The following is a 60,948-nucleotide window of genomic DNA, read 5'->3' as shown; positions in this document are numbered from 1 at the left end:
ACAGAAATGCTATAGTGCAATGGATTCTGGGTATGTATATGCAGATCAGTTTAGCAACTCTTTTTGCCTCTTTATCCACTTAGGGCTCATGTCCGCTGTTTGTACAGCTTTTAAAGAAAGCCCGGGACAGAGGTAAGGAAGCCAGGTCACCGCTCAAGGACAGCTGTCTAGCACAACAGACATGAGCCCTAAAAAGAGCCATTTATAAAGTAGATTTAGAAGTTAAAAAGGGGTGGTCCTTGTTAAGTTGATTTGCATATACCTACCCAGAATCCCTTGCACTATAGAACTTCTGTGGGGAAAAATACATCTTTAGGCTTGCCTGATGGATAAAAGTTTCCGATTCACATTGTTTCCTTATTTCTTAACTTTAAGTGGAGGGGATTTTCATCCCCTTTCTTGTCCCCACCATGACATATTTTGGTTATGAGGGCAGAAATGTATGGGGGAGCAGCATCATGGCGGGCATTGTATGTTAGCGTATAGGTTTTAATAATATGGAGTCAGCGGAGGCTTTACAAACTGAGAAAGAAGAAGAGCAGCGGCGGCGCTTAGGATAGATTGCAGAGGGAGTTGAGGCAGTCGATAATGTGATGAGCCAGGCTTTACATGGCTTCTTGGGTGAGGAATGGATGGATGTAAGAGATGTTTTAGGTGTGAGCAGCAGGATCTTGCGAGATTGAATTTAAGGGATGAAGGAGAGAGTTGGGTTGAAGATGACCCCAAGATATAGGGTTGGTTAGTATGAGAGATAGTTATGTTTTTAGGTAAACTATCCAGATAACATACTTGGAGCAAAAGCACCAACTGGTATTATATCATTTCAATGGAGAGTCAGTTCCAGGCTGTGTTTTCCCTGATATTGGAGCAAATCCCTGAGACTGAGGGTTAATTCCCAGTTATGGATATATGGCATAACCAGAGCTGTCTGTGATTACAAACATCTCATTGCACACTGTTTAGAGAATACACCCCAGCTAGTTATAAAGGAGCGATCTGCTGCACGACATGTTCATTCATGCCGGGATCTATTCGACCAGACGAGCTTTTTAAATAGGTGGAGCGGCCCCAGCCCCACTACGCTGATTAGTCAGGTAGACGTCCCCATCTGCCCATATCAAAGATGGTCGCCGCTGCGTCTTTTCTGTGTAGAACCTCTGCGCACCTTTGGTCACGTGATAGCGCCGCTGGTGCGAGCTGCTCTGTACTGTGGGCCCCCGAAACGGAAGTGAGCCAAAGGAACCGTATCCTCTGACACCCACCCGTGGAGCGGTGGTGGGGTTCTGTTAGCCGCTTTTGCCGAGGGCCTTCGTTTTGTTGCCTGGGCGCTGTTGTAGCAGCAGGAGGGGGATGCCCGGAGTCCCGGGGTCGCCCTCATGTCGCAGGTGTCGGGCTTACCCGCTGCCTCGGCGGCCGGTGGGAAGGAAAAGAAGGCTTCCCTGGGGAAGAAGCTGTTCTGGCGGCGGGGAGGGTTCGTGAGCCGTTTCCTGAGGACGTTGAGTACCTTGTCCCACCTCAGCAACGAGCAGGATAATGAGGCGCCGCGGGAGAAGTCCAGCTCCCCAGTCCAGACTCTCCCTGCTGCCAAGGAACCGGAGGGCACCTCCTGCGTGCAGTTGCCGCCTGCCAGCCCCCGGGTCCCTGGCCTGTCCGGCCTGAAGAATCATGGCAACACCTGCTTCATGAATGCCGTGCTGCAGTGTCTCAGCAACACCGACCTTTTCGCTGAGTACTTGGGATTGGAACAGTATAAAGAGAGCGAGGCCTCGGAAAGCAGCCCCAGCACTAATCAGAACAGCAGCCCTTTACCCAGCCCCGGGGCCCAGGACCGAGGAGAGGTCACCGAGCAGCTGGCCAAATTGCTGCGATCTCTGTGGACCTTGGAGTACACCCCTCACCACAGCAGGGAGTTCAAGGTGAGGGAGCTGCCTAGGCACTCGGGCAAGATAAGCAGGGCGGAGATGGAGGGCTTGGCAGGGTAGGTGTCCAGGGTGTAGAGTCCTGCGATAATCTGGAATGAGGTAGAGCAGTCATGGGTGGCCTGGGAGCTCTCCGATGGCTGCACAGCTTGTGAGAACCAGTAGAGCAGTAATGGGCGGTTTGGGAGCTGTCCAGGATCAGTAGGGCAGTTTTGGCTGTCAGGATCAGTAGAGCGGTCATAGCTGGAGAACCGACCCAACTTTAGAGTGCTGTTGGTGGCTTGGGAGCCTGCCCTGACCCCAGAGTGCTGTTGGTGGCCTGGGAGCCCGCCCTGACCCCAGAGTGCTGTTGGTGGCCTGGCAGCCCGCCCTGACCCCAGAGTGCTGTTGGTGACCTGGCAGCCCGCCCTGACCCCAGAGTGCTGTTGGTGGCCTGGGAGTCCGCCCTGACCCCAGAGTGCTGTTGGTGGCCTGGGAGCCGCCCTGACCTCAGAGTGCTGTTGGTGGCCTGGGAGCCCGCCCAGACCCCAGAGTGCTGTTGGTGGCCTGGGAGCCCGCCCTGACCACACAGTGTCTGTCAGGGGTGAGCTTAGGGTTAGTGGCATCTGAGGTATGGAGAGGAGGATATGTGCTGCACGGGGTCACGCAGGATCACGTGAACCACGCAAGATACACAGAACACAAGTGACAGGCACAGTGAGCTCCAACTTTAATTGAATTGATTTTGTTCTCCAATTATCGAATGTATTTATCGGTTTATTTAGAAATGTCATATTTACCAATGATTAACTTAATTTACCAATAATTATGTATCTTATTAAGTGTTTTAATGTTTTTACTAATTTATCAATTTAATTTTTAAATGGATTATCATTAATATATAATTTCCCCATATTTAGTGTATTAATCAATACTTAATTAAAAACGTTTTTCTCTTCATTACATATATTTTGTGAGATACCTATTACGGTGTTATCGTATCGTATAATGGATGTATTAAGGGGAACAGTAATGGCGGAGTAGCACTGAAATTGCACTAAACTGAATCCAGTTGGCTTGTATTATTTAGAATAGATGTACTTCGTGGATTTAGTTGGCTCGTGGACAAGCCTGGTCCGCAAATGCAAGTTCCAGTGGATGAGATTTCGTGGCTGCGGTGGGACACTGGGCCCCCAGTTGTCTTCTGAGGCCACAATCCTTAAAGGGGCGTGTAGTCCCTTCCTTTTCTCCTTGGCAAAAAAGAACATGGGTGGGCTGGAATGTATCCATTCCCCCAAAGAGGGTGATTGCTAAAGTCATCCAGGAGATGTAGGAGCCAAAAGGTCAACCCACATCCCCCACCAAAAAGCAGAGTCTTCAGGGACCTGGCTCCACTATGGCATCTGCTATGTGTACCGTCCATGATTAAACTTAACCAATCTGTGCCACACCCCGCCATTACGGCCCCAGCCCATGTTTGAAATATGCTTTATCCATCACCTACCAGGGCCAGTGAGGAGAAATTCAAAATGTACTAGTAAGGGGCTGAGTTAAGAGCGTATCCCTCACCCAAGTGCCCAGGAGGACCTAGCCTGGGGACTCAAAAAGACTCCTCAGGCTTCTTCACATCCTCGGCCTTTAAGGCTAGAGATCAGGTTTCCCCATCTGGCAGCTACTCCGCTGATCTCAGATTTGCTATTATATTTTCCTAAGATTGGTGTTAAAATTGCACCTGTCCAGGTTAGTAGTAAGGACAATTTTTGTGGTGCATTCTTTCTTAAAATGTTTTTTTTTTTATCTTCCACCGAGATAATGGAATTTCTTCATAGGCGTACAGAGGCCCTTTATCACTCCCATCACTCCTGTGTTCCAATGGTCCTTTATCACTCCCAGCACTCCTGTGTTCCAATGACCCTTTATCACTCCCATCACTCCTGTGTTCCAATGGCCCTTTATCACTCCCATCACTCCTGTGTTCCAGTGGCCCTTTATCACTCCCATCACTCCTGTGTTCCAGTGGCACGTTATGTTCCCTAATCAAAGTTTACATTTAAACGGCTAATGTTACAGCTAGAAATGTCCTTGTTTTCATAGAAAACAGCTGAGCGACCCCAAACTTTTGAAGTGTATATGAACTGCCATACAATATCCTTTTATTTTTTTCAAATGCTCAGGAGTGCCCCTTTTCTTTTAAAACACACAAAAGATTCAGTATTTCACAATTCATATTCCGGTGCACCGGGTGAGAAGTCCTTGAACGCCTATCTTTTTTCAGGGTGCGGCTCTTGGTCCCCCCCAGGCAGCGTGGAACATGAAATTAATACCGTGCACACCTTGCGAGTGATATCACACAGTGACTGTCATATACTGTCTTTACAGTTCTTTTATTATGATTCTGGTCTGATTTGACCGTACGTTAACCATTTATCCCAATGCGGACCATCCCATCTTTCTAAACATTTTAAGAGTGGTGTATTTTTTTTGTTTATGGGTCACCAATTTTGGACCTTTTTTTTTTAATTCCCTTTGGCAAAATTATGTTTAATGGGAGCAGCCACATTGCTCTCTTATAGACGTCTTTAAAGCTCCATGTAGGGGATATTGAGATGTACGGTGCATTACACGTTAGTCTATTTTCTATGGAAAGTCCCCCTTATGAAGAAAATAACGCGTCAAATACGTATGCAAGCTTTTTTTTTGTATTAATGATCCCATTTTGACTCGCAGGTTAATATACTAATTAGATTTTTAATCCTGTAACCACGTCTAATTGTATTCTTTATTTTTTACACTTTTTTTCCTCCGACCTCATCTTTTCTTTGGCACCTTTTGAAAAGCCACTTTAATCCTGAAGAGCACTTGGCGGGGTGGAGGTCGTAGTCTCGCCGCTGTCTGATTGGGATTGAAACATCTTCTGTGATTTTTTTTAAGTAAGGCTACGACCTCTAGAAGAAGAAGAAGTCCAGCGGAGTCATAATAAGACAGCACTTGGAAGTTTTTAAGCAAAGTGAACAGAATATTTTTTTTTTTCATTTTTTAGTATCATTTTTAGGCTTTGTATAAGACTGATATTGTGTGATCTGGCTTTTGTGATACATAATTAACACGTCTGGGGATTTTCCTTTTTTTTAATGGCGTTTCAATTCCTGGCCTGTCATAAAGATACCGAAAATCTAAAAAAATTGCCGTTTTCCACATGGCTTAGGTTCAAACTTTAAATTCTTGTTTAATTATTGACCTAATGTTGATTTAAGTGGCTGTCATTCAACTCTGTTTAAAAGTACGGGTCTGTGAAGAAGGCACACGGGAACGTTAAAAGGGTGGAGGTTTATTACGAAGGGTGGAATAATGTCGGGTAGGACAGTTTGTTCTACGCAGCCTTACCAACGAAGAATGGATATTAAATTACAAAGTACGCGTATTAATATGAATTCTTTGCCTGACAGAGAAAAAAACCCTTTAGGAGAAGCTGCAGTGCCAGTGCCACAGCCCAACCCTCCATCCTTACCAACAGAACTACAGTATTTTCATTTACATTGTATTTTACCTGTTATTGGGAGTGATTTTTTTTTTTTTGCTTTGTTTTCACCAATAACCTACATACTCTTATAGATTCAAATGATGGGTATAAAAACACGGTAGTAACTCCAAAAGTTCCCAAAGCACCTCCACGAAGTCAAATCACATCGACTTATTTTTTCAATACTAAAAGATGTGAATCCTGCGGATTCTTGGTTGTAAAAGCGTAAAACTTGGTATCTCATATAAGCCAAGTGGGTTTGTTGCCGGTTTCTCTGGTTGTGAATGGCGACGAGAAAAAAAAAAAAAGATTGCACGTTCTTTCATTATATGATGAAACCCAACAATTATACCATCAGCGTTGGACATTAAATTGACGGTTGCCATGGAAACGGGGAGCGTTTTGGATTCTCCCTGCTCTGTTATAAATATAAAGCCCTGAACTTTTCCTTTCAGCCCAGCGCTCTTGGGAAATCTCTCTTTAAAACATCTATAATTCAGCAAATAAGCGCACAGCCTATGTGGCCGTCTCTGCGCGCTTTAGCGTGTTACAGACCGTGTGCGCTTTTATTAGTGACTTGAGGCTCAAAGTGAAAAACTTTATTTTATGATCAAACAGCCCTGGCAGGGGAACATGGCAAGCAACAAGCTAATTAATAGCCCCCGGCTCTCCCACCGCCGCTCCTCGCTGGCATGCAGCCTTCCTTATTATAAAGAAGGTCCAGTGTTCTTTATGAAGCGATACAAATGTTCTCACGGACTTCACGTTAAAACGTGAAAAGGGGAACACCCGCAATTTGTACATGTTTTTTTTCTTTTAAACCACTGGTTTTATAATGTTTTAAAACAATTAGCCACTTATGTGTTCTGGCTCTGTTGTCTTGGCCTAACCAACTACTGACACCCCTGACTCCTTATCAGACTGCATTGTGGTAAACAATAGAGCGGCTCAGTCTTAATCCCCTTCCCCTTGGAAGACTTATACCTTTATATGTTAGTGCTTCCTCTAGAGTAAAGCGAAAGCTGCTGATCCGTCTGTGACTGTTTCTATATCAGCAGCTTATCAGTGCCTGCCTTTGTGTCACATGACTATTAAGGTGTTCCTGGCAAAAAAAAAAAAACAATATGAACGGGGCAAAATTTAAAGGATTAGTTTTGGTGAAGGTTTTGAAATTCAACATCACTAGGAATGGTGTCTCTAACGCTGCAGACTGAACAGACTTATTTGTTTTCTCCATAGACAATTGTAGCGAGAAATGCACTTCAATATCGAGGCACCTCTCAGCATGATGCTCAAGAATTCCTCCTTTGGCTACTAGACCGGGTGCACGAGGACCTGAACCTTGTTGTGAAGCACAAGCCTCGGGTATGCCGAAAAACTACAATCCATACGAATCTGACAATCCAACACTACCCTGTGCTTTCTGGCATTAAGCCAGCTCATCATTTTGAAGTATGATAATTTTATTGACCTGAAGAAGGCAGGAGGCACGTTTGTGACAGAGGTCCTGTTAAAGGAAAAATCTAGTCCCTCCCACTATATATATATATATATGTATATATATATATATGTATGATACCCCTTTTAATGCTCTACAAGTAAAGTAAAACTTATGTAAGAAAAAAAGAAATGTTTCCCTTAACTTGCACCTTTTGTGAGGTGGCTGGATGATTGGATTTGAATTATTAAACGTGTATCAAAAAGTTTTGTTGGTCCAGAAATGGCAACCATGTGAAAAGTCTGCTTGTTGGATGATTTACATAGTTTGGAGCGTGATGTTCCTGCTCTGTGTGTTGCTGTCCTGTATCACGCAACATCTGCCCCTCTGATTACAGCCACCCATTGAAGAAGACCTGGCGGGAGAGGGCCCCCCCTTCCCAACCAGCGGGACCTTTGTTCAGGAACTTTTTCAAGCTCAGTACAGGTAAAATGTCCCACCTTGATAAAGCTGATTTTTGTCCCAGAGATTGTGCCTACCATTTTAACCACAATAACACTGCCCGTGAAGTCAGTCTGACCCCTTTTCCCACGATGTCTGTCCTGCTGCTGATAACTCTGTCTTTGGTGTCACTGTTCCCTTCTCCCTCGTAGGTCCTCCCTGACGTGTCCTCACTGTCAGAAACAGAGTAACACCTTTGACCCTTTCTTGTGCATCTCTTTGCCCATCCCTTTGCCTCATACACGGTAAGCACAAGCTTCGACAATTAACCAGCTTATGCTGCTCCAACGTTCCAGTTATGGTTTATTACTTTTATGTTTCTGATATGTTGATATTAAAAAGAGTAAAATCATGTTGAAATACATGGAACATTTTATCTCCAGAAGGATGTCTTCTTCTAGGAAATAGATTCACATTCAGGTTATATAGAGGTTATCATGATCATTTTTCTCTGGCTGGCTTCCTTGCCAATGTTTCTTGCAGAAGTCTTGTGTGTGATCGAGTCTAACTTTCGTCTGGAAAAGTTGTAACGTGTATTTCAATCCATGGTCTTAATGTGTCCCCCCCATGCTTTCCAGACCTTTGTATGTGACTGTGGTGTACCAAGGAAAATGCTCACACTGTATGCGCATTGGTGTCGCTGTACCTCTGTCTGGGACTGTGGTGAGGCTGAGGGAAGCTATATCAATGGAGACAAAGATTCCCACCGACCAGGTAAGCGTGAGGCCACCTGAGACGTGTAGGGCCTCTAGAAAGTAGGTCCCAACCAAGTCTTTAAGACACACCAACAGGATTTACTAGTTATTATATTCCTATACCGAGTTTCAAGATAACCTGGATTATCGGTGTGCCTGAAGACAGGGTTGGGAACAACTTCTCTAGAACACGCCGTGAACTCCTGCCCCAGAGGGCCACAGTTACAAAACATTTCTACTCCCCAGCAGTGAAAGTCATTTTCCTCTGGCATTCCTTTAAATCACCTCCTGTTCCTGTTTGCTGCCTTATTTTATAAAGACTGAAATTTAAAACGAGCAGCCAGTCAGGAAAGGCTAGTAACGCGCATGATCTCAGCAGAAGAAGCAAGATCCCGTCATACAGCGTTGATGCAGCATAAATCAATAAGTGATATGGAAATGCGATCCTGCCTATTGTAGTGTGGGAATGAGTGGATAACCAGTAGCAAACCTTGGCTGTTTGTCTCCGTTTCTCCTCTTAAGGTCTGGCCTCTACTCTTCTTCCTCTTTCTCTGTCTTTCCAGATAGTTATCACTGAAATGTATTTTGATGGGTTCCACCGCTCCTTCTCTGACACAGATGATCTGGATACCGTCCACGAAAGTGACTGCATATTCGCATTTGAGACTCCAGAAATCTTCCCATCTGAAGGAATTTTAAGCCAGAGAGGTAATGCTTTGTTGCAGTTCCCTCTATGAGGTCCAGAAATACTTGGCTGAATGGCTGCCTTTGAAAATATCTGCACATAGAAACTCTGCCTCATTCATGATTTTGTTTTATAATTTTTTTACTCATATCCATTTTTTTCAAAACATGGAATTGTGAAAGGAAAAAGGGATAGAGTCTAAGCTTGTAAGAGATGGAACCCCTTCTGTACCTGTATGTCAGCATTTGCTAATACTGTTGTCAGCTATGTGTTATCATTTTTGATGTTATTAAATTTAATATTGCGCTTATAATAGTGCTACTGAATCTGCTGGGGCTCTCTAAATAAATTGTCATGACTTCATGAAATTGTAAAATGAACAAGATGAATTAGTGTGTAAAAACAGATGTCACTTTTTTCACATATTTTAGCAACAGTTAGCAAGAAATGCAGTAGGTCTCATCCTTAGAACGGCATTTGACAGACAGAGAGGTTTAATATTACGTTCCAGGTATTGTAAGGATCATTGACTTTTTCCTTGGGAGTGTAATAGGCTCTCCCTGTTCACTTTCCACTCTTTCCTCCCAGGAATATGTGTCAACAACAACCAGAACTATATTAGGAATGGGACAGACCCGCATAGATCTCCAATCTACTCATCGAGTCCTGTGCGGCTTCCCGTGAACAGATCACCCGCTGGTGATAAGATCATACTGCTCGTGTGTAACCGAGCTTACAGTGGACAGCATGGCAAAAGGTAGTCATCTTGTTAAGTCTACGCATTTCTAAGGATTCTAGTTTTGTCACTTTGTAGATTCAACACACATTGGATTTCCCTTAATTAGGTTTGGACAGCCGTTCGTTCTGTATCTAGACCGGAAGATCACATGGGACGTACTACAGAAGGAAATCTTGGAAAAAATGCAGTATTTCTTGCGTCCTTCGGTGTGCGTTCAGGTGGGTGCTGGCTGATCATAACGCAGAAAATTTGTAGGTTCTTAGCCCGAAGCCGATATACTTTTCAAAACCTACATTTTGCAATACTATTTACTGCAACAGCATAATTACTGGGTTATATACTGACGTAATGTGGGATCATTCTGCTCAGCTTGTAAGTAGGGAGGTCTCTGCTCCCTGGCATGGTAGGAACTTATGCTTGGAAGGTTTTCTTTCTAGTTCATAGAGTCTTTTATGATTGCTTGCAGGTCTGCCCGTTCAGCTTACGTGTAGTTACCGCTGTTGGGATAACGTACCTCTTGCCTCAGGAAGAAAAGCCTCTCTGTCACCCCACAGTGGAAAGGTAGGCTCCAGATCCAGAGGAGAAGATGGCCTGCAATAAAACAAACAACCCCCCCCCCAACCTTGCCATTCTTGTACACTTATGTACACCATATTATTGTTTTTGGAAATATTTTTTTTTATATTTATACTATTTCTGATACTTTTTCGTGTTTGATTTGAAAAAAGGATATGTGAGAGCAGGCCCTTTGGTCCATTTGATCAGTCTTAACTGACCTTGCATTACAGAGCCTCATAATTAATGTGACTGTAGTGTAATATTACTTAATAAATAAAGGATAGGAGGCTAGAACGTTGCTTAAAGATTTAACTAGAAACATTCTAGTGCACTGGCATTTGAACAGGGATCAGACGTAACAAATGTAAAACTGGCCACATGGAGAAAAGTGCCAATTAGTTTGACCTTGCTTCTGACCACGCTGTATGTTTCTCTCAGGGCAATGAAGTCCTGTGGTCCTGGTGGGGCAGCTCATGTGAAGATGGTGGTGGAGTGGGACAGAGAGACCAAGGAATAGTGAGTATTTCTATTTTTAACATATAAACATATAATTTGATTGTAGATAAGAACCATTTGACAAGGCTCAAACCTTAATTGTTCTTTGGTCTCTTTTTATATTCAGGGTAACCATATATATATATGTTGTTAATGGGAAAAGTCCCTATTTATGTAGACAGAGGACTGTATATTGTCCCCAACTCATTTTGTGGGATGTTGCCACCCTAGCTTCTTAGGTAGACTTGAGTGCTTTTGGGTTCAGGGGATCTGCTGGGTTCACTGATGAATCCATTAGACACGGTGGCGGCTCACTGACCAGGTCCATTCCATAAAAATTTAAAACTAGGACAGAAACAAGACTTTGAAGAGAGATATATATTCGGTCCATTAGGCCTGCCCGAAATCTGAATAAAAAGATTATTTACTCCCTGCCTTTTTACACAGGGTGTGTGATGCTCAGCGTCTCGCTATGCTTTACTCTCAAACTATTAACTATCTCCCCAAATCAGCCCAAAACACTTCAGTCTCACCCTTCGGAACTGTGCATTTCCACCCAAATGCCATTATGTGCCTTCACTCAGCTTAAGTGAGAACTGAGATGGAAGCTTGACAGCTTGAAACACCGACCTGTTTACCACTTCCCACGTCTTATTACTCATTTACAAAATTACGGATAGTAATGACAGGCTTGTGGGCAATCGCATTTCATCTACGCCTTTAATCCTGTACCCTATGAGCCAATTTTGATTCCCATTTGCTCAACGATGACAGCCTTGAGGCTTTTATCAGCTCGTATAAGAATTTCCGTGTGACCGCGATGGTTATTCCTCAAGTGGAACCTAAGAGCAGAAAATGCAGTCTGGCTCCAATAGTGCTAATTGCAGGCAGAAGAAATCTTTTTATAATTGAAAGACTTTTGTACACTGTCTATTTTTATGTAGTGCACATCTATATAAAATGTTCATTGGGAAGACAATGTTCTTGATCATGGCGGTCTAACTAGGCGCTAATGGCCCAGATGCAGCTCCTTGGGTGTTTATGGGATTTTTAAGAGAGACAGTATTCTAGGTGCAAGCCGCAAGGTCCATAGAGACAATATCGTCATTTTGTAGGGTAATTTAAATTGCTATATTCTGAAACTCAGTTGCATGTCCTTTTCTGTAGATACTTTACAGCAGATTGTGTTTTGCCGTGGTTACCGGGACATTTCTTTGACTGTGATCTCTTTCCAGCCTTTTTGGTAACACAGAGGATGAATATGTTCCGGATTCCGAGAGTGTACGTCTCCAGCGGGAGGTGCATCAACAACCACAGTGCTGTAGCCTCTCTCAGTGCTTTCAGCTTTATACCAAAGAGGAGCAGGTATGTACCACCGACATAAAATCACATGCCAACGCGCATTGCTGTTCATAAGCGCACATACATTTCTACATCATATCATATAAAAGGAGTAAAAAAAAAAAGTGTCAATACAGGATTACATAAATATTTATCATCAAAGAATCCAAGTCTTTTTTGGTGATTACTACCTTTTGGAGGGTTTATGTTAAGTTAGTGCAGCTGAATTGTGATTTATTTGATCATGTATAAATATAGGTTTATAAAGAATGGAGAAGAGAAAAGGAAATGGGGTATTTACTACAATTTTTTTCTGCACATCTTTTTGTGCACATCTCTAAACGCATTGTGGAAAATCAGAAATTACATCACGTTTTCCTTTTTACATTTTAAAATAAATGTATTTATGGTGTACCAAAGGGGACAATGTAGTCATTTGTGTTGCCATCGGTTACGTGTTATGTTATGGACTGACATTTGCGCTCCTTAATGCATCTGACTGCGTGTACTGTTTGTTTGCAGCTGGCTCCTGGCAATGCCTGGCGCTGCCCTCACTGCAAACAGCTTCAACAAGGCAGCATTAAACTGAGCCTGTGGACCCTGCCTGACGTGCTTATTCTACACCTGAAGAGATTTCGACAAGTAAGCATATGGACCCTAGATTGTAGCATGAGCCCCTAACAGTACCAGTATTATTTAAACTCGCTTTTTATTTAGCACAGGAGAACAAAAATGTATACAAAATAAATGTGTGTGTGTGTGTGTGTGTGCGTGTATATATATATATATATATATATATATATAATCTGAAAGTACAGACAGATACATAGGTTACCTGGTCAGTCATTAGTCTATCTTTTATGTTTCTTAAAGAATATTGTTATACAAATCTTGGCAGCAGTATTACCCTTCCTCTTATCTACCCAATATTCCTATTTTGCAGTCTTATAGCAGTTTAAATATTTCTGTAATTTCCCTTCTAAAAGATATTGTGTTAGCGGCCCCTGTCAATGCGATATAATCTTCTATCTAACCCTGTAATGTATTATTGCTGTTTGTGGCACGGTCTAACAGTGCACTTGGTCGTGTTTACCTTAAGGTGGTGATATATCCAGGGCACGTAGAACCCAGACGCTCCGGGAAATGATTGGGGAACGTGTTCTGCGAGCCTCTAATGTGATACAGGGGTTAATAGGCGTTCTAGTAAATGGGTGATTTCTTGTTACTGTAAACATGAGAGACTCATTTGTGCCTCGGGGACAATTAGGGTTCTGAGACAGCCCGATATATCATTGCATTCTTACAAACGTAAAGAAGAAAATGCTCTGGAACAGTTGGGCCGCTGTCGGTCTCCGTTTCTTGAGCGGTGTGCTAGCGTTGGACTGACCGGCCTTTTTTTTGTGAGCTGCTTTAGCCATGTAGGGCAGAAGAGCTTTCTTGTAGGTAATTTTTGCTTCTCTGTAGGACGGAGACCGGAGGGTGAAATTACAGAACATGGTCCGCTTCCCGCTCATGGGGCTCGACATGACGCCTCATGTGGTGAAACGCAGTCAGAGCTCCTGGAGCCTTCCATCGCATTGGTCGCCTTGGAGACGCCCGTATGGCCTCGGCCGTGACCCTGAAGATTTCGTATATGACCTTTACGCCGTATGCAATCACCACGGGACCATGCAGGGAGGTCACTATACAGGTATTAACGTATATATTATGTAAACGTGTATCCAGCTCTATGTGATATGGAGATGTGCAGACTTAGCATTTCTAAGTGCAATTCTGTATTATTGACAAATAACCACTTAAACAGCTAAGGGGTGTGGGATAATATATTTTGTGTTGCTATTAATCGTGTAACGATCACTCCTTTGTCTCAGCCTACTGCAAGAACTCTGTTGATGGCATGTGGTACTGCTTTGATGACAGCGATGTGCAGCCATTGCCGGAGGACGACGTCTGCAAACCGACTGCTTATATTCTCTTCTACCAGCGCAGGGCGGCTGTCCCGTCTTGGTCGGCAAACAGTTCTGTGGCAGGTAAATATGTACTGAAGTTCCTTCTCGGGCTGCATGCCCTCTCCTAAGGTGGAAGATGCTGATCCTTTGCACAGATTCCAATAAAAGATTAGGCTACGTTATCTGCATCCTAACTCTTGGAATTTTTAGTAACTACTATAAATGTGCCTGTTTTCCTTCTCTCGTCCTCTTTGTTATCTTCTCCCTCTCCCTTTTTCATTCCATTCTTTCTCTGTCCCCCCTTTCTTTCTTTCTTTCTTGATCTGGAAGGTCCTTGACATCTCCAAAGGACATGATCCAGTAGGTCTTTCCATCGTCTCCACGCACAAAACGATCCGGCATAGCCTTGGTTTGAATTGTTGGTCGTACTGGATGGGGGCATACAATGACATATCATATTGCACTTTGCTTTAAGCCCTACCCTGCATGACTGACAATTCCCCTGCTCTCAAGGCTATTACATATGAGAGAGAATTCTTAATGTCTGTTGCTTTTGAAGTAAAAAAAATGTGGTTTGTGTATGGGAAGTCAGAATTCCAGCGTAGTTTTAGTAATGTATCAAGCTTCATTACCATAGTATAAATCCACAAGTAACAGTGGGTGTAGATAATTCCATTTATGACAGGGGAAAGAAGATAACGATATAATTGAATACAGCACTGGAAATCATTTAGCACTTTTCCGATTGTAATGTTCTGTTAAGTTATCCAGATGTATATATCCCAGACTGACATAAAACCAGTTTTCTTCCAGTTTCCACGAAGATTCCATTGGAACCCAAGTAGGAAGTTTATCCTGCTTCATGTGGATTGCTTTAGTAGATTGAATCTCTAGGATAAATGCTCATATGCAATCTTGCAGTAAAGCTATTATCACAAGCGTTTTAAAGCGAGACGGCTCCTGCCGAAGAAACGATCAGGGAGTTCCGTATGAAAAGGGGAAAAAAGCATTAACAGATTACGTATGGGTGTGAGAGAGGATTTGGGATCACCTGTCTGCCTTTTTTTCAGGTTCCACAAGCTCATCTTTGTGTGATCACTGGATTTCCCGTCTCCCTGGAAGTCGCCAGCCCAGTATTGCATCTGCTGCCTCATCCCGACGCACTTCGCTGGCATCATTAGCTGAGTCTGTGGAGCTTACAGGGGAGAGGAGTGAGGATGATGGTAAGAGGGGATAGTCTTGCATAGAGTTTAGATATCTCAAGGAACTGCCAGCAGTACTTGGCCAAATTTTCCCTAAGATGACTCTTGTTCGCAATGCCTTTGTTTTTTTCCCCAGGTGGCTTTTCCTCTCGCCCCTTTGTTCGTAGTGTCCAGCGTCAAAGCACGTCTGGCCGATCTTCAGTTACAAGCCCTCTCGTGGCCAGTGAAAATGGCTTCCGTCAGTCCTGGTCCTTAGCAGCAAAACTCCACCTGCGGTCAGTCACCTCCTGTCGTCATCCCTCTGACTCGCCAATCCATGGCTCATCCCTCAGCAAGATCGGGGAAGCGGATGACCGAGTGACCACTTCTTGTTTTGGGAGCCTTCGCAATCTGTCGGGAAGCTTCCAAGAGCACATGGAAGGTGTAAAGCGTGAACATCGAACATCATGTCGGGCCCCGCTAGCAGTAGCGGAGGGTGGAACTCAGGGAGAACCACTGGCCAAAAAATCAGTTCCCAGCGAATCATTTGGGAAGAGTGCTGCAGAACTTGTGAGCAGGAACCCACTGCTGGATCCGCTAGATAACAACAACCATATTGCCTTTGTGGACCAGAGTGATTCCGTAAACTCCTCGCCAGTGAGGGAGAATAACCCTCAGAGTGAAGAAATACTTGGTAAGAAGCCTGTAGCCAGTAAAACAAAAACCGAGCAGGAGAAAGCACCACGGGCATCAGAAAAGGAATCTTCTGCTTCTGGCGCTCCTGGGAAGCATAGTTCAAAAAGCAAAAAGACTGAAATTAAAACTCCTGTACGTCGGGCATCCACACAGCTTAGAAAAGAGACTGCGAAAACGCCGGATACCCCCTCTCCAGCCTCTCAGCAGAGGCAAAAATCAAGTTCTGCAGTCAGCAACACCTCGTCCCCGGCACCCAAAAAACCTACCCAGTGTTCTAGATCTTCATCGGTGTCCACCACTTCGAGCAAACACAGGGCCCCTGAAAAAAGCCTAAGCCGGGAAGGCTCTAAGGTCAGCATAGGTTCAGACAAAGCCACTGGGTCAAAAGCCAGTTGCACAGCCCGTGTGCCACCATCCAGGTCAAGCGAAAGTTCAACAGATGGTCGGACAGTGCGAAGCTCCTCCATGGCCAGTCTAAGAGCTCCTCCGAGTGCAGTGAAAACTAGCCTGAAACGGGACAGTAAGTCTGAGGACAAAGGGCTTAGCTTCTTTAAATCTGCCCTGAGGCAGAAGGAGAACCGGCGCTCTGCAGATTTGGGGAAGACCAGCCTGTTGTCTAAGAAACCTTCCGGAACAAAAATCTCAGGCCAGGGGAAGCCAGAGACTACAGCTCCTCCTTCACAGGCCACGGAGGTGGCTCCAAGCCCTAAAAAACATTCCGCCTTACCCGCACAAAAAACTAAGTCTTCCTTAGACGAACGCCAAGCCCAGCCATCTCCCTCTGGGAAAAAGACCTCTGAGAAATACCTTAAGCGGTTCCCTTCCACATCCAAGCCATCTCCTAAAGCTCAGTGACCAAGAGTGCAGGGGCAGCTACCTCATGCTGCCTGCATGGCCGTTAATGCAAGACAGCTGTCCCTGCTTACAGCGGTTGTCTAGATGTACACTACTTCTGATGAGGTCTTCTGTGGTTTTTTTTTAAATATGTTCTTAGGGTCGAGGGATATCCTCGCTCTGTCTCATTAACGCTTGGAGCACCAACGTTGACTCTCTTGTCATGTAAACGATCCCGAGAACTGCTCTGCTGGTTTGCTGGGCAGGTCACACCAGCAGATAAACTTTCTCTTACGGCCAGCCCCGCTGAAACTCTCTTGCTTGCGCTAACTTTTAAGGGAGAAGACCGAACTATTTTTCCCCCCTCTGGAATGCTGCTTTTATCCTCACTATCTTCCTTACCAAAGCCCCAGTTATGTGTCTAGACAAATGAGAGTTGTGTTGCTGCTTTCTTAGTGCTAACTGGAAGGGAAGAAAACTGATACTACTTTTAACATGTAAGTGGAAAGGATCACTGTCGTTGCTTTACATAAGGTTGGAATAATGTCTCGGTACATCTCCATCATTCCTTCATTAGTGACATCTGCCATGTTGCATCCTGTCCATCGTGAGATGTTCTGCTGAGAGCCTTGAAGATGCTTCCTAGTGTCATTCCCATTCACGCATCATTAGTAGGCTTATAAAGCAGCATGCTACAACCTCAAGGAGGGGGATGCCGTTCATTGAGGAACCCATCATAACAAACCTATTTTCTGGGTTTTCTTGATCTTCTCTTCGTACATTTTGAGAATATCATGCGAGACTGAAGGTTGATCCCTATCTTTTGCAGAACAGTGTGGCATATGTATCGTTATAGTAACCTGAGCGTTGTAGTTCTTAGATATGGAAATATTACACATTGGCTCTCTGGCCTGCGGTGCTCCAGTATTTAATCAATACCACTGTATTCCTATAACTGATGTTTTGACCTCAAAAAAATCTCATATTAAGTTTCGTTAAATATATATATATCAACAGAACTCCGACGTCATCTAAACAGTACATATATTCAGTTTTTAACCCGGGACAAGCCTTGTTTATCGCTCGCAAGTAACCAACATTCCATTTTATTGCATATCTTGTGTCGCTGCAGCGTCGCTATGGGGGTCAACTGCAATTCTCCCCTCTTCCTTCTCGGTAAAATTCCCACGTTCTCGGTTGCAGCGTTTAAAGAGACAATCGGTTGTTAATAAAACACCAACATGTAAACTTGGCTGGACTGTTGTAGAAATGCCACGTGAATCTATAGTTTTTAAAAGATGGAAGCCTGTTTATTTGCATTTAAAAAGATTTATCTGCCAAAACACTCGGTCAATACCATTGCATGGTTAAAAAGCATCGCAGGTATATCCTCGATCACTCGCCTGCTGTAGCACATGGCAGCGGAGAAGCTGATGCACGGCTGGATTTTATAAATTATTTTTCTTTGTTTTTTTTCTTCTTTTATTGGCTACTCTCAGGCACTTTTGCATGGCACTGTATAAATGGAACGTGCTCGCCCTTGTAACCTATGCAAGCATTTCGGGTGCTCTCACCTCTAGCAGATCGTGCATAGTAAGACTTGCGTGTTAACCCTTTGTTTTTACCCGATGGCTGGGCTGGGGGTGTGTGTGTGTGTGGGGGGGTTATGTAATGTTTGCTTATTGGTTGGTATGATCGTCCTGATAATTTGCACACCCAGCAAGTGAAAGAAAATGACATATTTTTCAGTTTAAATGCAAAAACTACACAGGTTGTGGTGATCTGTAAAAAGGCACTGGGGTTTGGTAAAATCGGAACTTATAATACACAAGTTTTTTTTTTTTGTTTTTTTTTTTTACTTTATTTTGATTGTTAATTCAGTTCTTAAAAGTCTGGAAAAGAAAATGGATTGGTTTGGGAAATAGAGTTATAAAAAGGTTGATGTCCCTGCAACTTTTATGAAGGAGAATGTAAAGGTTTCAGGACTCCTTCTCCTTGGTAGGGAGAACACTTTGACCTTCTTCTTTTTTTTTTTTTTTGCATAGTGAGAAAAAAAATCTCTGATTATCTGTAGTGACTTTTTAATTTCCTGTTTCCGCGATAATTTTTTAACATTTTTTTTAATTCACAGATTCTCTAAAGTAGAATTGTTGAATGTGTGAGAGCAGAGCACTGCCCTGGGATTTCTCTTTCTAATTATGTCCCAGAGTGCTGAATATTTAACAGCGTTTGTGAACATTCCATGTGATGCCCCGAAATGATGCTTCTTATGGCCCATTGCCTTCACGGTGCGATTCACTTTCTACTAGCCCGTGTAACCATCAGCATGCAAAGTCACAGTGATAACCCGTCGCAAGCGACTACCTAACTAGTAGGAAATGATTACTTATTTTTTCTTATGGATAATGCTATATTTTGGATGAGTAAAGCGATGCCCTCTGCAAGGTCATCCACCTTCCAAGAGATTGCAGTTCTGGTCTGCCAATGAAAATTTTAACAAGTATTATAAGTTGTTAAAGCAGAATCCTAATGACTTCCCTAATATGCTCCATATGAATGTCACTTCCTGATGTAAAGGAGAGCATAACAAAGACTTTACTTTAGGTTTAACCAATTTAACCCTTTTCTGCATCAGGGCCATGGGTATACCCCACCGCAGCGGTATATCCTGGCCCCTCCTAACTGATTGCAGCGCGGCTTTAGTTGTCAGCCCTTAATAGCTTGCAATTATTTCAGAGTAGACCGATATATATATATATATACAAAACTGATCTTATCACCATATCAACCAATCCAGGAGTCTGATCAGTGGTGCTGATAAGATCCTTTTTTTTATTATTTTTATTTTTTTTTAATTTTTTTATACATAACCACCTTTTGTTCCCCTTAATGGTCAGCGGGTGCAGAAGAGGCAGCTGGAGAGTCCTAAAGCTTACTGAGCAGTCTCGCTTTTGCAATGGCTGGTCCATCTCTCTGTGACTAAAGCGGTTTAGTCATTTTTTTATTTTATTTTTAAGACTGTTAATTTTCCTCTAAAGTATTTTACTATGGTTGTTGCATTTGCACAGGCTTTGTGACCAGTCTAGCTGTCTTTTCTGAGTGTTCATCTCATATCGTTCATCTCAGCTACTTGAACGGCACTATGGGGCATTCTTCTCTTATGAGCCGTATCGTACACAAAATCGCGAGCAAAAGAGGTAAAAAATGTTTTTTTTTATTTTTTTTTTTAAATACTACAGAAATTCCTAATACCTCATCAATGCTCTCAGAGCACACTGTTTAAAAATCTGCCTATCATTACTGTTGTGAATATTTCTAAAAATGTTGTGCTTCTTTTTTTTTTTTGCATTGTGCAACACTAAAACAAGCAACGTTTTGGGTTATTTTTTACACTATTAGAATAAATTTGCTGCTATCTATATAAAGGCTTCAGTTTGTGTTAAAGCACTAAAGGCGATCTGCTCTCTAAGCTCCAGGGCTGCCGGACAATTGTCCAAAGGCCTAGAAGCATTTATCAACCAGAGGTAAATTAATTTGACGGTCTCTGCCTTACTTAACCCCGTTATACGTTACTCTATAACACTATTGTATTTTAAGTCTGTATTACCCAAATTACACCGCCCAAGGCTCAGTATATGAACGTACATGAATGAATTTTTTTTGTTTTTTGCTGGATGAACTTAATGTCAACTGTTTTAGCAAATTGAATTTTAGTTCACTTTGGACATTTTTTTTTTAAAACTAAAACCTTAATTTTTCAAAGGCTTTTCTTTTTTCGTATATATAATGGGTAGGAATTTTACTTCTAATGACTCCCCGGTTGCATGGTTAGGTTTAACTAACTCTGCCCTATTCCCTTCTTCTTAAGACCAGCAATATAAGTCTTGTTGTTCAGTTTTTGTTTAATAAGAAGAATCGCGTGTTGATGGGAACGAAGCTCTGATGTAATATAATTGGTCACTGTAATTTGGGTAGACGGGGGGTATAGAAATCTCCATAGGCCTCTGGCCTGAAATAGGTCGTTGGTAGTCCAGCTTCCCAGAATCCACTCACATTAATGTCTTCTGAACGCGGGCAGACGCTTCATGGATCTGTGCTTGTGTGCGTAGGTTCTGAAAGCCCAAGGACCCGAGGTTCAGATCTGAGCGATGTCAGACCACAACTTCTCGCATGCTCAACAATATTTTTGTGGTCGGGCATTTGCTTTGAATAATTGCCCTCCACTCCATCTCTGACTGCATGTGAGCGTGTGACTTCGCTACAGTTTCTTGTGATACTGACTGCATTCCAAGTTATAAAATGCTATTGATGCTATTTGCATGTCTAAAACGCTTGTGCCGGGGTAACCTTGCTACCATTTTTGGGTTTATTGCAGCTTAATATATGGGAGGCCACCACGGGTAATGGTCCAACCACTGCTATGGCAATCCTTTTAAAAAGAGCCTTTTCACATTAAACCTCTACTTAAGAAAGCAAATTTCACACCCCACACAAACATTCTTTTTTTTACTGGTTGTAGGAATGTGATACAATGTAATTGTCTTCTTCATGCTCTTCAGGAAAACGCTAAGTATGCCTTTACTTGGACAACTCGGTAAGAAGTGCTCTCCTTTTCCTTAGTCTCTGACACTGGATTATCCTCTCTTCCGTTTCCCGATATCCTTTGCTTTCTCTGACCCTAGGCTAGCTTCTTACTTGCCCTCCGAGTGCAGCTCGCGTGCCGTGTCTTTGAGCGTCTACGGCTGTTTGGTGGTACCCGTAACTTTACAAGCGATGCTGCTCGCCGGTGTTCGGGAACGCGTGGCGTGTAGCTCTTGACAACCTCGTATTAAGATCCGGACGGTTACGGTTAACCTTGGTGAACACTGATTTTAAAGCATTTGGCCTTGGTGCGTGATGGTGTAACAATGCCTTTTTATTATTTATTTCTACGTTTTATTATTCAACGTGTATGCACTTTTAATATGCAGAATTTATATTTTTTACGTTAAAGAATGCTTCTTTGTGGGAGACACGTTTGATAACCTGTAGTTGATGATATTATAAATGCAAAATGAAATAAAAGCATCAAAACTGACTAATCGGCTTGGTTTAATGTGTGTGACTTTATTACTCACGCTCTTGGGTTTGGAAACGGCACCAATGCTTGCCTCACCTTAGGTGTTAGAAGCTGAACGTACAAGAAGCCATAACGATGAAAGGGCATTATCTAAACCTAAAGCGTCAAAGGATTATATGTAACATAATAAAGTCTTTGCTTTACAGAGATGGTGGTAGATAACTGGAACAGCCTTCCAGCATAAGAAAAGGTTAACGCGGTAAGGGAACGTAGACATGCATGGGGTAGCCATATGGCTTCTGAATCTCAGACTAGACCAAGGACTGATTAAAATTTTGGGTCATTACAGCAGGAAAAACATGGGGGGGCCGAACGATTTTTATCTGCACTTCTGTTTCTCACCTGATTCATGGACCTTGTTATGGTTCCCTCCAGGGGGCGCTGTTGCTCTAGTTGGTTACTTGCATTTGGGAAGACTAAATGTTTTAAAATAACGGAATCATTATTTTGAAACTGAAATTATATGGCAGGAAAAAAAATGCCGGTTGCATTGCTGAGAAAATATTGTCTATCGACTGATCCTTCACAATGCCCGTCTTATGTACGCGTAATAGTAATAATGCCAATGTATGCTCCTGTGACTCCAAAGTCCAATGACACCGACACCGATTTCAGCTGAAGACCTAACAAGTGTGTCTTAAGTAGCATGTCTTCTTATATTCTTTGAAATGGTTACATTGTACCCAAATAAAGACTAAAATAAAATCTTTATAAGGAATCCAAATAGGAAATAAAATGGCTACTCACATAGGGGCTTGGGAAAAAAAAAGCAATTCTCCTGACCTGAAAGATATTTCGAAACCTGGCTAGCATCTTCATCTTCACGGGGGATGTAAATTCGCTTTACAAGTTATGAGAACAAAAATTAGCCGGAGCAGCCACCCATCAGAGGTGATGGAGGCTAAAACAGTTAAGGAATTGAAACACGCATGGGATAGGTATATGGCTCCTGGATTTAAGATGTGACCAAGGACTAATTAAAGTTTGACTTTTTACATTGGGGAAAATGGTCAGACTGCCATCAGATTCTATGTTTATTGGTGTAATTTTGGTGGGTCCAGAAGCCTATTCTAAGTGGCCCAGTTTGTCAAGCTAGATACTTTGCCAAAATAATCATAATTCTTTTACACCCCCTGTGAACAAGACTTGTGTTTTATATATATATATAATTTGGGAATATTATCATGGCCCCCAGTACCCTCCAGCATATTCTGTCTTGCGGATGATTGCTTGCTTTTTTATGAAGTCATGCGCTAGTGGAAATTTCCAGCTGTGTGAGTGTGTGAATGTGTGTGTAGATCACATTCACGCACAGTTGGTTCAGCTACTGTTTCCCGTAGACCCTCGGAGTGGCTTTCTCCCGATGCGCATAAGCTGCAGACACGGCTTTCTAGAGCATCCTCCTGTAAACATAACCCGTTAAAGGAAATTAGAAAAAAAAAAAATAACAAATCCCTTAGCTGCTCTGAGCCTCCCCTTGCGGACTACAGCCGATCAGACGGATAATCTCCCGAGAAAGGAATTACTGTCCCATGAACACCAACCTGATTAACAACTGCAAGCATGAATTGCTTGTGACAAAGATTTAACCACTCCAGTGAATTGCAAGCCTCATAAAGCCGAAATAATGCAGAGGTAGCAAACAAACACAAAAGTGTGTGCAGAGCTGTGAGAATGCGCGAGACAACAATAGAGTTAAAGTTACGACATGGATTATTGATCATTAACTGAATGAATTCGCGAGTCGCCTATTTGACAGAGCAGGTCCCAGGCTAGCGGAGTGTGCGCGAGGACAGGCGGTTTACGAATTAAAAAAAGTGTCTCCTAAAATGCAAAAAGATACAAAAAAAAACTTCTGCATAATGTTCTACTAGAGGGACAAGCTGATATCTTACAGGGGTAGATTTACATGCCATGGACCTTCTGCTGACCCAACAGGCTCTACCGTGATAGTGGTGGATTATTTTGGGTGAAGTGGTTGGAACCCCAATCCATTTACCTCTTGTGGACACCACCTGCCATTGTAGGAGCTCAGAATGTTTGGTGGGTGTGAGGGTATCAGCCTTAAAATGGAAATGTGTGGAGGAACAGCAGAAAATAGAGTTTGGAATTCACACGATGTTGGTTAAAATACTTTATTCTTCTAAATGTCTTACCTAAATTATATAAATGGCTATCAAATAGCTGCAAAGCTACATAAAAAGTGTCTGTAAAAACTCCAAGCAAACCTCCTAAACGCTTATCATTCGGCCATTAGAAGTATGGGGAACATGCTTTACGCAGATGCCTTCTGGCTTGTGGAAAACAAACTGAATACAATGAATTTTATATTTGATGTTCTGAAATGTAACTGCGTCATAGACGCCTCTTGAAGAGCTATAACACAGAATTATTTGGAGTATCCGTCAATAATGTTCTCAGGGAAGGATGACTTGACAGTCGGCGTGTGTAAAGTTTCAGCGCTGAGGGTGTTCGTTGCACACTTTACCTTAATGTATGCAAAACTGGATCAAGGGGGAAAAAAAACACAATGTGTAGAATGAAAATGACTTTAAGGCTCAGGAGAATTCTGTTACATGTATTTAGAGCTAATGCGTAAGTACATGAATGTTAACAGATGCGGATTTATCACACTGAGAGGGAAGAGACATCTAATCCTTGCAAGATTTCTCATTATACTCCAAGCTTCTTTATCGGCTCTTAATATGCCCATCAACAGAGACAATTATTGTAGACTTTGTGTAAACGGCATCTAACGTTATCATTGATCACTTAATCATTAATGGTACATTTTAGAGTGATGATTTGCCTACCCCTATTCCCTGCTGCTTTTGGGGTCTCCTTTATGCTTGAAGACTGGTTCCCAAGTGTTGTTTTCAAGAGCTTCAGATGGGAGAACGTTAAAGATTTCTTCAGAAATTCACAATAGGTGGCTGATTTGCACAGGTAGACCGACAGCTTTGAAGAGATACCGAACATCTGTACAGTTAGTAGCTTTGGAGACTGGTGTTTGGGTCATTGTGCACAAAGGAAGCTCTCCTGGTCTTCTGGAAGCGGACCTTGTGCAAGACTAGAAACATAGCGGAGATATACACTACCTTTCAAAAGTATGGGGTCACTTAGAAATGTCCATGTTTTAAAACAACATGAAATGGATCAGAACTCCAGCACAGATGGGGTTAATGTTGTAAATGACTATTGTAGCTGGAAACGGCTGATTTTTAATGGAATATCTTCATAGGCGTACAGAGGCCCTTTATCACTCCCATCACTCCTGTGTTCCAATGGCCCTTTATCACTCCCATCACTCCTGTGTTCCAATGGCCCTTTATCACTCCCATCACTCCTGTGTTCCAATGGTCATTTATCACCCCCATCACTCCTGTGTTCCAATGGCCCTTTATCACTCCCATCACTCCTGTGTTCCAATGGCCCTTTATCACTCCCATCACTCCTGGGAAAAGGAAATGTTGGCACAGAGGAAAACATGGCACCAAGTATTTGTGTGACTCCAATGCAAAACAGGTAGCATCTCCAAATTTATGGAACACTAAAAATGTGATTAAATTAGCGGAAAGCTATTGTACATTGGGCGGCATATTTTTTACAAAATGGTTAACTGATTTTTTACAACATGGGGTTAATTTATATAATTGATTTGTATAGTCACATGACTGATATGTGGGTATATATATAAATATATTACACACACACACATATATAATACTGCATGTGTGGTGCTTTGTGAACACATTTATGGCTTGCTAAAGGTCCGTGAAGACTGAAACGTCTCCCGCTTTATGCCGGAATAAATGATCGCTTTCATTAAAGGGGTGTGCGGTGTCTATTTTTTTGTGGTGGATAGTTTATCTTTTGAGCACAGGGGAATGCGGAGATGACTTTCAGTTCCTAAATCTACTTTAACTTCTTAAAGGAGAACTCCCAATGTTTTTTTTAATTACGAGTATGAAATTAAAAATAAGCGTCCAAAAATATTGTGCTGTTCTGTAATTTGTTAATAAATGCTTTCCAGGCAGCTGTACGTTACTAATGTGTATGAATTCTCGCTCTGTTATCTCAGCCCAATCTACTAGACAAACATCCTGACTCCATATCATACTGCCTGGGAGAAACAATAGAGTGACTTGGTTTTAATCACCCAGTGAGACACTCTGACTAATGAAAGTCTATGGTGGAACGGAATTCAAGAGCAGGGAAAATCACCCAAAATGTAATAACTAACAACAAGGGTGGCCTCCGGGCCTCTCTGGGTTTGGTCTAGAGAACTCCTAGAGAAGCGCCGGTTCTCCGGGTCATCACTTGAATCCTCCGGGTCGCGGGGTCCTGACATGCCCCTCTCCCATTTCCCCTTTAAATAGGGGTGTCAGCAGGAATGACCCCCAACATTAGCGGGAACGGCCATTTTGTGGAGAGGAAATATGCCTCACATTAGCGTTCTGAACGGCCCACGTGGACTAATATATCAATGGAGGTTTTTTTCTTCTCTGATGGCACGAGGGAGCTTGAGACGCTCCCGAGCGGGCATGTACCGCAGGGCAGAATACTTAGCAGCTCTCTGTCCTCGATGAGTTCACCTCAAACTTGTTTTGTACGCCTTTTTGTCAATGCTCACGTTGGAAAAGAGCCAGGTTGTCAATGGGGCTGGGCCCTGCCTAGAATTACCTCCAATATATTATCCTAAAAATGGTCTAAAATAAACCCAAGAAAAAAAAATTAAAAGTGCAGATCGCAAAAGCGTAATGGCGTTGATCTAAATCGGTGGTGATATTTCCACGATGCAATTCACAGTTTTTGAAATCTGTTTTGTGCTCTTTCAATCAATGTCTACATTATCCGCAAATTCCCAAGGCTGCGAAGTCCCACTAATTTAAATTGTATTATGATTTTAGACTCGTCATGTTATACGCTGTTAATTTAAGTTGACGTGTGAATCAATTTGATCTACTGTGAAGCGCAGATCATGCGGGTGATTCTTGCTATTTTTGATAATTGTAGGACGAATGTTTTTTTTTTTTTCCCCCTCAAGATTCTAGCAGTTCCTGCTTGTTCTAAAGCATCTAGAAACTCGAGAAATAGATCGATATCCATTGATTTTGTAGAGGACCCAGGGAGCTTGTTTAATAATGTTGTTTAGAGGTTGTGAAAAACATCAGAGCTGAGGAGTACGGAATGCAAGCAGCGAACTCTAAAAGGGCTAATTTCACAGCAAATTGTGATCTCTCAAAGTGCCCAATAACCAATCGTATGTCAACAGTAGGGTGGTCCCAATGTTCTTTCAAATCAAATCTCAAGGACCAAAAGTGGTTCTGGTTTTATCTATATACTCGCTGGCATTGCTTTGCGTAATCCAAAAGATTAATTTCTTAAAGTCTCATCAAGTCCCCTTTTTATTATTTTCATTTTTCGGGAGTGTCTTCACAAGTCATGGAAAATCTCAGGGAAAGACCTTACTCGGGAGAATCCATCACCTTTCAATTGTATCTCATTGAGTCTCGACTCACGTTCCTCTTGCTCTTCTGCGCCAGGGTATGATACCCATGCCCATTTTCTGTTATAGAGCATTATGAAGGTCTCCAACAGGTCTGTGCTGGAGGACATGGACCACATCTGTCTACCCTCGTGAAGAGCCCTGGGAACAGAACTCTGGACAGGATAGAGTTTCCCAGTGCAAGGTCCAAGAAGCTGACAGAACCGCTTTGATATCCATTATGCTTAATCTTTCCTTTCGCGTGTTTTCTGTTTCTTCATCCAGAAATAATTTGACATTTCTGTGGTGGCTATAAATAACTGTACCTGTGGCTGTCCGTCCATTCACTGGCTCCTGTATATTTTAGATCACCTCGCTGACCAGTCATATAAAAAATTTAGCGAGAATAAATCAAAGAACGACTATGACATTTTGCGGTGGGTCAGCGGCCACCCAAAGGAATTTAGTGTCTGACGCTGATCCGTAGTCACTGGTATTCAGAGCCGTATTTTTGACCCGGTGTTCTGTAGACACGCTTCACTGGTCCCAAATAAAAAGCCGTAAATATACTGGGAGTGATGCATAAAAGGTACCGCAAATGCTTGGTAAGCACGATGACAATTTGGATTTTTTTGGCCCCGGGGTTTAGTTCTTCGCTATAAAAACCAAAAACGGTGAAAAAATGTTCTGGTGCCCATAGAGGCCAAAGCAGCCACCAGACCCCCCCTAGTCTTCAGGTGTCGCACTCCCTGAAGGGATACGCACCCTCTTCCGTCCCTCCTCGGCCAGGAGGCCTGCAGGAGGGCCGGGTTCTTCAGGACTAAATTTGTGTGCAACCAAATAGAACACCCGGGGCTTCAAGCTTTTCCCTTCACCATGGGTCCTCACTTGATCTTAGCCAAAAGGCCAAGAAATGTGATGACGAATATCATATTTGTGGCATAATTATATGAACAAGTAGAATTAAAAGCCTTAGTAGATCATACTGTGGTTGATGTGATACCTCCACTTTGGATGTGGTGGGATTTTTTTCTGCATTATTAATATTTCCATACAGAGTGCAGTGAAATCATAATTAAGAAGTTTGTCCCTCACAGTCATCTTTAGTCTCTGACCAGAATCATTTTGATACGTTGATGTTCCGATTTGTGAGATTACCCAATGAAAATGATTTTTTTTTTCTTTACCAGTCCTCTGATCAGCTCCTAGACCATAATCATAGGCTTTAAGGTTCCTGTGAATCAATGTGTATTCATCAAAACCTCCGGTGGAACGCGTTGGGACTGTAATAAGAGAGACTCTTGTTGTTAATGGACCCTTACTGTCAATTCTTCACTGTTTTTGGACTTTCTGTACATAAAAGAACTAGGTCCAATCTGCACATTTTACAGAAGACTTGATATTGAAAAATGTGCTCTGGAGTATAGTTTAATTTAGTAGCAGGGCGCTCTCAGAACAGCAAAGTCATCAAACACTACTTTGGAAGCATCTGTTCTTCGAAGTTTTTGTAGAGGATTTGGTGTTGGAGAAAATCTGAATAAATAAATTGTTATATCGATATGTGGCATAAGCAGGGACATTAAATAAATATAAAATTAAATATTGAATAAATATTTTTTACTTTAAAGCTTTTTTTACTCAATTTGGCTAAAAGTAATATTTTACATATTTTACTTGGTATAGAATTAAACCATCTGCCCTGTAACTGATCAGACACTAAATAAAACTAAATCATGTCACATTTTTTTCACAATTATTGTTTAATATCAGGGACACTGAGATTTGTGGCAAAGTGTAACAGAATTAGCATATTTATTTACTCCATTCCCCTTCAACTAACTCCACAATCAGAGGCTCCCAACAGCTTCAAACAAAGGGGAGGAATAAACATACCAGGAAACACTACGGGAAGACTCCAGGATGGACTCCGGGTAAAGGGTATACTTCCTTGGGTTCTCCCTGGGTCATTTTCTCTGGGAGGAGAGAGCTAGTAACCTACCCTAAGAAGTACTTAATGAGGAAGAGCATACCAATCTGGAGAGCAGGAAGTTAAGATGGCTGCTCCCATGGTCTACGCATAAGCATACCTGAGAACTCTTGATACTCCCGCCCACTTCCCCTCCAAAAATGGCGGCTATCCTGCGGTGTCAGTGGGACCACCAGCAACATCAGTGGGACCGTCCATTTTATTCCGTTAAAGACACCGTACGCTACCTGCCTATACCTTGTTGATATTATCGCCGGGAACTCCGGCTGCACCTTTACATTAGGGTTTTTTTTTTTTTTGTTCTTCTGTGCAAATGTCATCAGATTCTGAAGTTTTGATTTATTAATATCAGATCGGATTCAAGATTAGGTTCTGCTGCCTTCAGCTTCTTGGCATTCGGAAGTTAATATGATTTTTCTCATTTATCTCTGGACATCTCGCTTGACTGGAGGAGAGTCTGCCTTAACGTCTTAAATCTAATCACGTGACGTACGCTTATTTAATCCCCGTCATCGCATGTTTAATTAACTATGACATATCAATGTATGGTCTACGCAGGCGACTGCTTCAACATCAGCAAATTATTCTAGCCTTCGGAACATAGTCAACCATCTTCGTAAAGCAATCTATCGGCCTTACCAAGAACCTTCCCCATTGCTTTAATCCTTATTTTTCAGACTTAACGTGAAAAACCATACAAAGTGTTTTTGTTCAAAGGAATGAGGAGACCATCAAAATCTTCTATTATCTTCACCAGGGACCCACAAGGAACTAACTGCTCAATCAATGTCTAGTTGCCACGGCACCAATAATCCGTCTTTGGGGAAATTCTAATTTTTTTTAACTTAGGTTTCCTTTTGGCCGCCATGATTATTTGAGCCTATGGCATCTCGGCCGGTTATATTTAACATGCGATGACTGGGCATGCGCAGTGTGATTGGCTTTGGTCTAGGCTCAGTAGCACATGCGCAAGCATATATCCAAGCTCAGTAGCACATGCACCGGCAGACCGTGCTATATGTATATATTATGCATGTGGGTTTTCAGGGTTTCTGAACAAAAAGAACACCACCCAACTTTAGGAATAGAAGCAATAAAATACGAGCCATCAAGCGTTGGTTATGAAGCGTTCACATGTTTATTCAACGCGGACACGGTAAGTAAGACTTTGTCACGTTGAAGAAGACGCTGGGCATTAATCTCAGTAAGTGCTTACTTAACATGCTGTTTCGGAGCTTGGAAAATCCCACTTAAATCTACATCGGGATAAGCCGCTCTTCAAAGTATAATTTAAATGAGTTGTGCAATATTTTTACTGCCGATCTGTCCTAAGTATTAATTTACACGCGTGATAAGCGATACGGTCAATATCATTAATAGACGCTATCCCAGTGCATAAATGGAGCAGCGGCCGGGTGTCAACGGATACCGTTTAAAAATATGTTACGTTGATAGCTGTGATCGGTGGTCATTTGCTGTAACTGCTGGCTACAAATAATTATGGTTGCTAGAGGATCAGAGGTCCTATGAGGTCACAGGTGGTCCATAAATGACCAGACCCCAGTCCCAAGAGAGGGCAAAAAGCCACTATGACTCCAGTTACCCCACTCCCTGGAGTCTAGTAGATCAGTTCCTTTGCGTCATCGAGAATGTTCTCCCTGTCCGCTCACAGAGCAGTCATGCTGTAAGTGATGATGTCAAGTATGACATCATATCCCTGCTACAATTTATCGTTCTATTCCGGCAGGCAGACTAGTGAAGCGTATTAGCCCTGCATTTACATACATTCATGCCTGGAGAGAGCCAAAGATGCACATTAGATGCCAATTACAGGAAAGACTGAGCACAGGAACAAACTGCCCGAAATGCAACAAAACTGATTTAAAAAAAAGTGTTGAAGAAAATTAGAAATATTTTATTGACAGGGAGTCATAAACGCTACAAGTATGCATTTGGAGAGCTTTATCAAGATGCGTGCGTGTGCATATATTAGACTTCCCTTTATGTTCAGATCGGCGCTTGCAACAATTGTTCCGCGTCTCAATTGTGGGTTTTCTGTAGTCTTCAGGATTCTATGATGACATTACACGAGGTTTAAGTGCCAGAAGAATGAGAAGAATGAGTTAAAGCCTACATTCACGGGCCTTTCCTTGATTCCGCGTCTGTAAGATACACAGAGGCTTAAGGAGAAGAAGCAAATAATCTTAATGGACGCGGTAAGAAGCAAGATACGAACTGCACCTTGTCCAACTGACACACACACGATGGTACACATGACAAAACACAACATTACAATTGTTGCTGTTCTGTATTCCTTTGCCTAGTTATTAACCTGTGCAGAGCTCATGGACCATGGACTGCAGACTGGACCGTTCTACAAGGTCCTTAGAATGATACAAGACGAAAATATTAAAAGAAGTGGGAATGAGACACAATAACTGTAATTTTAGGCAACTTTGGCAATTCAAAAGACGTAACAATTTTTACGTCCTGACCTGTTGGATCAGTCAGGAAGGAGGAAACCAGGTAGCAACCCAACACCGGGGTGATGAATATTGGGGTGTAAGATACCCGTGAATAGCCGTATTGTCGGGACTGGAGCTGTAGTGAGGTCTTTAGCCAACCATAGCCTAGAAGCCAACTCTGGTTGTCTAAACTGAGACTAACATGACTGATACGGTAGAACAACCTATGCTAAATAACTTCAATCTTTTTGGATTCAGTAATAGCGTTGATTTAGCATTTCAGATATGGGTATTCCCTGTTTAGACACAACATGCTATGAAAGTTGAGTCTTGTTTAACTGTGAAGCCTTACACAATGTAACAGAAACAGGAGTCCTGGACAACATCTGAGCCTCATTCATTTCGATGGGATGAAGAAATCCCAGGATTATGTCTTACTTTTCTATTAGTACGCTTTACTCCAGTTTCTCTTGAGCGGAGGAGATCTCTGGCTTTTAGATGTCTTCACACCAAAAAAGACAACTACAGAAATTAACCACGACTTTCCAAATATTGTTGTGAAATTGGATATTAAACATGAGTTGAGAAGATTTATCTGAGCATTTTCAAACAAAATTCCCCAAAATAAATGAAAAAGTACTCTATGAAAAGGTAGGAGATCTTAAAACTGAAATGTGCAAAGTTAAAGTTTGGCTTTACCCCATTGTGTTCTTTGTGGGTGTTTTCCGTATATCTAAACAATCTGTACACAAGTATGTGAATATGTTTTATAGATACAAGGGCAAAAACACACTATTTTGTTGCAATTTGAGACACATGAAACACATTAATAGCTTGTGACTTATCCTTTGGACCATGCTGAGCCACCAAAGCCCACACTGAGAGATTGCTCTACTTCAGAGAAAGTAACATAATGGAGGGGCACGATGTCACATTCTTAAGATTTGGTCACCGTCATTTGTGCTAATTATCCATATCCTAGAATTTGTGCAATTTGTGATTCATTTCAACATCTTGGTGCCACTTCGTTAATGTGACATAGAGACGAAAGACCACCATGTAAGCCATAACCACATCACTGAACATCGGGGACTGATCCACCTGCTACCTCTGCATTATAGAACAGCTGAGGGACTATAAAACAACTGGCTTTTCTTTTTAAACTTCTTTCCCGTATCAACATTTACTCCAGTGATTTGTGCTCTCCTATTATTTGACTTGCTTCTTTTAAATGTGGTATTATATGTAAAGTTGTGCATCGTATCATATCGATATATGTTTTAACCTTGTGCCTCTTTCCTGTTTTCGGCTATAGTCCCATCAGTGGGTTGGTAGGTATCATTGTGCACTCATTACGAGGCAATGTCATCCCTTTGGCTCTGCAACCTATTATTTTGTATTTTGTCTGTTCTTTTGTTTCCATTTGATTTTGTCTCTTGCCCCATCTTTATTTTCCCTTAGTTTGCACTTGTGGTTTGTGCTTTGCTTTCCAGCAACACCTGCCTGGAACCTCCCTACTCCCAGTGAAAATCCTGCCCAACAGTCTCATAAAACTTTATGTTATGGGGTCTATAGAATTCTCTCAGTTGTTCTATATCCTCTGTGTTTATCTGTACATGAGTCCGTCCCTTGGATTTGCCCAGGCAACGTGGTACTCCTCCACCTCCAGGCTTCTTGAGACAAGGGAAGCCCTTGGTTTTGTTGAAGTAGAAGTGTTTGTCGGTGACCAAACGCTTGAGACCAAGGAAGTCCTGCACTCGTGCCATCTCCCCAGCTGGGTCTGTGATAAGTCTCTCTCCGCTCACAAAATGCATCTGGGAAATCGGGAAATGGCTAAGCCATGGTTGAAGGTGCAGCGCGTAGAGTCCAATCCTAATCGCATTCCAAGATGTGTCTACTTCTCCACTTGTCTTGTTACAGAAGGCCAGTTCACTAAAGCTTGGGATGTCAGGTTTCTTGGACAGAGTCTGTGTGTAGTCCGAGATGGCACGGGTAACTGGGTTACGGACAACCACAATCAGCTTAACTCTGGGAGACATGTGAGAGATCCTTCGTGGAGCATCCCGTGTCACAAAGTAACTAGGGGTCTTCTCCACCGTGATTTGTTGATCGAGAGATCGAGGCATCAGGTTTCTAAACACGGAGACAACAAGCAAGGAAGTTAACCATACAGCAAAGGCACAGCCTTTAAATACTACTGTTTGAGCCAAATTCCATTCATTTCTGTTTTTAATGATTGGGAAGCTGCCATGAGAATTAGTGACCCTTTCTGGATGTTATTGGATTGGAGGCACCTCTACCATCGCCTTAATAAATAGATATCAGTACAACTTCAACAAACTGCAAGGGCTGAAAATTGGTGGGATTGGGGATGGGTCATGAGCAAGACAAGATGAAGTAAGCATTCGGCAGCGGCCAGTTATCTTTCGGGCCAACCCTGGAAAAATATTTGTCTGGAGAACTATCTGGAAAATCCAGCTTGCTTTTCACCCATGAATAAGATATTACCCAAAAAATCTGTAGCCTAATACTCCAAGAAACAGGGCAAGTGCTACCAATGCAAACATGAAGCCAGGTCTTCCTCCCCTCCCTCATTTATTTTGTCTTTGCTAACATGTGACCTACGGTTTAAGAACATAAAGAAGGACCAGCAGACCAATAATGGTCATGAAAGCCTCATAGAAGCCTAGCACGGGATATACAAGCACAGTGATTACTATAAGGAACAGCCATGGGACATGACCTACGGCTACCTGGCCTGCCAAGGAATCCAACCAGTGGGACAGTGGTCCAGAAGTTGAGCAGAATGGGAAAAGCCTGCAACAATGTATTAGTCATATTTTATCATCTGTTGTGCTTTATGTGGGATCTTGCTGCTTCATCATATGTTCTGCCCTACATATTTGTTATAATTAGCGATTGTGATTTAGAGAGGAACTGTGCGGTCGTAAGCAATCTCTAGTATGACCAGCCAAAACAATGGCGGTAGAATCCAGTTCCTACATGGAGTTTACTTAATAATTATGGGAAAGGAGGGAAAATGATTATTATTTATTGGTTTTTTTTATATAGTGCCATCATATTCCGTAGCGCTGTACAATGAGAAATTGCATGGATGTTTCCATTTAATATATGTTGGTGAAAAATGCGATACGGTGCCTGATAATCCAAAATAACAAATTTAATAAAAATATTTTAGCGGTTATAATTCTAAGATGTGCATTGCAAGCACTTTGTACAGAACAGATAATTAAGTAGAACAGATTCGTAATAACGTATAGGAGTCGGTTACAGGCGGAACACTCGGCTCCTATTTTACTTAGGCGCTTAAGTGCAGTTAATTTATCTTGAAGTAATTAATCTAAGGTGAAATTCCATCCCAGATAAAGAAAGCCACATTCATTAAAAATCTCATAATAAGCTACAGCTGCTGCAATTATTTGTTAATCAAAAGGCTGTCTGGATGAAGATTTATCCGTGTTTTCCGCATCCACACGGAACAAGAAGAAGATTGTTCAAAAAAAAAATGCTCAGGCAATAAAAACATTTAGGATTTCGAGAAGCCCCTCTGATTCTTAGCAGTCGGCCTTACAGGGGAACCTTCATGGCTTTTTACAACTAAATTTATTTAATTAAACTATTATGAGTATTTGCTTATTAAAAAATTATCTTGTCTAAGTGGAACCGCACCTTTAACCCGGCGATTCAATTAAGACACGAGACTCTTAGGTTATTTATGGCGTGCTAATTAAAGACAGTTTCAAGCACAGTTATCTCTACGGATTACCTGAACACCTGTTTTTTTTCCTCTGGATACATACATTTAACATGCTGCTTACACCACATATGTAATTCTGCGGAGCAGAGCGCGGCATCCATATACCCGGGAAGCAAATCGATTAATTGCAGTGGCTTTAATAAGGTTCCAGCTGTGACTAATTAATTGATCACCCCATGGGATCATAAGAATGCTACATACTAGCAGCATACCCGGGAACTTGTGGGCTCCAGATAACCGGAGGGGGGACACAGAGGGAGAGGGACACAGCCAAGACTGCCCATTGACGTCAGTGGGCGTTCCTGCTGACCTCAGTGGGTGTTCCCATTTAAAAGGGGAAATGGGCGGGGAGTGGGGCGCATCAGGACCCCACTCCCGTGACCCGGAGGATTCTGGGGTTGACCCGGAGGAGCGGCACTTCTCCCGGAGAGTTCCTGGGTATGACGAGAAGGCAGCACTGAAAGCGGCTGAAAGGTACGTGTGCCCCGTAGAGAATCTGTAATCCCACCTTGGTGCCCCAGCCAGATCTAGAAGACGGTGTGTCCCAAATTCAAATTAGAACAAAAAGCCCATCCTACTTTTTCAAGCGCCAAATGCTTTCCACCACACCAGTCTGATGCCCGGCCGACATCGCCCCATACTTGCCTAATCAGATCGGGTGCTGCAGTGTGCGGCTCCACCGGCTGGATTTGCCTGGCTGCACACTGCATGAGCATAACGCGCGACCTCCCATATCCAGCCACAGCCACGTCATTTGGTGGCCACCAGCCTTAAAGTGTCAGGACCACCTCGTCATCCCCAGGCTGGTCCTGTATAGGTGAAGACGTAGGCTCTGCTAGGCTGATTCACAGCCGTGGCCTCCCCCCCCAAGCTTTACAAACATGATTTTGCTCGGTATATTAAACTCAACCCTTTAGCCTCCTGCGTATTAGCTTTCAGATATGATTGTGCCGGCTGACTTGTCATATTCCGCTCCGAGGTACTCCGCTCACCCGGTTACTGCAAATATAAAATAAATGAAAGACCCGACATGTATGAGCCGCTGTCTCTAACAGAATCTAATCACAACCCTCCATAGATTTTCTCATTATGTGTCTGATCAGGATTATCGATCCCGTTGGATGACGGTCTATTAATTACAATCCTTTTTTTTTTAGCTTTATTTTTTCCACTCTGGGTCAATTCCCAACAGTTCAAAAATCATAAGCCCTGCTTACCAGTTTTTATTAATTACATTGAAAATTGATAGTAAAAGCAAACAAAAAAAATATATATATCAATATATAGAGGGAAAGAAATGGGGAGTTAAAGTGTCCCTTTTTGTGATGTCATCTCGCAGCTAGATATGTAAATAGACTGAGAATTGTTCATTTGCATACCGGGTTCAATGTTAATGTCATAAATGATGCGATTATTATTATTTTTTCTTTTATTCGGTACATTTGATAGTAAATATTTTTTGCCTTAATGATGCGTGATGCTATTTAGAGTACAGCAACGTTCCTCGTAAGATTACAGATAAGAGATTCGGTGCATTAGCTGAGCCGCCTGCAGCACCTTGTCAGATGATTTATCGCAAATCTTTGGCTGTTATACTCACTTCTCTTGCGCTTATGAATTGCCGGCTATAACTTGCTGCAGCGAGCAGGGCCAGGGCTAGGCTGGGGATGGCCAGGCGGTCCAGGCACTTTTAGGCTGCCAAAGAGGGTAAGTATGACCTGATGGCTGGGTATGAGTATGCAGCATTTAAAGCTGTTGCCCAAATGTTGCAGCGCCTGATCTGCCTTTGGACTGGCATATCGGGCATTTACCTGGGGTGCAAGATGGCCATACCTGAGAACTTTCTGGCTCTGGTTACCCAGAGCCCCCCCCTTTGTAGCCCCACTGATGTCGTTGGGTGGTCCTGCTGACTTCCAGGGGTAATTTTTGTAAGGGAAGTGGGTGGAGGAGCTTCACCCGGAATCTCAGGTACGCTGATGCCCCTCTTTTCTAGGATCTCAGAATGTTTGCTGGGTATGAGGGGATCGCGGGGTTCTACAGCCCTAAAAGCCCCAATAATGCGTATAGAAACAGCAAGTATTGCAAAAATAAAATGCATTATTCTTCCTCAAAATGGCTTACTGTTTTCATAATAATCAGCATGCAGATCCGTGGCGGACACGCGATTTATTCTCAATGCACGTTTTTTCGGTTACTCCATCTATACATTATTAGAATTAATTTTTGAAATGAACTACAATTGTGTTTTCTTAAACCATCCTCAATAACTATAATCTCTTCAACGCGTTCCTTCTGTTTCGTCAGCAGACTAACAGCGCATGTTGAGCGGCGAGAAAGGCTAAACATGGTGTCTGGGAATACGAGTCTTCCTAATGCTCAATGAAATACACGCGGAATAAATATGATTGCAAGATTAGTGAATATCATTGCTTAGCGAAACAAGTCCTCCAGGGGTATAATCCTGTTATTGTTTTCAGATGCATCCAACAACCTGTTACAAAACATTTCCATCCCAATAACGGTGAACAATGTGCTATTATGTTGAAAACCTGGCGTTCTTCTTGCCCTCCAGGGGTAGGTTTATATGATCCTGACCTAGATGCTCGGCAAGGCAAGCTGATGAAGATGTAGACGCGCCGATAGAGATAGCAGAAGAATTACAAATGGTGAGGGTGTCTAGGAGATTAAAAGGACTACTTTATGGGACACTGAGATGTCTACCTACTCAACTTCCTGTCCCGAAGTTCTCTCCATTCTCCTCATCTACTCTTACTAAAAGGCCTGGACTGGTCGGCTGGAACACCGGGCAAATGCGCCACACACTCACCGGATCCGTCACTCGGGCGCTGGACGTGCAGCCAAGGGCTTGATATGCCCAAGAACATTAAAACGTAGCACATGGCCCTGCGTATGCAGCTGTTGGCCACACTTTGGTCACCAGGCGGCCGCTGGCCTTAAAGCGCCAGGAACTACCTCTCATGACCAGCCCAGGTCTGCATGCTAAGGCTGCCTGAACCAACCAACATCAATCAGCAACTGAGGGAGAGATAACTTAATGGGGACAAATATGATCATCTGGACCCTGCCAATATTAAGTTAAGATGGCTGCTCCCATGGTATAGAAATAAGGAGGGTTTCACATATAAACACAAGTTTGTATACTGTAATATCACCATTTAAACCAGACGCTACACAATATCCTTTTTTTCTAACACTAAAACACACACATTTATACAGAAAACAACAACTATCCTTAGGCGGGCATCATGGTGCATGCAGCTAACGCGAGACAAATGTAAATGAATTATGGAGCCTATCATTCTTCAGACTTTCACTTCATCCTTCAAGAACCATATAAATTCTCATTTAATAAAGTCACCGGGCTCACACAATACAGAAACATTCATTTATAAACTCATCGGGGCTGAGCTCTCTACCATTAACATGTGGGTGGGTGGTATACATCTTACAGCAGGGAAGTCCAATAATGACCTTCAGCGGCACAAGGTGGCCACAGGTTTGGGATTTTTCTAATTCACACGCAGTAATTCAATTTACACTGCTGTAATTAACACTGAACTAGGAGGACACCTAGACAGGTCCTTGGGGTAGAAGGGAGTTGACGATCCTTGGTATACCAAGGTCCTGATAAAGGACTACCGGAGAGTGTGGTCATGCTTATAGCCAATGCCAAATTGGCTCAAGCTCCTCCCCCTCCATTTAGACCATCTTTTGCCCAACCATATTGAATTCAAATAAGTAGAACCTGGGTTTACATTGGCTGAATTAACACCCCAAGCACCCGTTGCTCAGTGCTTTACCCCAAACTAAACAAACAAACAACATGATAAACATGCAGCGGTCATAGGAGTGGTAAAAACACATCAGGATGTCACCAAAAGTGGGTGGAGCTATCATTAAGCCATAACCACTGTGTCTCGAAAAGTGGGGTTGCTGGCAAGTGTCTAGCCTGCTGTACGGGGCACCTGGCCTGAAAGCCTGGGGTAATAATGGGGTAATAAATAATTATCATGTAAGAATCTGATTTATTCCTAACTCAAATCCTGAATTGTGCGTTTCCCGTTTAATTTGTTCTCCCAAAATAAAAAAAAACCTCCATCACTAAATTATCACAAAGGAAAACATTATTTCTTTATAAGCTGCCTTAAAATTCTGGGCTGCCGGTTGCCCCCATGGGTAAGGAATCTGGCCCCCGTGCTCTTCTTTTATCTTTTTTTGTCTTTCATCTCCAAGCTGTTCTCTATTTTCAGGTCACTTCTCTTGGATTCTTTTCCGTCTACTTTGTATTCAACTTTCAAACAAGGACGTGCATACCCAGGCAGGTCGGGAGCACAGGGTTTGCATGCCAAAATTAGCTCGGCCGATAACATTAACCTAGAATTCTAATAAAAAAGGAAAAATCTTAACCAAACTTCTATAACTTCCATGTATAAATTCAAACATTCCAAGCCATCCTGGCATTAATTTGCCCCAAACTCCAGACAGTTTAAGTAGTTAAGGAGGGGGTTTGTAGAAGAGAAAAAATAAATCCATCATGATGTGAAGGTATGAAAGGTCCTCTATAATACCAGTATTTGTAATACTGGACAGGATATTAACTGATACCACCTCTGCTGGGAAGCAGTTCCATTTATCCTCCACCCTCATTTTGTCCCATAGGTTGGTAAAGTATTCTAAAGGGTTCAAAAGGTTAATTTTCCTTTTCTATTTAATCTTATGGTATATGTAGTAAATGTAATGATGTATTACGCAATGTTACGTCTCCCCTATCTACCCATTGTCCTACCTGTTGTTAAGCCTCAAACCAAACTGGGTTCTTGGTGTTGTGCCTAATTAATGACTGCAACATCTACCACTTCTGCTGGAAGGCTGTTGCGCCAAACCACCACCCTCTCAGTAGAAAACAAAACCACAAAACATGTATGTTTTTGACCCTCTACTCTTGACAATAGCCTATTGTCCTAGAATTAGGAATAATGTACAAAAGCACTAAATATTTGCAATATTCTTAAAAACAACTAAATATGAGCTCTGTATGTGGTTAGGAAACTAAGAAGGACCGAGAGGTGTCACCTGCTGTCTCAGTGTTTCATGTGTTCGTTATCGACCAAGAATTCATTCTTATAAAAAAAAAAAATGAATCATTAGTCTCCTCCGGTCCATACATTACACTCAGGGGCCATGCGCAGGAATCTGCTGGAGCCGTACCTGCTATTTAATCAAAAATTGCTATAAAGATTTTAGTTAAACTGGTTTGGGGTTTCGTAGTTCAAATATTTATATTCTGCCTGATTTGTGAAACATTGTGACTTATTTAAAGAAATTTGCAAAAAAATGTATTTATTTATTTATAGAAATGTCATATTTATTACTGCCAGAATAGCAATATATATATATATATATCTATATATATATATATATATACATACAGTGTTACATTTTATTCTTTCCCATCGTTGTGCAGTAGAGTACAAAATGTCAACATAAACCGTGATATGCCATTATACGAAATCATCCAGATGTGTTGGCGGACACCTACTTGTCAAGTTTTATATATATATATCTATATATATATCTATCTATATCTATATACCTATCTATATATCTATCTATATATATATACACACACACAATATATAATTATATATATATACACACAAACAATATCATTATATGTATATATTGTGTATATATTGTGTGTGTGTGTATATATATATATATATATATATATATAATGTGTCTGTGTATGTGCCCGTTTAGTGCATTTAGTTGTATATATTGTGTATGTTTCATGTTTTCCTATCATCTACATTTTTCAGTCTTAAACAAAATATTATTCATTATAAACAATTAGAAAGGTATATATATATATATATATATATATATATATACACACACACATATATATTTATATATATATATATATATAGGGGTTCCGTAGAGTATTTTAATGGGTATTAATGTATATAATGATAACACAGAATGTCACCTATTTCTTTTTAGAGAGTCCTGACTTCTCATCTCTTTATCTCAGCCGTTCTTCTCACTCGCTTTCTAATCTCCTTATCCGTAAGTCATTGGGCTTCTTCGAATTATCACAGAATAAAGCCCAGTAGATCCTTCTTAGGAAGCCGCCGGCTCGGGCTGAGCAGCCTCTGAAATGTTCTTTAGTGGAAACTAGTTACAGGAGGCCATCTGTCAAAGTCAGCGAGCCGGCGGCGGCAGGGCTGCAGTTTTCGCACCGCTTCTAGGTAACCACTTCCAATCAAGACTCAACGGATTGTGTCTTGGAAGGAATCTTAAAGATACGTCGGATTAGGATTTTACTGACACCTGGGACTTTAAATCCGATTATAAACTACGGGTTACTTGGCACCAAGATTACTGTATTTTAGCCAATTTTAACTTTTTTTTCTTAGTCCCAGCAAATTAAGAAACCACGGACCATCTTACAAACTGAGGCTATTTCAGAACGTTAGGACTGCATAGAAAGAGGCTAGAAAGAATCTTTTTACGTTACCGAAAAGGTTGGTAGATACGTGGAACAGCCTCCCAGGAGAGGTGGTAGAGGTTAATACAGTGAAGGAATTTTAACATACATGGGATCTAATCTAAGACGAGACCAAGAACTGAGTAAGGGTTCAGTCTTTGCAGCAGGACAGACTAGATGGGGCTGAATGGGGCCAATCTGCCGACAAATTCTGCGTTTCTAGGTTAATCTATATAATCTTAGAAAAAAGTCAAATTTCTACATTTTATGAAAAGCAGTAAAGAAAAGGCGATAAAAGCTAAAGACTGAACTGATGAGTTGAAAGCAGCAGGCAGTAGTTGCTTTTAGTGGCCCCCCAGGACAGTGTACTCACCTGTACCAGTCCAGACCCCTGTCATAGTGTCTATCGAAGAAGTGGGGTTCGGTCCCCATGGCTCTGACTTCGGGGTGCACCCTGATAAATTCCAAAACAGCCCTCGTGCCTCCTTTTTTGACCCCCACAATGATAGCCTGGGGGAGTCTCTTGTGCCCATATCTGGGGGTCGCGCTGCTGTTGCCCGGAGGGTGAGTCTGATGCTCTGTGGGTTTGGGGGAGACCCCCTTTATTTGGGGGGCTTCAGTGCCACTCCATTCACCGGTGGTATTGGGTAGATCGGTGTTGCTTGGGAGGATGGTAACTCCGGAGAGGGGGCAGAGAGGCATTTTCTGCAGTAGCTTTTTGCCCCCGAGGATTGGGGGGAGAGGGCAGGTGAGTTGCTGGTACCCCCCGCTGCCCATCGCGGAGTGAGTGCGGAGGATGAGGTTGTAGCAGAGCAAGGAGCAGAACAAGCACAGGGTGCAGGCGAAGAGGTATCTCCGGGCCCTGCGGGGGCTCAGTCTGGGTGCCATGACTCCATGCATAGGGGCCACATTGTGGCCCCTCGGGCTCCTGCATGTGTAAGTGTCCCGGGTGAAGCTCGCACGGAGCGCGGCTGCCTGGCACACACCCCTGTCTGAGATCAGCTTGGGGGGCAGGTCTTCCTGCAGCACCCACCCACCCTTCCTCATTAACCCTTCCTGAGCAAAACGGGGCAGCAGCGAATTAGGAGAGCGTTCGGTTAACCCCTACACTGCCGGAGCTGGGGACCAGACCTACAGATCCCACCTGCACAGAGCGCTGTGATTGGAAAGTCCCCCCCCCCTCCATCTGCATGCACTGCCTGGCACCCAGTCCCTTTAATCACAGATTGTGCCCCGGCAGGGGGTTCGGGTGTCCCGGCAGGGGGTTCGGGTGCCCCGGTGGCTCCTGTAATAACCCCCAGGGCTTGTGGGGCATCTCTGTGTCTTCTGCTATTTCAGCATTAACTCTTTGTCGCCCAGGCATGCCCGGATTATGTCATCTCCAGCTCTCCGATGATAGGCAGGGGCTGCTATCAGACACATATAGAAGAGGTCTGTGGATGTTCTGCAGGTTTTTTTGTACCAGATGCGGGTAACATTCTCTGATAATACATTCTTTATCCTGGAAGAGGATTTTCTGTTCATTTATGTCCCACTCCCCGAATTTCCTTCCCTCCACCTGCCACTCCCTCTCCTCTCCACCTTTCCCATCTCTTTTCCCTTCTGTCTTCTAGCCCCACCTTTCCAGTTTTTTTCCATTCTCTTTCTTTCCCTCTTCTCCTTTCCTGATCATTTTTTCCTTCTCTCTTTCACTGTTTCTTTTCCATTCTGTTTTTCCTCTTCTTATTTCCCGTTTGGTATCCTTTCTTTCTTATAGTCCCCCCCCTCTTTCCTGTTTCTTTTCCCTTTTCTCTGTCCATCCCTTTTCTCTTTTCCTGTTTCTTTTCCCTTTGCTCTTTCTTTTTCCTCTTCTCTTTTCTCGTTTCTTTGCCTTTCTTTCTCATAATTACCCCCACTTTCCTGTTGATTTTCTCTTCTCTCCTTCTTTTTTCCCCTTCTCCTTTCCTTTTCATTTTCCCTTTTCTCCTTCCTTCTCCTCTTTTCTTTTACTGTTTCTTTTCCCTTCACTCTCTCTTTTTCCTCGTCTCCTTTCCAATTTATTTTTCCTTCTCTCTGATAGTTTCCCTTCCACTTTCCTGTTTCTTTCCCACTCTTTCCTTTTTCACTTCCCCTTTCCATTTTTCCTCTTCTCTCTTGCAGTCTCTCCTTCCCTTTCACATCAAATTTCTTTTTACTCTTCTCCCTTCCCTTTTCCCATCTACTTCCCTTCCTCCCTCTCCAAACCAACCGAGGCACCCTACCTAAACGATTCCTGTAGTCATATAGACCTTGTTGCCCTATAAGAGCTCACGGCCTAAAAGATTCCTTATGGTTTTCTGTACAGAAGGAGAAAAAACAAAAGAAAAGTCACTCAACCCTACCACGGCAAACAAACAAAGAATGTCGACTACAAGCAAATGACTTATATGAGGCGAGTGGCAACGGAACATTTCCAGATGTTGCCAAATTCTGATTGGCTGTTATTTTGTCAAATGATCTTTTTTTAATGATCTCTAACTGTAGATATAGAAGCGTGAAGCTTTATTGACAAATGTTTTAGCGTGCATTTGCCATTATTGACACTGGCAGCTCGGAGGGCCACTGTCCCATTTGGGTTTTTTTTGGCCAGTGTCAGCCTTCTGTCTGGTGGCGACTTACTGGCGAGCTCCTGAGCTTGCGACCTGTGTCAGAGCCATGTTTGATTCTGTCTGTCGTCTGATGGCCCTGTCCGACCATCTCTCCGGATACTCCGCTCGCTATCTGCCTGATACATGTCACGCGTCAAATTGCATTGAGATATAGAAATGGCAGAGCGTAGAGGCTGGAATACTAAACAGCTCTCCGGGCAGGAATATGCAGTCATTGGAAAGTCTACACGAGTAGAGGAGCTCACAGAGAAATACACACGGGGGCCTGCTGTGTACAAAGAGCAGCTGGTGCAAAGTGTCAAAAAAAAAGTGCAATTACCATAGCAACTGATATACCTGCTACATCAGACTGCTCATTATGTATAAACCTGAGTCAATGTACAGACTAAGGGATTTAACAAAGTGCAGGAGGTCATAATCTAAAACTAGAGGGTCAGAGAAGTTTTAGTTTACTGGGAGGGTGGTAGATAAATGGATCAGCCTCCAAGCAGAAGAGTAATACAATTTAAACATGCATGGGATAGGCGTATGGCTCCTACATCTAAGACGAGACCAACAACGTCTGAGTCTCTAAAGCAGGATAAATCTATGTTTCTGTGTATCAAATGGCAGAAGCCATTAAGTATTTATAGAACAGCCTCTGGCTCGATACCACTTCTGATGGGATGCTGTTCTATTTATCTACTGCCCTCTCTGTATAGTAGAACTTCCATACATTGCACATATAGATGGTTCTACCATAAAGTCAGCCTCAGCAGCTGCTTAGGACCTCTTTTATTCATGGAGGTAGTGAAGGTCCTCTGACTGAGGGTCCCTCTAAGCCTTTTGGAGACTTTAAATGTAGACTTTCCTCTGTATAAAGAATATAAGGAGGGCTTCAAACCAGAGAAAGGCAGCTGAGAACCAACTGGCGATACAGAGCGTGTATTAAATATATAAGAAGGGGGAACGCAAGCCGCATGGAAGTCACAGAGGAACGGAAATCACTAACAATCTAGAATGCAAGGCGGTAAAAGTGGAGCAATTAGCAGGGGTACCCCATAGGATTCCATAGCGACTGCTCCACTTTTACTACTTCACATAGAATGTCTCTTGTTAGACAACCTCCAAGGTTCAGAGGAAGGATCGCAGGCATCGGGGCACTCAGGGACCGCTTGCCGTAGGGGATCGATGGCAAATCTTGCGGAACTCACAGAGAAAGACGCAGAGGGACTTGTTAGCTACACTTTATCCAACGTATACACAGAGGGAGAAATCCAAAGGACGACCATTAACATGTGTGATTACTTAAATACCTATTCTTCAGCGTCATAAGATACTCTGTAACACTATAGCAGTTATTGTACCCTTTGGAGTGGTTTGATGCGGTAGCTTTCCCAAGTCACACTAGTGACTTATCATTGATGAGTTTAAATATCTTGCAGTTTAATAAAGTCTGGGATATTATCTGGTGGAATAATGCCTTCCAAAAATAATTTCAGCAATGTATTAGAATGCGTCGCACTAGTATGATATAGAAGGTCTATTATATCACACGTATTATATATTCTTGTGATATATATTTAATTGATCGCCCTTCGGAGTTACCATGAGCTTTAGCCCACAATTTTTAGCAATTAAAGGTACAGGAACAGTTTTGAGCTGCAGAATATATTACTTTTTTAGATGTTATCCCTGCCTTGAACAATCGAATTTCTTCTTGATGTTTTTAGGGTAAGCTCATTTGAACCATGCCCTCCCCACCTTTCTTTTTGCAAGTCCAGATTGTTATTGGAGGCGCTACTTATTATGTTCAGTTTTCCCACTGGACTACACTATGGAATATGTTGGTGCTCAGAGGTGGACTGGCAATGACAAGATGGCCCTGGCACTTTAAGGCCAGTGGCCAACAAATGACGTAAGCGGGGGCGCAGGCAAGACGTGCGGTGACTTTTTATGCTCATGCAGCATGTATATCCGGCAATCTGTATATTGATGATATCTATTCAGCAAACTCACCACGTTCAAAATAAAAAAATAAATACAACTCCACACCTGGTAGTGAAGTCTGGATATGACAGGCTGTATGTTTTATTTTTATGCTCATGTAGCGTACGATCGGGCATTTTCAGACGTTGATGCGGTAGATCGGGTGCGCATGGTGCATATAGCGGACCATATAGCTAGACACAGCATGGAGAAAACCAATGTAAACCTCTTTTCATCGAATGTATTTTGCACACGAACGGGTATTCATAGGAGTGCTTTGGAATTCTTACCACGTCACGCATTTTCTGTAACATATGTACAAATAAAACACCATTTTTCAAATTAGTTTAGTTAATTGAAACAACAGAAAAAAAAACGGGAGATCTGAATAGGAAACCGGATTTTTTTTTTTTAAACTGAATTAAATTATCTTTTATCTATTAAATTACATTTCGAGCATCCCCCATTATGTATTGATGTGCGGTATCTCATCTCTGGAGCATTGTACTCATACTTAAGAAATAATAGTTGGAATAATTAGATTTTATTAGCTTACCATCAGAATTTCCTTGCAAAAATGGCAACCGGGCACAAGCGAGCAATTATTCGCACAAAATGTTTGGGGATAGTGTTTAAAATAAATCTTTTGTGAAGATGTTAATTGCTAAGTTGTAGAGTTGAATTATGTGGTTGAATGTTCAGCTCCATACAGGAAGGTAATTGTATATTATTCTCTGTTTTATATGTCTTGCTGGCGAGATGATTTTTTTTAAAGAAAGTAGAATATAAAGGGATATAATTGGTTATAAGCACAGGGTTAATTAAAGCTTGTTGATCCATGACATATAAGATTATGGTTTTGGTGTCAAGAGGGATTTTTTTCCCCATTTTTGAGGCAAAATTAGCAAATAGCTGCAAGGTGGGGCTTTTGCCTTTTTTTTTTTCGATCAACAGCAAAACTCAGCTTTTCTCAACCAAAATGACCGTTACTTTGTGTGATACAGAGAATTTTTTTGTTCCGGTTTTGGGACAATTAATTACATTTCCTAACTTTTCAGTTCGGATGAAATTCAGAGGAATTTAGGAGAAACCTGCTAAAACAGACAAGCGAATGAGCAGAGGTTTTTCATTCATTTCTGTTTCTTCAGTTGTGGTCACTCCTCATTTTCACAGGGTTCGAACGAACTGCACGAATTAGGCAAAAATTGGTAAAATTAAAACTTGTCCGTATCCAAATGCACAATTCTGCTCTGAATGGACCCAGCCAGGCTGTGAAATATTTTAAAGTCGCATAATTGTGAACCCAAGGTGGTGGGGATTGGCAAGTGGGCCGCTTAGCGGAAATCCAAACGGCTATACGTGGGAACTCTCCAGATTTAGACTGAAGGCTCTGGAAATCAGAACTAGGCCTCGCCGTGAATGTATGTAATCTAGGGTGAGGGAGCGACATTTGATCCCACCCATATCCTGGCCATGCCCACTCACTTCCTGTCTAAATCCTGCCCTAATTGGCCCATCCCAGTCTCATGGGTGCTAGCCCTGCCCACTTAACCAGACACACCCTTTCCTACCGCCTATATAATGTCTCCTCATTCACACGGAATGAGAATTGATTAAGATCGAAGCCTTTTTCTGTTTGGTCGACTAAATTTCCTCTTTTCTTTATTACACGCAGCGGTGTTAAAGATTGATTTACACATAAAGGATATAATATGCTATCAGTCCTCTGTAGAATACACTTTAGGATTTTATGATTAAACATTGATTTGGATTTTATGGTTTCTCATTGTTTGATATATTTGTTGTAGGTGCATGGAATGGAGCTGAAGGTTTGCATGTGCAATTCTGACTTAAAAAAACAAGATGGAATCAAGCCTTGGGTAATGAGTTACCTTGTAAAGGGATGACTAAACTTTACTCACCATAAATGAGTAAATCACACATCGACACCAGTAGACTAACCAGTTGATTATGATGTTAAGCCAAAGGAGCCAAACTGGGATGTTACCGGGTTCCACCAGATTTGAGGAGTCTCACACATTGGGCAATCTTGACTAGATGGCTCTCATTATCTTTGTTATGTGGACTGGTCGCCAGCTGAAGGAGGAATCAGCAGGTAGCTGGGGACTACATTCATGGTTGCCCACCTACATGTCATGGCTTGTTACAGAGGCTGGAGGTCTGGGATCAACATCTCAAAGCGTCTTCAGAAAAATCAGTGAGGCTTTCAATCAGTGTACCACAAACAAAAAAAGAGAGCTCTAATGCTTATCAAAGCCTAGACCTTTATTGTGTGGCAAATATTTGACTTTGACATTTCAAAACTGATACAAAACATTGCAATTTGGCATCAACCTAGAAAAAAAATCAGACAAGTCCTGAAAATACAAACATCTCTAAAGTCCCATAGAAAACAATACATTTTCTTCAGCAGGAAACCCAGTCCCGTAGTAAAAGCTTGGGTTTAGCTATTTTTGTTCCAAGAAACTTCTTTTATCTGCAGACCTGGAGGCGGCCATTGTTGTCAGTCATGTGATTTTAGGCGACTTTGCCTGCCCAAACACCACACTGAGCCGATTCTTTATGGCAATGCTAATGAAGTCCATTTCTCCAAAGCCCTTCATTAGTCGAGGGTCCAGCTGGGTGATTAAAACTGGTCCATTCCATTATTTATCTCAGGGCAGAATGATAACGAGACAGAGTGTTTGTCTATTGTGTCTGAAAACATTATATGATGCAAAACTGGAACTGTTTTTTTTAAAATATTATTTTAAACTTATTTCATTCTTGGAAAACTCTTAAAGGCAATGAGATTTTCGGGATGCCTGTAAGGCTTAAACATGTTCAGAGTTCTTTCTTACAATCAAATTTACTTTTCATTATTCGCGAACTTAACTAAACGTTTTAGGTTTAGAAGAACAGTCAGCTCTTGGCATCCGCATGCTGAAGAATCACTTTAATATATACGCCAGATACTCCTACTAGTGTTTCCTACTTTTCTTTTAATCATTTTAACTTTTTTTTGTTGTACATCTTTAATTTTATACGAGCGTCACAGACAGAGTATACAGTTTGCCTCTGCATTGATTGCTACCACAGCTACATTCATTAATCTCTTGCAGAAATATAAGGTTTGTTAATTACCCTTGATTAATTAGGGTTCTTTCTGTAATTGTGTCCCCGAGCTGAATGTTGCCGCTGATAATTAGTGACCCAGAAATCTGTATCCAGGCAATTAGCATTGTGGAAAAGAACAGGACAATCGGAGGCTCGCGGTCTCAGCGATTGGAACCAGCGGATCTATAGGGACCGAACACCTAAAGCTAATTACCGTGAAATTAAAACTTTAGCAGTAGTTAAACTATTTCTTTGCCAAGAGAGACAACAGTATATTGCATTACAGTTCCGATGATTAAGAAAGTAGATAAACTTCCGGCAACGCATTTTTTTTAAGTGAAAGTTATACCTATTATGTTTATTACATTTTTTTATCTGCTTCATTTTCTTAGCGGGGAAGAGCCTATGGAAATAACATATTAACGTATCGACAAAAGTCTAGTTTTAATGAGTTTCTTCCAATAAACTCTATCCGCAGACCTGGAGGCTGCCATTGTCGAGCTGATTCTTTATGGAAATGTAATTATTTGATTCTTCATGCTAATGGAGTCCTTTCCTCCATAGGCTTTCATTAGTCAGGCTGGGTGATTAATACCAAGGCATTCCTTTGTTCACCACAAGGCAGTATAATAAGGAGTCAGGGTGTTTGTCTAGCAGACTAGGCTAGAACACATATACATTACTTATATAATAAAGATTTTTGGTGAGAGTTCACAAAAAATAAATAACGCTTTCTGTACGGGGTGTATGGTGAACAATACTAGTCCTTCGCTTGAAACGTACTTCAGATGGAGTCTGTACTCAAAGTCTACTTTTTATAGGGCTGTAGAAAAAGATGTAGAGTCACGTGATCTTTTTGGACCTCAGACATGTCTTTTTCAAGATGGAAGTGTTGGAGGATCTCCAAGTAGAGTCACACTAGGTTGATCCGGAATCCCTTTTTCCAGACACGCTGGCCAGGAGATGCTTTAATGAGATATCACCATCTTTTGCCGCGCAGTATAACCAATATCGGCATGGGTCAGGCCTGAGCTTGCAACGTAGTTTATGAGAGTCAACAGAAACCCGAGGAACCAAGAGCTGTGCGAGTACATTTCAATGGATCAATCCGAAATGAAAAAGTCTTTACTTTACACGAGAAGCATTGGTAGATACATGGAAGAACCTTCCAACCAAAGTGGTATAAGAATTGGAGATAAGAAGTGGAGAATGTGGGTTAGGAAAAGATTATTCTTAACATAACAAAAGGCTAACGACGAAGTTACGTCCAAGGCTTTCCGTAAGACCGATAATCGTCAAACAAGATGGACCGAGTAGCTTTGATATCTATTGAGGTTTTTGTCCCTGAATACTGCTTCTGGTGTTTGGTTTTTTGTCCACTCGTTGAAAACAAGTTTACTATAATTGATCGACTATATAGGAACAAACAATATTACAGTGCTTTATCCTCATAACACCATTATTTAAAAATAAAGTTATTGGGAAAACGGGTTATTGAGAAGACCTACAAAAAGAATTCAAAAACTTGGAGCAATGCCATTATTTGGCCAAATAAAAGGCAAATATTTTCTGATATTATTGCATAATAATGATCATTAGCATTAATCATTACGGCGAATTTTCACCCCGATAGAACTTTCATCTCATTAGGAAATACCACCTCTGATTAGGGGCCCAATTAAATGAAGCTGAATGAACGTAGAGATTCCATGAGAATTATTCGGCCTTCACAGTTCTGGCATCACTGCAGAGATTTACGATACGACGGCAGCTGGAATGTTTTTTTTATTTTTTTTATTTGTCTATGTACGTTGAACAGAAGTAGGTGTTACGTGGTGTGAGGGGTAAATTACATCGCGTTGCACGTTCTCCTTATGTTGCGTGGAGACCTGGATTGATTAGTAACAGTACAGAGGAACGAGGGAAGGAACGGCAAAGTGTGCTGCTATTTCCCCCGGGACGAGCGCGTAAATCCTGAACGAAAAGGCAACCGTGTTCCCTGCATTGTATGAAAGGAAAACTGGATCATTTTCACCGCCTTTTATGTTGCTTTCCGTCTGCGGTCCTGCTGGCAGTGAAAGATGGAAGACATCTCTGAAGACAGTCAGAAGATTGCCAGCTCTACCTCTTAGGACTCAAGAATGTTTGAATACTCCGCATCCGTTAAAACCTCGGTGCGTGAGCATCAGCAACATCGTCGGGCGACAACCCGACGCGGCCCTGGCATTCTCCAGAGAATGGTATCAAAAGGGCCAACGTCTCACGCTTGGCTGTGGCCAACGTTGTTTACCGCTTCGATCCTACTTTTGTGGTTTGTTTACTGATATTAAGTATATTTACGCCTCCTGTATGTCAGGCCATTTTTAATCCCGGACAGTGCGAAGTTGTTCAGTTCTTTTTTTTTATTAGGAAGCCGAACTGTCTTCGATGACCTTTAAAAAAAAAAATGTGCAATGTTTTTACGGCCGAGAAGATAAATAACAAGAATTCAAGAAAAACAGAAGCCAAACATACACGTAAACATATTCAAACTGGGGGACAGAAACTAGGGTCAGAAAGTGTGGGTACCCCGGGAACCTCCAACAACGACGAGGGCCCCTATCAAAACAAAACAATCGTCACAATCTACGAAATTTCGTTCGCCATGTTTTGGCTCCATGTTTCTTCATACTTCATACTTCTGGGGATGGTCTCATTCATGGTTATGGCTGGGATTGATGGGTCCAACAGCCTGTGAGGTTTTCCCTTACGTTAGTTTACACTGGCCGATCAGAATTTACAATGGGTAGGGACAAGCATTAGATATAGAAGTGTGCTGACGCCATTTTAAGTTGTCATTGGCGGCCACAGACCGATAACATTCGGAGTATGAGACGGTGTTGAGGCTGAGTTTGAGACTCATCTACCATCTTGCAGAAGTGTCAATAGTGTAGGGCAGGACATTTGAAATACCGTTTCCGAGTAGGGTTATACATTCTAACCCCTTAAGGACAATGAGCGGTCCCTAAATCCATTGAAAACTGCATTTTGAGCCCACATGTGTGGGCTTTGTCATTAAGAGGTTAATTTCCAAAGATTTGGAAATGTCTGTGAGAAGGAGTGATTCCAGTTTTTGTGGGTTGGGCAGAGGTGGCAGTATAAGTCGTAGTTACAATTAGACTTGGGAGCTGGCCAACTCTTCTTCTTCGTGAGGGAAAAAATCTGCGTATTCCACGAATATTCGCCCGTTCCCGTGTTCGGTTTGGGCGAATATTCGTGTACATTCTTCGTGTGTGTGTGTTTTTTTTTTGTCTTCGTTTTTGTCTTCAGCTTTGGCGCCAAGATATAACACTTACTATTACTTACTAAACAGGGGTAGAAACGGTTAACCCACAGCAGCTGCGTAACTGAAACCCCCCATGATATTACGGAGGCCTGTAATTATTTGGCCATTTTGGGAGCATTGTGGGAGTTTTAATTCCGCCTCACACCTTCATTTGAACAATTCTGTATGCGGAATATACAAAACTATGCTATTTATACACGGTACAAGAATTGCTGAAATATGTGTGGACCACAAGAAAAAAAAGTTATAATTATTATTATTACGCTCCCTTGGTATGGTATGTAAATTAACTGCTTGAACGTAATTTGCATAGGCGGGCAAGTCTTAAAAGTGACCAGACCTCCTCTTTAGTGCGGGAACACATTAACCCCTTAATGACCATGATAATGGTTTAGGAACCGCCCATTGTCCTTAAGGGGTTAAAAATGAAATTTTTTTTTGTTAATCCTGCCTCGTTTCGCATATTTACGCCCAATTTCTAAAGTAACTTTGGGTTGAGCGGTACGGAACAAACTGCAGAGCGGCCTTAGCAAACAACTTTGTAGCTCATTGTCAAGAAAATAAACAACTCTTCAAATCTTTGCCCTTTTGTGATTTTAGCCCAAAATGATTAGAGTGCAGAACGTTCCCAGCGCGTTTCGCTGCTGCGTGGTTCTCTTTCTTGGTCGCGCGCTTGTATAAAGTATAATTCCCAGTTGCATCCAGTGGGCCGATCCTGGCTGAGCGAGTCTGGCCTCAGGATAGAGGAGGTGGGAATTTATCGATCCGTGTGAACTGTGAAACACAATAATGTTGTGATTAGCTTGGGAAACCCTTCAGCCTGACCTTGGAGCGTTACGAATCGCAGCTGTATCCCGGAGCTCTGCGTCGAGCCCATCTTATAAGTGATCAGGTTATAAGGACGGAGGCTGTAGAATTCAATGTAATACGGGGAACATATTATAGGTAAAAAAAAAACAAAAAACATCATTATTGTTTTTCCCTTCGCATTGTGTGTTCTTTGAACAATATCTTTCCTTGAACACGGGGGCATTAAAATAGGATTCTGATTTAAACTGTCTGTGGTCAAGGACAGATAGTATACAATAACGGACTACCTGTGGGAGATCCAAAGCTGTTGTTGAACTACTATTCCTATGATCCCTTAGCCGAGCTTTGGTTAGCTCAGAATTATGTGAGTTGCAGTTTCGGTGGGTAGTCCCATCAGATCTGGCCCCATCACATGCTGGAAGAAGCCATTGTTGAAGGGGATGGTGGGTGGGGAGTGGGGCTCGCCACAACGGAGTGGAGTTTTCCCTGTGGTAACCGATAGACCTTGAGAAGCAACGCTTCAACCTGAGTCTCTGTCGAAACCCAGAAAGATCCCAGATATGCTAATATGTTGGGCAGACTACGTAGACCCAATTGTTCTTTTGGGCCATATTTGCATACCTGGGAAATCTCTGGGTTTGGCCCGGAGAAGCACTGCTTCTCCAGTTCTCTGGGTCAACACCTCAATCCTCCCTATTGCGGGAGTGGGGTGCTGACACGCCACACTCCCCACCCATTTCCCCTTTAAATGGGGGTGTTTCCCGCCATGTTAGCGGGGACACCCACTGACGCCAATGGGCAGTCCTGGCCGCGTCCCGCAAGGGTAGGCTCCAGGTAGCCAGCGCCCACGAGTTCCCGGGTATGCATATATGTAACAGTTCAACTAAGAAGCATAAATACCAGAATAATTTCCCAAATAACCTTTGATTTTCTAAGGAAAAGTCTGGGCTATAAACATTTGGTGGAGTTCTGTCACAGGCTGTCTTCTACAACAAATTGGAGCGAGCCATTAACCCCGAGTGAGAAATCATACCGGCCAAGAAAGGACTCTCATCTCAAGGGTCTGACACATGTCGCACTTTCAGACTCTGTGATAGATGCATGAAGCCTCATTTGGTAAATACTTTGATTCTGCAACGGGCTGCAGCTATATTAAAGGTGCTGTTCCACCTACTCAGCTAAATCTAACACTAGATGCTGCAACATTAGAAACATAATTCTTTTGCTGGGAACACGTAACTGTCATATGACCTAAAAGAAGCCGCTGATATCTTGTTGCCATAGAAACGAGAACATATTCTTAAAAGTCTTATGTTATTAAACTTGCAAAGATGAAAGAATAAGGTCACCGATCTGATAAGGTCTATTTGTTTAGCATACTACAGAATACAATTACTGTTTTGTTTGAGTAGAACAGCAACTTTAAGAGGACGTCATGTTTTTCACAGATTACTTTTCAGTGTTTTTGGCTGGTGACTTTCACCCAAATTTGTCACTTTCGAAACTGTTTTTTTTTTTATTTTTTTTTTTACATTTTCTGAGCAGAAGCTTATTAACACTTTCTAAAACATCGAGCAAAAAAAGAAGTGGAAGTGCTGAAATCTTTCCTGAGAGCGTCTGGCATCTTAGAAATAAAACACCAATCAACCGATCTTTACTGACATTTGGCATTTTGGACCGGAACTACTCATAATATAACGAGAGGAGACAACTATTTGTAGACTCTGATTTGTGTTCAGTTGAAATTCCCTGTTTATTGATATTCCAAATTAAAAAAATCAACACTGAATGTGCCCAGTCCGGGAAAAAGGTAACTATGTATTTTTTTTATCCGTGAGATGGGTACACAAGCTACTTGTAATGCTTAGAGGGTTTTATTGCAGAACGTAGGCGCAGTAACAATATCTAGGGGCCTTTCATCAGGATGGTGTCCCTGGAGGCTTGAGACGTTGAACTGCTGTATGCAATAAAAGCTTAGAAGCGTTGGAATCTACTTGTAAGTGAATCCTACAAGTGAGGTTTTGTATATATATATATATATATATATATATATATATATATATATATATATATCTATATTACCATTCAAAAGTGTGAGGCCACTTAAAATAACATGAAATGGATCAGAAATCCAGCGCAGACGGGGTTAATGTTGTAAATGACTATTGTAGCTGGAAATGATTGATTTTTAATGGAAAACTTTCATAGGCGTACAGAGGCCCTTTATCACTCCCATCACTCCTGTGTCCCAATGGCCCTTTATCACTCCCATCACTCCTGTGTTCCAGTGGCCCCTTATCACTCCCATCACTCCTGTGTCCCAATGGCCCTTTATCACTCCCATCACTCATGTGTTCCAATGGCCCTTTATCACTCCCATCACTCCTGCGTCCCAATGGCCCTTTATCACTCCCATCACTCCTGTGTCCCAATGGCCCTTTATCACTCCCATCACTCCTGTGTTCCAATGGCCCTTTATCACTCCCATCACCCCCTGTGTTCCAATGGCACGTTGTGTTCGCTGATCCAAGTTTAGGTTTAAAGGGCTAATTGATGGTTAATTTTATTTAAATCAGAAGGTATTTATTTACTGATTTTGGTTTTAAAAAAAATATCCTCAGTTGTTAGATGTGATGATCAGGTTTTTATGTTTATAAAGGGATTGATATATGAGACTATACACTAGCGATAACAGGGGGTTCTGGCAACTTAAGGCCAGCGGCCACCTAATGATATTAGTGGGGCCAACGGCTAGATAACTGCAGCCATATGAAGTCTTATTTGAAGTTTTAAATATGTATTTTGTTTAGAAAAAATGATGCGAAACATAAGGATTAGCCGTCATATTTTGATTCTTGTATGAAACACAAAAAATCTAATTCTTGCGACTCTTTACAGCAGCCATAAAGTGACACATAGTGGCACTACAGCTTTATTTAAACGAAGAAAGAAAAAAAAAAAAAACAGAAAATATATTTGATATACACGTATAATCAAATTTTTTATTTTTCATGCTCTGTATGTTTTGGTCATTTCTAATACACAGCTGGGTGATAAAGCCCGGATTTTGAGTGACTGCTCTGCCAGAGAGATAAAAAACCTCTCATTTGCATGCAAGCCACCAATTAATTCTTCTATATATAACGCCGTGTAGCATGATTGAGGTAATATTTTCTTGAAAACCCAATCTAGAAGCAGTCCGTTGGGACTTGATATTGACAGCGCCGTATTAAAAGGAATCTGTTGTCAAAATATTTCTACTCATATTTACATTTAAACACCACCCATGTAGTGCAATGTGATTTTTAGTGTCAGGTATTAGTTAGTGATTTGTATAATATTCTAGTTGATTTTTTATATGTTTTCTTTACTGTGCTAAGCGATAGAAGAATGAAATAAGATTAAAGTAGCCGGAAAGAGTTGGGAAAGACAAAGTTTATGGGTTTGTAGATAAATTCGTCGGCTTCCTAGTGTGAAGCACTTTGTTGACAGGGATACCTCTAGGTATCTGAGGTCATCGGCATCTTCGGCCATGGTCGGGTAAATGCATACTGCAGATTCCCAAAGAATTGTGGAAGCTAGCCAACAACTGGAGTGTCGCCAATATACCCTGAGTCCAGTTCTCCAGCTGTGTCCCGGCTAAACTAAAGCTCAGGACCTAGGCACTAGCAAATCTATAACCTGTTGCTGTTGGCCAGGACCAACCCAAAAGTACCCAAGTTGGACTTGTTCTAAACCAAATTTTATCATATGGGTTGGGTAGCTAAACATAAAATGGTGTCCAGAGAAGGCTCTAAATTGCTTCAGAGTCTCTTTGGGTTAAAACGCAGCGCAGTTGGTAAGCAATATAGCCGTGAACAATTAGAGCGGACTCACTTGGTACTTGGGGTACTTTGACATAGTGGCGGGGTAAGCAATATATGGCCATGTAATGTAACAGAACACAATAACTGAGAGTTTGGGAGTTTTCCGACAGCTGGTCACTGTCTAAACTGTACCCCTGGGACACCGGAGAGGTTAGGGATGTTAGTCTTGCCCAATTCAAGGGCTCTAATCTGTCATACGGAGCCAACAGACTGTTTCCCTTGCAAGCTACATTCATGTGACTAACCCAATGCTAAAAATACGACCTGCGTAATTGGCAAAGTCATTAATAATGCAGAATGTTGTAATCAATAGATTTCCTTACCTCTCCCAAGTTACATTCTCTGGACTAGGACATGGTATGACATTTAGTATGTCTTTTCCTGACTTTGTTGGATATTCTACCGTGTGGGACATTCTAAGGATTTTAAGAAGTTTGTCCTACAAATACAATCACCCTGAATCTTCTAAATATTTTGATGTCTAAGCTCATTTAGGTCAGATTCTGCAGATATGTGCCCTTCTATTTGCTGTGACAGCTGCTGGGTTCACGAACGAGGACAGGGAGAGATTCTGTTAACCCATGGGATATAAGCTACAGTCAGTAACATAGGTGGTGCACAAACAAAAAGCAACTTACAGATTGTACAAGACGGTCTCCCTGAACCTGGCCCAAGTGCTACATCACTGGAAACCCATTAATTGGTGCTTGGAAGCAATGGAAAAAACTGGGAAAGCAGAAGCCCGAAGACAAATTGCTTGCCTATTTGTAATACGGTATCGTAATCACATACATACTGATTTAGAGCAGCACAATAGGGACAGAAACAGAGGGCTTAATGATAATTCCAACATCTCTAATGCACCCACCATAGCTTTCCATTAATTGGTGCTTGGAAGCAATGGAAAAAAATTAGAGGAGCAGAAGCCCGGAGACATTTCGTACTTTTGTTTTGCATATATATATATCTGCATAGTGAAGAGAAAAAACAAATCTTGTAATAAATCAAAAATGAAGTCTCTCAGCTGCGATATCCATGATCACGTAGAGAAGAGAACTCTGGAGTTGTAAAGGAAATATGCCATTTGCATTTTACATTTCAAAAATATTTTTTTGTACTGTGTGTAATCATTTTATTGTTTATACATATCTGCTCATTGCGTTTGTCTTTGGAAATTATCCCAGATTTATTGATTTGTTTTAAGATCTGTGAAACAAGAGATTGAGGTAGCTAGAGAAGGGTGTTTTCCCACCACAGTCATTGGTCTTTCTCCTCTTTGGTTTAATCCCTTTGTCTTTATCCCTCTTCCTTTTGGCCTCTCTCTCTATCTCCTCTCTTATTCTAGCCTCTCATTCTTCTCAACTTGTTTCTTTTTTTCCCCAGTGTTGCCTCCCCAGCACCTAGTGGTCTAACAAAACCAGTAAGAAATATTTCTTGGTTTATTTGGGTAGTTTGTTTCTTGGTGGAACCAAGCTTATTTGTCTTGTGCCTTAAGTAGAAATGGTTGAGCTGATGATGGCACGAAGGATGGGTAGTACATGGGAAGGTCAAGTGACCAATATCAGCTGGCTATGGCATCTCCAACTATCCAGCCCCACAAAGTTGAGCATTGCCCAATTGTTATGCCCAATGGATAGACATGAACCTACCCCCTTCATTCCTCCTCTCTCCACTTCCCCGGGGGACTTAAAGGAGACAGTTTCGTAGAAATTGGCCGTATTGTTCAAAACTGAACGTGACTCAGTGGCGTTAAGAGCAACTTCCCCACTCGGAGAGGGACAGTACACTCTTTGGTCTTGCAAATTCGGATGTGCAGCCAAGAAAGAGTTATATTAAATTGACTGTGGCGAAAAAGCCCGAAACACAAAATGTTTTGATTATGAATTTTGTTTTTAGCAGGAAACAAATCTTTTCTTAACTGGTGACAGTAGTGTAGGACTAAGGATTGCACACTTCACTTGTGAAGGCAACAGTTAATTGCTTAGCTTTTCAGACCGTAACATTGAATTTCCCTTGTAATTGCTAAGCTTGTAATAAAGGCATCTGTTCGCCTTGCTCAAAATCTCTTCCAAGTTAGCTATTATAATGCTGAGAGGTGTGCAATGTATCTTGCGCTGCATACTACAAGCCTTTATGTACAATGCAGGCGTCTTCTGTTATTTCAGACAAGACAGCTGACAGCTTGATATGCAAAATGAGGTCACCTCTTCTCTCTTCTGCATCATCTCCCTGACCTCAAAACCAGATATGCATTAAAACCTTTCGTTAGACAGATTTAATAATAAAGGAAATCTAACAAACCAGCTGTTATCTGTTGTCATACTTGGTAGTTCTCAAATATCTTCTCCATCTTTTACAGCACTGGACACATTCACTTAGTCAGCCAAGGGCTTACTCCATGTTTTTGTGGTTCTTGAACCTATTACCTTTTTAAACCTAATATGCCATACGTGTTTAAGTGCAGGTAATAACCCTGAAGAAGTCCCATTGGGGTACATTTTCAATAGTGGCTATTATTTGAATCATTTGGTGACTACATATGGCATGCAATTTCATAGACTGTTCTTGGTGGATTAACATTTTAAAAGGGCTACAGTGTTAACTCTTGTAGAAATGTGCCCATCGCAACATTTTAATAGGCAGTACTTAAATGTGACTTGCCCAATGAATGCCCATGGCATAAGGTTGGTGAGATCAAAGATCACCCCAGAAATCTGCCCATTGTGCAGTGGTGTGTTGGGTGGCTTGGTCACCCAAGAAGGTGCACTACCCCCTAGGTCTAGATATGTCCTGCCATTCATAAGATATGTTTTTATAAGTTAAAATATTTTGGTTGCCTTGCATGGGATCAGGCTTATCACGGGGGCTGCTTTTGCTTTTCTAGCCCCATAGGTAAACTCTATATCTCCCTGCAAATTCCGAGCCTTGGGCAGTTGCCTAATTTGTCTATAGAGACGACTCCGCGGTTGCTTACATGGTTTTCCTGCAAGTTGCGCGGCAGCAGATCTAGCTGACTGAGAATCTCAACGGGGACATCTCTTCCTATACACAAGCACTCTAGTGCCCAATATACAACGGAACACCAATTTAACAAAAATCGCTGAGTTAATAGAAGCTCATTTACATCCCAAATTATAGATAAGAGGTTGATTGGTCCGTTCTCTCTCCCTTTGCTTATTAGAACTAAATTATTCAGCAACCAAAATCATATCAACTTTTTTAACTTAAGGCGACCTGCCGAGCGATCTGTTTTGTTGCACCCTTGTCTGAAATGGTCAAATCAGTGGAAACAATGGATTTTAGTGAGAGCCACATAAAAGTATTCATGGGATGAATCCGACCCTCATTTCCACTGCC

The 60,948-nt window shown here is 42.0% G+C and overlaps 2 protein-coding genes across 2 annotated transcripts; one reads left to right on the top strand and one right to left on the bottom strand.

Moving 5' to 3' along the window:
* Positions 1–1,223: 1,223 nt before the first annotated feature.
* USP31 (ubiquitin specific peptidase 31) lies at positions 1,224–17,225 on the top strand. Its single transcript, XM_053472300.1, has 16 exons — positions 1,224–1,916; positions 6,658–6,783; positions 7,254–7,342; positions 7,510–7,602; positions 7,936–8,071; positions 8,616–8,760; positions 9,326–9,494; positions 9,583–9,694; positions 9,943–10,037; positions 10,473–10,550; positions 11,765–11,894; positions 12,393–12,512; positions 13,335–13,560; positions 13,742–13,900; positions 14,890–15,042; positions 15,158–17,225. Exons 1-16 carry the CDS (start codon positions 1,377–1,379, stop codon positions 16,549–16,551), a joined length of 3,765 nt encoding a protein of 1,254 aa, XP_053328275.1. The 5' UTR covers positions 1,224–1,376; the 3' UTR covers positions 16,552–17,225.
* Positions 17,226–32,753: 15,528 nt separating this feature from the next.
* Positions 32,754–42,797, bottom strand: LOC128502063 (heparan sulfate glucosamine 3-O-sulfotransferase 2-like). The gene is made up of 2 exons (XM_053471761.1): positions 42,252–42,797; positions 32,754–33,722 (listed from the first exon to the last, which is right to left on the bottom strand). The coding sequence occupies exons 1-2, from the start codon at positions 42,776–42,778 to the stop codon at positions 33,104–33,106; spliced, it is 1,146 nt and encodes a 381-aa protein (XP_053327736.1). The 5' UTR covers positions 42,779–42,797; the 3' UTR covers positions 32,754–33,103.
* Between the last annotated feature and the right edge of the window lie 18,151 nt (positions 42,798–60,948).

Source organism: Spea bombifrons, chromosome 7, assembly GCF_027358695.1.
Source record: "Spea bombifrons isolate aSpeBom1 chromosome 7, aSpeBom1.2.pri, whole genome shotgun sequence".
Lineage (NCBI taxonomy): Eukaryota > Metazoa > Chordata > Amphibia > Anura > Pelobatidae > Spea > Spea bombifrons.
This window is presented reverse-complemented; position numbering and strand designations above follow the sequence as displayed.

Bases quoted from the DNA above. Each gene is read 5' to 3' on its own strand.
- USP31 (XM_053472300.1), top strand. From the start codon at position 1,377: ATGTCGCAGGTGTCGGGCTTACCCGCTGCCTCGGCGGCCGGTGGGAAG. The intron at 10,551-11,764 runs GTGAGTATTTCT...ATCTCTTTCCAG, and splicing joins GACAGAGAGACCAAGGAATA to CCTTTTTGGTAACACAGAGG. The intron at 13,901-14,889 runs GTAAATATGTAC...CCTTTTTTTCAG, and splicing joins GGCAAACAGTTCTGTGGCAG to GTTCCACAAGCTCATCTTTG.
- LOC128502063 (XM_053471761.1), bottom strand. From the start codon at position 42,778: ATGCATGGAGTCATGGCACCCAGACTGAGCCCCCGCAGGGCCCGGAGA. The intron at 33,723-42,251 runs GTGAGTACACTG...CTCCGTGTTTAG, and splicing joins AGGGGTCTGGACTGGTACAG to AAACCTGATGCCTCGATCTC.